This window comes from Staurois parvus, unplaced genomic scaffold (genome assembly GCF_062004578.1).
Source record: "Staurois parvus isolate SC_StPar_1 unplaced genomic scaffold, SC_StPar_1.0 ptg000264l, whole genome shotgun sequence".
NCBI classification, from domain to species: Eukaryota; Metazoa; Chordata; class Amphibia; order Anura; family Ranidae; genus Staurois; species Staurois parvus.
The window spans coordinates 772,101-844,189 of NW_028318060.1; the positions used below are offsets into that span (position 1 = coordinate 772,101).

The following is a 72,089-nucleotide window of genomic DNA, read 5'->3' on the forward strand; positions in this document are numbered from 1 at the left end:
CAGCAACGCATCCTGAACTCTTTCATTTGGGAACACAAACGACCATGGCTGCACCACTCAATCTAATATCTGGCGACTAAATCAGGAGGAATGAGAGCACCAGATCTAAAAGCATACTATAAAGCTGCTATACTCGATCAAACAAATCCTGGTGGAATCCCCTTGTTTTTACTAATTGGAAACAAATTGAATGTACTGCATTACAAATAGACTCACACCTACTTCTAAACGCCTTATGGCTTCACAATCCTCCTCCTCATTTTTTCCTAGGCACAATTAAAGCTACGATAAGAGTGTGGTGTTCCATCCCACAAATAACTATGGGCATTTCCCCTCAAACTTTGGAATATCTGCCACTTGACTCGCTAGAACTTTTATCACCTAATCTACCCTTACATCAATAGACTACAGCAGGTGTCCGTAACCTCAACCAGCTATACACACCTCAGGGATTCACCACCTTTCATCATCTATCCACCTCCTTTAATATACCAAATCTCTGTATCTGGCATATCCTGTCACCAATCGTGTGGTCCTCCAACAAAATGACCAGCTCCCTTCTAAAATTCTACATTTCTCAGCAGCCCCACATGAAAGGACTCTCCTTAATATATGCACTTCTTAGCACCCCACATACAGTGGCCAAATCTACAGCTATGCAGTACTGGGAGCGTACACTACATTTCTCCACTTCAGCAGCAGCATGGCACCAGGCCCTTAACACTCCTCGCTCTTTCTCCAGAAACATGGCAGGGGAATGTTTGTAGAAAAATAAAAATATATTTTTATATACTTTAATTTTTTTTTTTTTTTTTACTCAGAGTTCAGAGGAATAAGCTATGATCCTTTCATGTGGATCATAGGTTTTCCAACAAGATTTGTTGCTGTACAGCTGGTAAAACATTCCCTGCATGTTTTTTTTCTGTTTATCATGGTGATCTCTCACTGCTGCTTATCACAGCTCTTCACAGTGCTTCACTGTTTAGCCTAGGGGCAGCAATGAAACACTGCTACAAGAGACAGAGAAAAGATAAACCGAGATATTTTGATTTATTAAAAAGACACCATAATCAGAAAATATTCTGCTAAACTGCTAACTTTCAATCTAATAGCATTTCTTTAACTAACAATTTAAGAAAATGATAAAATAATAGTGAAAAGATAGTGGCATCTAGTGGTGGTAATATAGCATTGCATATTACCAGAAGCCAGTACAATTTACAATAATGAAAATCAAGTTGTGAATTATTATATTTATTACAGTTCTGCAGTTTTAGGTGTTAAAATATTCAAAAACAAAATTATGTAGCACTCACCCCCATAGGAGGCTGCTGTTTAGGTACCTAGGCTCTTTCCCAGTTGATGCAGCCTCAGCCAGGCACACACTCACAGCCACTCTTTTGGCTCAATGAACAGTCTGTCTCAGGGGCGGACTGACAACTCATGGGGCCCCCGGGCAATAGGGGATCATGGGGCCCCTGTGTCTTTGCCCACACTCAAAAAAGCCTATGCAAAAGGTACCAGGGGCATCTCATGGGGCCCCCTACTGACCCAGGGCTCTCGGGCAGTGCCCGAGTTTCCAAATGGTCAGTCCGCCCCTGGTCTGGCTGTATGCTTTTCTGATGCTTTATTGCAGAACGTGAACTTGGGTGGGTTCAGGGTAATTGTGGGATACTCCAGTAACTTTAAGCAGTAACTTGAGGACACTAACCTTCCTCCTAAGAATCTGAGCACAGTCCCTACTTGCAGCAAATATTGAGCTGAGCTATACTAAGACACCATTAACAAAGTTCCCTTTGAACAACTCTGACTCTAATACAAGAGGGATAACAGCAACACATGGTCACTGGGATCTTTCACCCCGGTCTGTACTGTACTTGGATAGTTGGATTGTTGGATGTCTCCTTCCAATATCTTCCAGACACCTTTCCTGTGAATTCTTCATACCAGATCCTGAAAAAAAGAAAAAGAAAGCCCCTCAGTCAGCTCTAGCAAATTTCAGCAGAATAGGCCCCCCAACCAACATAGTTGGGACCTTGATGAGCAGTAAACACATGGCAGGTCTGCCCAGAGGGGGAAGCAGCCCTCCATGCTGGGATCTCCTCCTCTTGGAAAAGAATTCCCCTCTTCCAAGCCCCATGCTGTTTATGCTCCCTCCCAGCCACCATCTGGGCACATCTCCCCAGGTATTGGCTATATATATATATATATATATATATATATATATATATATATATATATATATATATATAGTACAAGCTAGTAGGTGAATGAAGCCTGCCATTACAACCTTCCACCTGCCAACATTCTAACCAGCAATGGCATCATTGATTGATAAGGAGGACAACAGGTGCCTGCAAAGATACTGTATACAGTTTTGGCCAATTTGTAGGCATTTTGTCAAGGCACCCCAGTTGAAAAAGTTAAAGTGCTAGGATAGAGTTAAATGCTAGGATAAGTGCATAAATGTAGCAAGGGCAGTATGTAGAACAATAAATAAAATAAATGCAGTTTTCACACCTTCACATTTGTTCTTTTATTATATAAACTCAAAAGTCCCAGTTTGAATGCCATATAATATATATATATATATATATATATATATATATAATTTATTTATTTTTTAAACGTCACAAAAAATAGAAACAAAATACATAGATCAGCAAGCAGAAAATAACAGAAAAGTAAAGCAAGAAGACCATTAGGGCAGATTAGGGTTAACTGTGGGTTACATTTTATTCTTTTTTTTTTTTCTTTTCTTTTTAACTTATAAGGTTTCTTCAGCTAGTGTAACATGAATGAAATTCCACAATTAAGTGATTCCCTGTTACAGTGTATTTACTCAAAGATACTTGCAGACTAGCTGCAATTGTCATTTTAAACATGGCATCTGGATTTCAACCACCACTCCTGCTGTGTAATACACACGTAATTACCAGCTGTCATTTTTACAGCTGGTAATAGTCAGTATTAGCGGTGGGAAGAGCAGGGAAAGAAAAGCAGCACATAAGAGAAATGCATACTAGAAACTTGTTGATTTTTTTAGTATGTATCTCATATGTTCAGAATTCTCAAGCAGGTAATCAATTTTTATTTCCAGTTTAGTAATGTCAAATTCTAAGTCCACCTTTTGGAAAAAAGTAGAAAATGCAGTAAAATGTGTCTCATAAGCAATATGTATTTACTTTATTTTTGCCATGAAGCCTGCAGAGCATTGCACCCGAGATCAGTGGGCAAAGGCTTTTGCAATGTATTTCCCCAGTCTTGGGTCTGTATGAAGGTATGGACGTAGGTGGAGGAAGTGCTGATGAACTACAGAGCAGGGAGAAAGAAGTGGGAAACCTGACATGCTCTGCACAGACCCTTTGCCAAGGTGGCAGATGGAAATTGTACTCATTTCAATTTACTGTTCCCAGACCTTTTTGACTCGGCTGTGTTGGTGCAAAATTAAAAAAAATGACAAGATCCTGCAGGTATAAGCACCAATGATTCAGGTAAAAGCACAAGGGAAGGGGGTTTGGGAACATTACATGTGACCATGGTTCATGTTAAATACATATGTCTTTAAAATGAAACATTGTCAAAAAAAAGGACTTCATTTTTAAACCCAGTTTATAAAGGGAGTGATAACTGATACAATATACAAGCTGCTGGAAGAACGTCATCAGGCTTTCAACAAACTTCATATAGGGCTGAAGCTTGCGGAACTGGCAACAAGTTTGTTTAAAGGGACAGTCAGATTTGCTACTAAGAACTGTGTTTGATATTACCAAGCTGGAGCTGAATGGTACTTTAAAGCCAGTTTTGCCCTTTGTGCACAATACCGCTGATGGCAGTAACATGTGTTGCTGTGCCATGCACTTTGAATGACACCCCAACGCATCAAGGCAAAGCAACTGTTCTGTAGCATGCTGCAATGCACGGCTATTTTAGACATTTAAAAGTGTGGTCACAGCTCATACATTTGAGTGGGCAACCTTAACATAATGCATGTTAACGAATGTGGGTTAACACACTGAAATGAAGTAAATGGGCCCTTAAGATTTCAAACAAGCTTGCCAAAAGTTCCATTAACCTCACTAGCAGTATACCTATGTCAGTATTTCTGTGCTTAAAGCGGTACATTGTTTTCAATGGAAATATGTTGTTTTTTTATTGTAGGCCTGTAATTCTTAGGAATAACTCACTGAAATCTGTCCGAACAAGAGTCTAGTAAACAATCCGGGTATGATGAAATTTGAAACATGAAATCATAAATTATAATTTAATAAATAATCATAAAAAATAATAATAATAAATGTAATTCAATAATGTAATCTAACCAAAAACACTGAAATTTGAATAGAGCGGCGCCAAGTTCGCACATCACTGAGCAAAGTCGCAAAATCGTTTTCAGTGTCTGATGATGAATTTCCCCACGATTCATTATCACTCAATTCTGCAAATGGTTCTAATTTACTATCGCTGTCCTCTAGCTGGTCTAAATCCACTTTTGACCTTTACAGGGACACTTTTTGGACGCCATGGACGTTTCTCAGTTTCCAGGCAAACAGAACGGTAAAAATGCAGGCAGGGCACAGGACAAACCACTAGGAACAAAATGTATGTGAAATGGTTTGATACAGTAATGTAATACGAATATCAGATTTTAGTGTATTGAGTGAATGTCAAATTTTTTAAATTCCCGCCGGTTTCATCCCCCGTACGTCCAGTACGTCCCGATGCTTGCAGGGAACGGAACCTGGAAGATGGATGCCGGCATCGGCCTGGAGGTCATGACCGGGGACGCTGCAGGGGGACATCGTGGGACCGCAGGACAAGGAATGTGCTGAAGGGATCCCAGGGCAACGCTGTAGTGTAATCCCAAGTGTAGCTCGGGGTTACCACTTCTAGTACTGAAACTTAACCCCGAACTACACTCGGGAATACCGCCCGGGGGGTTAATGCGCTTATTTAGGTTAAAGCCTGTGCAAGAATAATATTAACAGAACTCAATAACTCTGTTGTAGTTTCAAATATCTAATCATGCAAAGGATCATGCACCACCACCAGTCCACACTAATCCCTGCAACACCAATTCTCTATACACCCCCCCCTATACACCCCCGCATTGATTCTATCTGCCTGCAACACTGCCTCACTGTGGCTTCCCTGCAGTTTCCAGCTTCCCTCCTCTGCCGTCCTATTAGCTTTGGGTGGTGCAGAGAAGTCACAGAAGAAAAAAAAACATCAAAATACACCCCCCTGCCATTGTTCCCCCCAATAGTGCCCCCCCCACCAACTCTCTGGCACCCCACCCCACAGTGCAGCTGGCCAGCTTTCCCTGTCCCCCATACACTGGCTGCAGCTGCTGCTGGGGTGGGAAAAAACTGTCAGGATGGAGAGATGGAGAGCAGGGGGCTGGAAAACATATGTTTACCAGCCCCTTTCCTGAATGAACACAGACAGTGATCGGTGCTCATCGCTTCTGTATTGATTCAACACTGAAGCATAGTAAATAGCATTTACAGAGACTTCTATTCATTCAAATGAATTGCAGCTGAGGCTGCAGAGAAAGGGACTGAACTCTATGTCTTCAGTCCCTTTCTCTGTCTCAAAAAAGAGACCTCAAGGGTTTGTTTAGACCTCTGATATCTCACTAAAGCCCCCCCCCCCAAAACAAATTTACAAAATATTCAAAATTAAATTATAGGAAACAGATAATAAAAATAAAATAAAAAAAAAGCAATTCACACAGGGCATACTACAGCATACTCCCCTGCGAGGCCATGCCTACTTGCACGGGGATACACAGGTTTTCCGTGCATCCGCATGCAGGCAGTTCTATTGAAGTACATTTGTATGTAGCAACTGCATGAACACAGCCACTGCTCTCAATCTGACATCCATGTAGGTCCAGGTTAGAGAAGTAAAATTTAAAAAATTAATTCAGTGTGGATTAGTTTTGCAAATTGAAAGTCATTTTGCTACATTGGGAACATAAAATGCATTGGATATAAAAGTATTATGCTTGAAATAAAAGTACATCTTATTCGGTAAATAAACTGATCTTGCTTTTTTTAAATCGTATTTTTATTTTAAATGGAATAACTTGGACTGTATATGTTAAGAACATTCCAACTGTACATTAGAACAGGTAACCACCCCCCTTTCCTCACAATAATTTAAAACCTTCCTGCCAATATGTATTTTCAGTTATTGACAATGCTGATCCAAAAGCATATTGCAAGAGCTTGATCAATGGAAAGTAATGGAAAGAATATTTCTTCTCACAATAGTTGCAAATTGCAGCTTTGCTCTCAGCAGAAATTGTACTGTGGAAATTAAAACACACATAAACAAAAACACCTGCGCTATAATGACTCCCTCTATACTAAATAGCTGCTGTAATACACACAACTGTGTGTTAAACCAAATATCACTCACAATATACAGCGCGTACATAAATATATAAAGTGCAAATTACTATTATACAAATGAATTTCTAATATATAAACATGTGAATCTCTAAGCGTATAAAGTACTTCATATACAGTGCATCCAGAAAGTATTCACAATGCTTAACTTTTGCCTCATTTTGTTATGTTACAGCCTTATTCCAAAATGGATTAAATTCATTTTTTTCCTCAACACTCTACAAACAATACCCCATAATGATAATGTGAAAGAAGTTTGTTTTGAAATCTTTGCAATTTATTAAAAATAAAAACAAAAAACAAAACCACATGTTCATAAGTATTCACAGCCTTTGCCATGACACTCAAAATTGAGCTCTGGTGCAAACTGTTCCCACTGATCATTCTTGAGATGTTTCCACAACTTGATTGGAGTCCACCTGTGGGAAATTTAGTTGATTGGACATGATTAGGAAAGGCATAAACCTGTCTATATAAGATCCCACAGTTAACAGTGCATGTCAGAGCACAAACCAAGCCCTGAAGAATTGTCTATAGACCTCCGAGACAGGATTGTATCAAGGCACAGATCTGGGGAAGGGTACAGAAAAATTTCTACAGCATTGAAGGTCCCAATGAGCACAGTTGCCTCCATCATCCATAAATGGAAAAAGTTTGGAACCACCAGGAATATTCCTAGAGCGCTCCGCCCGATTGATCGAGGGAGAAGGGCCTTAGCCAGGGAAGTAAACAAGCACCCAATGGTCACTCTGAAAGAGCTTCAACGTTTCTCTGTGGAGAAAGGAGAACCTTAAAGAAGAACAACCATCTCTGCAGTACTCCACCAATCAGGCCTGTATAGTAGAGTGGCCAGACGGAAGCCACTCCTCAGTAAAAGGCAAATGGCAGCCTGGAGTTTGCCAAAAGGCACCTGAGGGACTCTCAGACCATGAGAAAAAAAACTCTCTGGTCTGATGAAACAAAGATTGAACTCTTTGGCCTGAATGCCAAGCGTCATGTTTGGAGGAAACCAGTCACCACTCACCACCAGGCCAATACCATCCCTACATTGAAGCATTGTGGAAGCATTGAAGCCTTGTGGAGGTCCACAATTTTGTCTCTGGTGTCTTTTGACAGCTCTTTGCTCTTGCCCATGGTAGTAGTTGGCGTCTGACTGACTGTGGGGTGGACAGTTGTCTTTAAAGAGCTCACACAGGTGCTACTAAGTTAGATTAATGAGTGGAGTAGAGGTGGACTTTTTAAAGGCACAGTAACAGGTCTTTGAAAGCCAAAATTCTTGCTGTTTCTTAGGTGTTCAAATACTTATGTTCAGCAGTGCAAGACAAATAAATTCTTTAAAAATCATACAATGTGATTTCCTGAATTTTTTTTTAATTCTGTCTCTCAGAGTGGGAATGCACCTACGATGTGAATTTCAGACCCCTCTATGATTTCTAAGTGGGAGAACTTGCAAAATCACAGGGTGTTCAAATACTTCTGTTCTTTACTGTAAATAGTCTAAGAAAAAGCTAGCTCTGTCATTTTTTGAGGAATCTGTATACAATGTCTTTGTTCTATATGTATAAATTGTGTTCCACTTTCATCCACATTTATCTCCACTCTCATCTTTTAATAAATGCAGAAAAAGAATTGACTATGAGTTAAAACACAAGGCATTCATATACCTTAAAAGCAAATTTCAAGATATTAATTAGTTACACAAGAGTACCATCTAGTGTTGAAAATGTACAATGACATGACTGCTGTTCTGTGATTGAAAAACCCTTTGTAATTATAGATATTACTGAAGCCATCCTCCACAAAAGCAAGAGTAAGAAAAAGTCAGCATGCAAGTTTTCTAATATACACCTATCCCCAACACATACATAAACACAAATACCCACTATAAATGGAAGTACCAAATGTGTCATTTTTTTTCTATAGGTTTGTGCCATATATACTGCTCAAAAAATTAAAGGAACACTTTTTAATCAGAGTATAGCATCAAGTCAATTAAAGTCCTTGGATATTGATCTGGTCACCTAAGTAGCAGAGGCGGTAGTTAATCAGTTTCAGCTGCTTTAGTGTTAACAAAATTAAATACAGGTGCACTTCATGGGCAACAATGAGATGACCCCCAAAACAGGAATGGTTTTATAGGTGGAGGCCATTGACATTTTTTTCCCTTCTCATCTTTTCTGACTGCTTTCACTAGTTTTGCATTTGGCTAGGGTCAATGTCACTACTGGTAGCATGAGGCGATACCTGGACCCTACAGAGGTTACACAGGCAGTCCAACTCATCCAGGATGGCACATCAATGTGTGCTATTGCCAGAAGGTTTGTCGCGTCTCCCAGCACAGTCTCAAGAGCATGGAGGAGATTCCAGGAGACAGGCAGTTACTCTAGGAGAGCTGGACAGGGCAGTAGATAGTCCTTAACCAATTAGCAGGACCGGTATCTGCTCCTTTGTGCAAGGAGGAACAGGATGAGCACTGTAAGAGCCCTACAAAATTACCTCCAGCAGGCCACTGGTGTGAATGTCTCTGATCAAACAATCAGAAACAGATTTCATGAGGGTGGCCTGAGGGCCCGACATCCTCTAATGGGCCCTGTGCTCACTGCCTGGCAGCATACAGCTCGATTGCCTTTTGCCATTGAACATCAGAATTGACAGGTCCGCCACTGGCGCCTTGTGCTTTTCACAGATGAGAGCAGGTTCACCCTGAGCACATGTGACAGACATGAAAGGGTCTGGAGAAGCCGTGGAGAATGTTATGCTACCTGTAACATCATTCAGCATGACCGTTTTGGTGGTGGGTCAGTGATGGTTTGGGGAGGCATATCCAGACCTCTATAGGCTAGACAATGGCACCCTGACTGACATTAGGTATTGGGATGAAATCCTTGGACCCATTGTCAGACCCTATACTGGTGCAGTGGGTCCTGGCTTCCTACTGGTGCACGACAATGCTCGCCCTCATGTGGCGAGTGTATGCAGGCAGTTCCTGGAGGATGAAGGAATCGATACTATTGAATGGCTCCAACACTCACCTGACCTAAATCCAATAGAACACCTCTGGGATATCATGTTTCAGTCCATTCGATGCTGCCAGGTTGCACCTCAGACTGTCCAGGAGCTCAGTGATGCCCTGGTCCAGATCTGGGATTAAGTACCCCAGAACACCATCCGTTGTCTTATTAGGAGCATGCCCCAACATTGTCAGGCATGCATACAAGCACGTGGAAGCCATACAAACTAATGAGTACCAATATGAGTTGCTGCAATGAAATTTCAGCAAAATGGACTAGCCTGCTGCATCATTTTTGCACTTTGATTTTTGGGGTGTCTTTGAATTCAGAATTGATAATACTAATTTCCATTAAACAATGGGGCATCCTTATGTTTCTAACACATTACCCAGTCCATATCTGTATAGATATTCGCATGATATTTTTCCCCATTGAGATCTGATGTGTTTTCAATGTGTTCCTTTAATTTTTTTGAGCAGTGTACTAGCAAATCATAATAGGGTAAGTAAAAAGTTACAACATGTGATCATCACATGTAATGAGTTATTATGGAAAGTCAGCCACTAGTGTACACTATAAATGACTGTGAATTCTGTCTGGAGCCTTAATTAAAGCATATTTATTTCCAGAAACAAAAATGTAACATATTGCAGCCTACTAATCTTTTAAAGTGGTATCCGCATTTTCTTTTTTCAGGTTAAAAACATTCTCAACACTCATATGTTGTTATCAATGGCACAAGTGTACCCACAATAAATCTAAACCATTCGATTGTAGCTCTGGCTGTATGTTTAGGGTCGTTGTCCTGCTGGAAGGTGAACCTCTGCCCCAGTCTCAAGTCTTTTGCAGACTCTAACAAGTTTTCTTCAAAGATTGCCATGTATTTGGCTCCATCCATCTTCCCATCAACTCTGACCAGCTTCCCTGTCCCTGCTGAAGAAAAGCATCCCCACAACATGATGCTGTCATCACCATGTTTCACGGTGGGGATGGTGTGTTCAGGGTGATGTGCAGTGGTGGTTTTCCGCCACACATAGTGTTTTGCTTTTAGGACAAAAAGTTACATTTTGGTCTCATCTGACCAGAGCACCTTCTTCCACATGTTTGCTGTGTCCCCCACATGGCTGCTAGCAAACTGCAAACAGGACTTCTTATGGCTTTCCTTCAACAATGGCTTTCTTCTTGTCACTCTTCCATATAGGTCAGATTTGGGAAGTGCATGACTAATAGTTGTCCTGTGGACAGATTCTCCCACCTGAGCTGTGGATCTCTGCAGCTCCTATTATTTAATTTTAAGGAAAAGTCAAACAAATGTCAATGTCATGTAAATGTCTCAGCAGTTATGTTTTACACAAACATCCACCCTCTTGCAGACAAAGAAGAAGGTTCACAGAGGACGGCTACTGAAAAGAGTAGAAAATACCATTCAAAACCTACTAAAGTTTATTATTTAGATAGCAGTACCAAAGTCAATGATGAGACTATAGACATGCCCGGAGGTCATTAACAGTTAAGTGACTAGCAGTGCCGATTACAGGAAAGCACTTCAATCAAGACTCAAGAAAAGAAGACAGCAAGAAACTTTTGACAGCAGTGTGAAGAAAATTTCCACTACCCCCAGTAAGATGAGGAAATACTTAGATGGTCACCAACACAATATGAAGATTACATGTGCCAAAAATTTGGTGTTTGTAGAAAATCTAGGTCCTGTATACAAGGGGATGCTGGGTCCCCACATGCTGAAAACAGATCAAGCTTGGAAAAGAAAACAATGGTTAAAAATGACATGAATACAGTGGGAGTTGCATCCTGTAGTGAAGAACATGTGAAGGACACATAAAGGGCCACATAGAGAAGAAAATGGAAATGGACAGGAAGGAAAGGTTAGTCTGATTATGTGTACTGACATTAAAAAGCATTACTACAAATGTATAGAATTTCTGTATAGTAAATGTCACTTCATCTTTTACATATCTAATGTACATCTTATATGTCTAACATCATCCAATTGAGTTCAATGACAAATCTGTAGTTTGTAGTGTTACATACATGTGATTGTTTATTCTTTATAAAGTGAAGCATGATCTTCATGTGCTATGCTCTGGAGCAATGACACTTGGAGATTGAAACTGCACTTGCAAAGTCCATGGTCTATTTGCTTTTAATAAATCAACCCAATCTTGCTAATTACTGCATCAGGAAGAGAGACAACAACTGTTTCAACTATTTTACCAATATCTCATCTGCTGTGTGGGAGCTAAAAGCTTGCAAAATCATAATATGAGTGCAGTGGTGACTAGTGTATTGATTATTCAAATATAGTTGTTAGTCACAAGGTATATGCACCAATTAAAACATTGAGTTAATTTTTTTTCTGACAAAAAGAAACACTGAAAATATATAATAGCCCTAAAGATTGCTCATCTTCTTTTCTTCTAGGCAAAAAAATTGGTAATGGCTTAAGATCTTATGTACAAATGTTGGGCTATGAAGAAATGTTGATGCTCTTTATCCATGAAGAGACTGTGACAGGATTGGCCAAATGTTTCAATACTTTACTCAACCACAAAGGTAAGTACTTCATGTTATCAAATATTCATAGTTACATAGTTGGTTAAGTTGAATAAAGACACCAGTTCATCCAGTTCAACCTATGTTGGCATGGGTGTGTGTGTATAATTATGTCTTTACAGCTTCCCATATCCCTTTCTATTTTGTGAGATTAGATGCCCATCTAAAAGTTTTTTTTAACAATCTATACTTCCTGCTGACACCACCAATTGTTGTAATAAAAAATGCTGGGTGCAATAACTAAAAGCAAGTCATATACACACACACAATCAACATGTAGTCATGCAGGTACCTTTTAATCAGCATTTAAACCATTACATATTCTACACATGTGAAAGACCATCTACCAAATGAATACTTGCCCTGGCACATCATAGCATTCACCCGGCACTCCAAGAAATAACAGAATCCAGCTGCAATATTCTTGCACTGTCAAAACCTCCACTTTTATTATCACACAACACACAGGAGGATATATCTTATAGTCATCACAATCTGCATAATAACACACACCAGTAAGATAGTGAGCATTACAGCATGAAATAGACACATTATTTTACAGCATCACAGCATAGAATTAATACATTACCAAAGCTATGTTAGAAGCTGGAAGGAACAAATCCCATTGGAACCAAACTGCCCAGGGGGTCATAGAGAAGCTGTAGGCGCGACCAGTCGATGAGCCCATATAGCCTTGGCAAAAATCCCAGCCTCAGAGCGTCCTCTGGCCACTAAGGGTGGGGGGGCTTCTATTTGTCTCGCTTGGACCTTATAAACCAATTTTCTGGAAGCTGTCCAATAGTGGGCGGCTCCACACCCACCACAGGAGAAGCCAGCAGAAGGGTTCCGCGAGTCTAACAATCACCATATTCGTTATCTGAAAAGTCACACTTTTGCTTCTTATCTACCCCAAAACCTCTTTTCATCTCTTCCAGACTTAAGGATTTCTAACCTAGATGTCTTTAAACAGGTTTTTATCTCCTAATGTGAGGTTACTACATGTCATAAACACGTTTCATTCCATAAACACGTTTTTATCTTGCTTTCAGCAGAATATCTTGTGACTTTGTTCTTTTGACATAGAGAAATGGGACATCAGTCACCTCTCATGTCCCTGGCATTTAGGCAACAATGCTTTATTGTAAAAATTACCCAAGAAACAAAGGGTCCAAGGTCAACACATTTCATAGGCATTACAGTGGTGTAAACGACCTGATTCTGAATAATGTTTTCCCTATGCTAGCATCACCATTAAGATATTTGTATATTGCAATAGGGTTACCTCTTAAGTCTCCAGTGAGAATAAGTTTAATGTTTGTAGTTGTTCTTCATAAGATCCTCCAGTCCCCTTATAAACTTTGTTACCCTTCTCTGGACTCTCTCCAGTTCCAGCACATCCATCCTGAGGATGTGAGACCAGAATTGGACAGCATACTCTTGAGTAAATCCCCTTTTTAATGCATGTAAACAGTCTACTGGCCTTGTTTGCTGCAGATTGGCATTGCATGCTATTGCTGAGTCAGTAGTCTGCTAGAATCCCCAGGTCCTTTTCTGTCCTTGATTCCTCCAGAAGTTCTCCACCAGTCTTTGTAGATCAAGTGTGGGTTCCAATGTATTAGTATGTCATATGTATATAATATATCTACTTATATGAAAAACCTGTATTTGAGAGATCTGTATACCTAATGAATGTATTCATACTCCGTAGATTATCTCACATTTTTCCTGAAGAAGGATTTTTGAAAAGCATTGAGTCTAGATATGAATTATGTTTGTAATCTATACATGTGTTGAACCTCTAATTGGGGAGTATTTTAATATGTTTTGTCAATGTTTTGAATGCATTAAAAATAAATTTGTTTTTATGATACTCAGTTGTCCTCTTATATATATGTCCACATAAAGTCCATGACTACATATCTTAAATTAAGCTGTTAGCTATCCAAGGTTGATAAAGTTTGTCAGTCTGTCCTGGGATAAAACCTGGGTGACTCAGGGTAGTGGTCAGTGGACAGAGGAAGCTATGACAGCCAACAACAGTAAAGTATCTGGTAATTTCACGTAACGTAGGTCCTATAAGTGGGAGCTTCAAAAGGATAGTGATTTGTCATGAGCAGGGAAGGCCCATCAGGGGAACTGAATAATTATCCTGTTCTAATGAAACCCGCAGTTTGAAGGCACCATGATTTTGGAAACAAATCACTCACATAATGTGAGAGGCTGTTTAATACCTATCCGGTTTCGGAAGGCCACTCTTCCCCTGTCTTTAAACCTCGTCAGCATATCCTTACTGTTGCAGGGCAATTTACCTTGCCAGACAAAGTGAGAAAATGTGACCTGCAGTGAGCAAGGTTTGGAACAAATCCTGGGCATCACTTCATTTTTAGGACATTACAGCTCCAAAACCAGGACAGCGCTAATGTTTTCCATGAGAGCAAGTCTTTGAGGATTGTTTGTAAAATTGGAAAAAAATTCAGTTTGAAAGTTTTAGACAAATCAGCAGGGATATATGTGCCAAGATGTTTAAGAGCTTGGGGGGCCCATCTGAATAGAAAGGAGGGATGCAGGGCTCACACTGTAGCTTCTGGTAAGTTGACATTTAGGGCCTCCAATTTTTAGAGGTTAACCTTAAGCCTGGGTTCACACTGATGCAATGCGGAATTTGCACTGGTTTCTGTGAGAATTCTGCATCGCATCATAATTGCACCCCGTTCATGCAACCGCTGTGGGTGTGTATGTTAAGTTAACAACACCCCAAAATTGGTTCACAAAACACTGTGCGATGTGCAGAATTGGATTGCATGGGTGTGAATATCCATGGATCTGATTCTAATTCGGACAAAAAAAGGCTCCTGCACCTTTTTGGCGCGGATGCAATGCGATTTGAGCCATATAAAATGTATGGCTCAAATTGCACCGCACAGAATTCACATGTATTTGCACAGGAATGTGCGTTTCGCCCCTGCTGAGTGGAGTGCATGCAGGTCGGTGCATTCCAGGGTCATCTTGTACATGCTTAGAGCTGATCTCTTACTCAGTGCTGCCAGTTTGGTTTACTGTCTGGAATCCGTTTTACACTAGGAAGCCTGTTTTGGAGGATTTTGTCAATTGGCTACTTATTTTAAGTTATAATGTGAGTAGATTGAGCACTATTTTATTCAATTAAAAGTCTTTGCAATATTGCACTAATGGTTCTCCTTTGTCTTCCTTTATAACACATCATTTTGAGGGGAAATCCCTTTTGAAGTTGGATGTAAGGAAGCTCTTGTATATGGAGAAGGCTATGGAGAGGAAATTTTCCCTGGGAATTGGAGGATAATATTGTATTCATAAAGTGCAATTTATTCTTATCTTTGGTGAGTGCGGAATACATCAGTATTAACAGGAAGCTGTGGATCCGTGGAGTCTTTTCTCTGTATTACACTTATCCTAAATTTTTTTGGAGCACTATTTGCATGTTTAAAGGGGACTTTCTTTGTTTTTGGTTTCATCACTTTTTGTATTTGGACACAAATTTTATATCTTTTTTTCTTTTTGGTGGTTTTGGACATTTATTTTATAACCATAGAATTTATTATGATTTGAGTATATTTTTGATTCATTTCATGTTTTGCGCTGTTTTATTGTTTCACTCAATTTTTTTTTCTTTCAATCTTTTTGATTCTTATCAAGGCACAGCAGCATTCACTTTCACATTTTTCACATAGCTCTTGTGGCGCAGGTTGTTTTTGTTTTAGTTTATTTAGCAGTTTATATTTACTAAAATAATTGCACTTCTATGTTTTGTGTACTGTGGGAGATCAGATATAGTGAATGCAGGGTCCTGGGTTAATAACACTTTAACCACTTGCCAACCGCAGATAGCCAAATGACAGATTCACTGCAGCCGGTCAGTTCTGGGAGGGTGTCATATGACGTCCTCCCAGAATGCACCCTCCCACACGCCCCCTGGGATGTGCACCCGGCAATCTCCATGATCGCTGTGTCCTACGGACACAGCTGATCACATGCAGTGGTAAAAGGCCAATCACAACGGTCTTTTACCACATGATCAGCCGTGTCCAATGACACAGCAGATCACCAGAAAATGCAGTTGCCGGTTATCAACTGCACTTTCCTCACGCTGTCACATTGTGAGGAAAGTACTGCCGATAACCAGCAATTGTCAGAGGAGGGATCGGCACCAATCATCAGGGCACTGATCTTCAGTTCCCTGATGATCTGTGCCCAGCAGTGCCACCCACCAGTGCCGTACATCTGTGCCCAGCAGTGCCGCCCACAAGTGCCCAGCAGTGCCAACCACCAGTGCCTAGCAGTGCCACCCATCAGTGCCAAGCAGTGCCACCCATCAGTGCTGCCCAGCAGTGCCACCCAGCAGTGCTCAGCAGTGCTGCCAATCAGTACCATTACTCGTTGCCACCCATCAGTGCCACCTATCAGTGCTCATCAGTGGCCATCATTGTTGCATATCAGTGCTGCCTATCAGTGGCCATCGATGCAGCCTATCAGTGCCCATCATTGTTGCATATCAGTGCCAGCTCATCAGTGCCGCCTATCAGTGCCACCTCATCAGTGCCTCAGTGCCCGTCAGTGCTGCCTATCAGTGCCCATCAGTGCTGCCTATCAGTGCGGTCTCATCAATGCTCATCAGTGAAGAAGAAAAATTACCTGTTTGTAAAATGTTATAATAGAAACAAAGGAAAATATATTTTTTTCAAAATTGCTAAAAAAAATAAAACACCCAGCAGTGAGTAACTACCACCAAACGAAAGCTCTATTGCATGAAAAAAAATATAAAAATGTAATATGGGTGCAGTGTTGCATGAACGCGCAATTGTCATTCCAAGTGTGACAGCAATGAAAGCTGAAAATTGGCCCGAGCAGGAAGGGGGTATAAGTGCCTGGTAGGTAAGTGGTTAAAGTAATACTTTAAGCTATCAGCTTTTCCATCATCTGCAGCTCCAGACACTGCCCCCGCTATCCCATCATTGCCCAACTTCTCTGTAATACACCCCACTTAGGTAAATTAGGACTTGTTTATAGTATGAAATGCTGAATAATGTAGTTCACCACTCCCAATGGAAAGTTATGGCTCATAAAAAAGAAAGTTCAGTTAAAGGAAACTTTTTTTCTGAAGTCAGTGGGTAATCCAATACATGGCTCTTTCCCCCCAAAAGAAACATCTGAATTTGGCTGAGCAGACTCACAGTGTAAATACAAACCAACATTATTCACAGGAGAATCAGATCAGTAATAACAGAGGTTGCTGCACACCTTAACATGCCTAATAAGAATTTGATTACATTTCAGCCCAACAAATGCAGGAAACTATAACACTTGAGCTTTTGTGCAGTACTATCACAAGCTGTGCATCTGCATCTGCCATTGCTGGTGTGAACTCCATCGTCAATGGACACATTTTCATGATAGTTAATCTGCATGGGGCAACTCTGTATTGTAGTGGTACTCTGGCTAAAATGTGAATTAGCACATAGCATAGAATGTTCCTATTTGATATTCTGTATATGTTATGAATTCTTACAGAACATCAGCAACTAATGTAAACTATAGATGACTATGAATTCTGAATGGAGCCTTACCTAAACCCAAAAACAAAAATGTAATATATTGTAGCATTCTTAGATATGGTGGCTGAATTATTATTCACTGTTCAGGCTAAGAAATTTTCAACAAGTACAAAAAACACCTGTGGATCCTGTCATAAATCAAGTGTCCTTGACACTTCCTGTGTTCCTAAAGGAAATCATACATTTTATATTTACTGCTTAAACTACAAGTCCCATCTATTCACAATGTAACATAAATGAACAGTTAGACACATTTAAATGTTCAACATGTATGACACCCAAAGGTACACAGAGGAAGGGACAGGAATTGTGTCATTTGCAAAATCACCAGGTAAAAACAAATGGAAAAGAGCACAAAAAATACAGTCAATGAATCAAACATCTGTAATCTGCTATATTCCATTTTTGTTTTGGGGTTTAGATACAATTAATTTAGTGCTTTTAAGCTGAAGTTTAATCTGCATATATGTTCTCTTCCTAGGTCCCCCCCCCATCAACATGCTAATGAAATTGTTTAATAAATCAATCCAATTACTTACCTTATTTCAGGTCCTTGTGCTTCTCTATGCAACACAAGCAAATAATGGCTGATGGGAGGGGCAGGCAGGATGCAATACACAGTTTATTGAAAACATTGCCACACTCTGCCGTAGTACTTCTCTTCAGTTCTAAAGCAAGCAATAGGTTGTTTCCTGGGAGGAGTTATGCAAATATCAGAATACTTTGATTGGTGGATGTCAGTCTGGAGAAGTGGGCAAACCTAAGCTGGCTGTATTTTCATACAGATTGGTCTAGGTAACACCGACACGTAATGCTGAACCCCTATGATTGAAAGAACTGAAATATAATTAATGAAGGCACGGGACAGGGACAGTAAGGCTGGGAAGGAAAGGACTAGATGATGCATGACATCTTTGAACCAGTAAATGAGGAGGGCTCTATAAGAGATGCTGCAGCTTTTAATGCACACTGTGACAAGCTCACAGTGTACTGTGAAATAAGAGTATGCAGTTTCAGTATAGGATAGCACCTTTTGCAACTTGTCAATACTAAAAGGTAAGGCTTCACTTCAGCTTTAAAATGGTTATAAACCACATATCACATATGCCTAGTGATGTGACTGGTCTCAGATGATACACAGAAATGAAACAAATCCTCCTACATAAATTATACCTGTTTATCTACAGCCATCTTTCCCCTACATCCATTCAAAGTGCAGAATTTACACAGGATCTCTCAGCTCTGAAAATCAGGGGGCAGGGAGCTGAAGTTGCACTCAGTGAGGAGAGCTCTGAGAGCTGATTGTAGGGAAGGGCACACCCCCCTTCACACAGCACACAGAAACAGAGCTGAGCCTGTCAATCACAGGCTGTGCCCTAACTGTCACCATTTTCCTCTTGGTGTCAGCAAAACGTGTCTGAAGTGACTCATACTTGAGGAACAAGGAAGTGGACAGAAATTATACTTAGTGCTCTGGATTGAGACAAGCAACACTATAGAGGAGTATGCTGTGTTTATATTTCATGTCTGAGGTTTACAACCACTTTAAGCATACTTACTTATAATTCAAGCATACCTTATACTTTACAAATGAACTGCACATACCAACATTTAATTATAAGTTTCCATTTATTTATTTCATCTTTATCTTTCTATGAAACCTATCGTGTGAGTAAAAAGGGCAGCGGACCAGAAAAGCACAACAAAAGCTAAGTAAACTACTCACTAAATATAAAGCTGTAAAAAATAGTTAGCCATTATATTTTCAAGAATATCAAAATCAAATTTGTAAACCCCATTTACTGCTTAAATGCAAATGACTCTTTGGTTAAATAAAGATATGGCCTGATTTATTCATATAAAGTATTCCAAAAATGTATTTCTCTCTGTGTCTCCCTCATCTGTCTCTAATTCATACCGTTTCATTGCCATAAAATAGTGAATAAAAGGTTCACCCAAGGATGCTCTCATATATGTGTCCTCTTCCAAGGCAGTCAGGGCATCCTCTAGTTTCAGTGGTATTGAGGGTGCTTTCTGTTCAGTAAGTTTAGTATGACTGTTAGTGCCTTCTATTAAGTCAAGGCCCCTTCTGATTCCATCCAGGCCCGCGGCAACTGTGGCAGCTAAAACTAAGTAGGGGTTGGCTGTGGATGAACACAACATGTTTTCTATATAGGTTCCATTGCAGCCATGAGATTTAATATTGTAGGCAAAGGTTTTGTTGTTAGATCCCCAAGTGGTACAGATGCTATCTTGAGGGTCTTTCTCATCTTTCAAGAAACGTTTGCGGCTTGCTGCTCCTGGAGAAACTAGGCAGCTCAGTGCAGCTGAATGCTGCAGAAGACCTGATAACCATTTTTTGCCAATGTCTGTAAGAACTTCTCCACGAGACCCAGTATGAAATACATTTTTGGCTCCACTAACATCCCACAAACTGTGTGATAAAACTCCGGAATTATAAAAACCCGCAGAGTCAGTATAAAAACTTGTTATGTAGTCTTGTTTCTTAGCTGCTTCTTTAATGCCAGTTTTAAAAGTGAAGGCATTGTCAGCAGCGGCCAAACCATATTCAGGCACAAAGGAAACCTGCATTTGTCCAGGAAAACTGGAAGATGAAAAGCTTTCAATGTTCCCACCAATGTAATACATCCCCTCTAAGAATTCTTGCATGAACATCTGGTGATCAGAGAGCAATGTTGCAGCAGGGAATGCAATTGTCTTTGAATTTATAATTTCAGCAACTCCAAATATACAAAATTCGTATATGAAAGCAGAATGTAGCAAAAATCCTCTTTCCTGTAATTGACTAAGTAAATGTTTAGCTAGATATCGTGGTGAAGTAAGAAGAGGATTGCCTAGGAACGTAAATGAGTCACAGATCACTCTTGCAGTTTTGTCGTTCCATGGTAGAACTTGGAATGTTTGTAAATCTGGTTTTAACAAAATATCACTATTAAATTGTTTAGAACTAATTTGGTCTACTTCATTGTCTTTGCGGTCCAAAGTCAGTTCAAGATAACTTCTTGGCATGCAAATTCCATTCAAAGCTTTGTCCTACAAAACATTGAAAATATATATCTTATTATACTCTAATCTAAAGTTGCTCATCAAAAATACATTCTTTATTTGCTTCACTAATCACAGTATATTGGTTGAGCAGCTAGTGGGTTGACCAGTTATCAGCAATAACAAACCAGAAGCTATAAAAGAGTCAGTAAAACAGCAGGGATGAGAAGCAGTTAGGCTTAGACAGTGCTAAAGCGTGATACAGTACTAGAGTATAGCCACAGGACATTGCTGTAGAAAACAGACCTGTCAGAGCAAGAAGCCAACACATAGCCAGAAATTAAAGTGTCGTTAAATCAAAAACCTGAAAATATTTCCCCTATGTGTGCTGCTGTTTTCTCTAAAAAAAAAACAGATTACTAGTTAGTAAATATCTGGTTTTCTTAGAACAGAAACACACAAAAATCCATAGCTTCGCTCAAGGCTGGCCTCTACTGTACATAGACAACTTTGGTGCCAGCCATCACAGTCCGTCTCCATAGGACTCCACAAGTCCCATACTTGTGAGCAAGCCAGGAGTGGTGAAACACATCAAGGAAGGTTGGTTTTGGGTTGGAGACATCACTGTGTACAGTCAATTCACTTATTATTAAAAATACTGCAAGAAGAGATTATTGGAGTGCAACTGATAATTCTTCCTATTTACCTGTTTTTCTTGCCAGTTCATCAGAGTTCCTTATTCAGAATGGAAATGCTATGCTGGCCAATCCATTCCTTCTGCATTGCCACTCTGACTGCACATGCTCCAGTTTCCCCTAGAAAGAAGAACGTTCTCCTTTTTTTTCAGCTTTCTGCCCCTCATTACACTCCCATTCATCATGTGGGGCAGCTACAGGATAGTGATTGACAGCAGAGCACTTCCTAATTGCTCCCCTGAATGTGAACTCGTCAGGGTGCACATGCAGACTGAAATATAAATTCAGTCCATAAAAATAATGTTTGCTTATTTTTATTAAAGTGTAACTAAAGTCAAATATTTTTTTTAAAATGCATAGATTATTCTTTAAGTCTTATAAAACATTATGTACCTCGTTTCTATGGTGTAATAAACGCCCCAGAATCGGTTTCGACCAACTTACCATGCCTAAGACCAGTGGAGGTATTGGGCTACCTGACATCATCTGCTACTACAGAGCCTGCTAAATGGCAAGAATAGTAGATTGGTCTACGAATCGTAATCAAAAGGCTTGGGTTAATTTGGAAGCTGCCTTTTCAGAGACCCTGCTCGCCACCTCCCCTTGGCTGAAAAATTCTTACATTCCGTCTGAGTTCAAGGAACATCTTCTTATAGGCCCCACTCTATCCTGTTATCATCAGATAAGTAAGAAAACAGATTTCTCTTCCACCCCTGGCCCACTCTCTCCTGTCAAAATGAATCCAGACTTCCCCCGGGTATGTCACATGCCTTTCTTGCAGGACCTAGCCCCACAGACAGTTTGAGTATGCACCAACGTTTTAAAGACGGGACGTTCTTATCCAGAGACCTCATTCTGAATAAATGGCCATCCCTGACCTTGACGCCATGGATGTATAGACAACTCCACCACTTTATACATAGCTCCTCACATATAAAAGAATATACTAGACATCTTACCCCATTTGAAAAACTTTGCTCGACGGATTCCCCCCAGAGACATGTTATATTTCAGCTTTACACATGCCTTTAAAATACTATTGACCTTCCGTCAAGGAAAGCTTGCAAGGCCTGGAGCTCTGACTTACAACTCCAACTATCGCCGGAAGACTGGGATCACATTTACGAACATATACACAAAGGGTCCATATGTGTCTCCACACAGGAAAACAACTTTAAACTATACTCTAGATGGTACAAAGTTCCATCCCTGCTTCACCAATTCGACCCCAACATCTCAGATTTGTGTTGGAGATGTCACCAGGCGACGGGTACACTCCTGCATATTTGGTGGGACTGTCCAGTGTTGCAGCCTTTCTGGGGGAAAGTTCAATCTACAATTACACAAGTAACTACGTATACCCTAGACCCCTCCCCTGCACAATTCTTTCTTCACCACTCCACACTTCCATTTCGGATGTACCGTAAATCACTCGCCATGCATATGGTAAACGCTGCAAAACAATGTATCCCAGTCTACTGGCGCTCAATACATGTTCCCACTCTCCGAGAATTGTTTGCTAGGATCAACAAAATTGAGGAAATGGAGGAAATGATTTCTGTTGCTAAGGAACATCCTGAGAGATTCAGGAAAACATGGGCCTGTTGGAGTCATTTCAAAACCACTTCTACTTATCACCTACTAGTACATGAACAACAGATACCCTCTGTTTGAATGATTGGACATAATGTGGTTCTGGGGAGCACCCTGTTTACCTAGGTCACACCTGGTGCACGTTTGGATGGGCTTTGGCTCAACATTGTGGCATACCTTTCCGGGTTATTAGCCCACGTGTTGCTTCATTGACTGATCTGGCACGTACTGCATCTTAAGCTATATGACTATCTTTCTAGCGTGGCTCGTACAAAATGAAGTTAGCTTTTTATCCGCAATTATCCATTCCAGTTCCCCTCAACACCTTACCACCCCCTCCCCCTCCCCTTTTTTTTTTCTCATATTCCCCTCCCCCATTATACCACCCTACATATCTTTCTCTAACTACTCCTCTCTCTGTCTTATCTTTAATTCACACCTGTGTTACGCCTTTATTACTTACATATCACCTACAAAACAGAGCATTGACCTTCATACAGGTGCACACCCAAGCTATGGACACACCAACCATAACATACACATCATCATGTGCTATCGTTACCCAACACTCCACACTCCCATAACATAAAAGCTTGCTAATAGGCCAGGAGACAATATATCTATATTAACTTATCTCTTATACTCTGTGTATCTGCTGGTTTGCAATATTCATTTGATATAATGTCATATTCCATTTTGATCTGTATTGCATTTTAATCCATGACCCGTCTGCGAAACGGGAGGCTACATGCTATGTTTATGTTCAGACTGTGATCCATAACTGTATATGCACTGATATGCATTTTTTCTTCTAATAAAAGTATTTTTGGAAAAATTGGATAGATTAAGGGAGGAGTATAACCTCTGTCAGATTTTTCTTGACCATCTGCGTCTCATTGGAGAGAATTCCCTTTTTATCCTGTTCCATATCCAGAACAGAAAATGAAAAGAAATCTCTCCAAAGTGAGGGGATCCTGGTGTGTTACCAGTGTCACTAGAAGCTACTGTCTCCACTGGATGATTTCCCCTGTATAAGTGTTCTGGTGCCAACCCATAATTTGAGATTTTCTTTTGCTATCACTTTCAATGACAATGATAAACGGGACAAATAGTGGGGGTGAATCTCCTTAATTGGGGGCACAGACATCAATAAAAACCTGACGTGTTCTATTCCCTCTCCACTCTATTCGAAACTAAAAAAAAAATGTTGCCTTTAGTTATAGTTTGGTTAAAAGCATACAATATTCTTTAGAATGATTGCAAAGCTTGATGCAGAGTCTATGAATAATATCTAAGAGGTGGTGTTGATGTGGATTGATACACATAAACAACACCTCATAGTTAATGTTCATAAACTCCTAAAACGATGAAATCACTTTAACCGCCTCCTGTCCGCCCTATAACAGAAGTACTGCTACAGGGTGGCAAGGGTGCACAAAATCACGTATATATATATATGTGATTTTGCATGTCCGGTTAGGGGGAGCGTGTGCCCTACCCGTGCCATCATTCGCGGACGCGGCTCTCAATCACCGGGTCCCGGCGCCCAGTGATTGCCAATCATCTCTGATGGGGGGGACAACTGTTAGTAAACAAAACAGTTATCTCCCATGTCAGCTCCTGCACATTGCTGCAAAGCAGTGTGCTTACAGTGAAGCACACAAACACAGCCCCTAGTAAAACAGCACACAATTAACCCTTTGATCACCCCACATGTTAACCCCTTCCTGCCCAGTGCCATTAGTACAGTGTCAGTGATTATTTTTAGCACTGATCACTGTATTGGTGTCACTGTGGATGTCAGTGACCCCAAGTAATTAACCCCCCCATGTCAGAATGCCCGCCGCAATCCCACAGTCCCAATATAAGTCGCTGATCACCGCCATTACTAGTAAAAATTAAAAATAAAGAAAAAAATCTCAGTATATATACCGCCATTTGTAAACACTATAACTTTCACGTAAACCAATTAATTTACACGTATTGGGATTTTTTTTTCAGCAAAAACATGTAGCAGAATACATTTTGGCCTAAATTTATGAAGAAATTTGATTTTTTACATTTTTTTACTGGACATGCTTAATAGCAAAAAGTCAAAAATATTGTTTTTGTTCTCAAAATTGTTAGATTTTGTTTTTTTTATAGCGCAAAAAATAAAAAACATACAGGCAATCAAATACCACCAAAAGAAAGCTCTATTCATGGGAAAAAAAGGACATAAATATAAGTTAGGTGCAGTGTTGCATGCCTACGCAATTGTCAGTTAAAATAACGCAGCGCCGTAACTCAAAAAATGGCCTGGTCAGGAAGGGGGGTTAATTCCCTGGAGGGCAAGTGGTTAAAGAATATTGAGTGTTGTTAGGTTGTCAATAAAAACAAGCAAGCATTGCTTCTATGACCTCTTTCTATATTATTAAAATGATATGTCATTGTTTTGTATGAACCATGTGTCATGTGACCACATGTGCACTGTGGAATTCACAGTAAGAACTGTACTATCCTGAAGATCATATGGTCTGGATTAACAGGGGAGCAAATAGCAGTGCTCCATTGTCAGTCAAGATCACTAAGCCACCCCATATGATGCACCACATTGTCACATGGGGCAACAGAGAAGAGTGCACATTTTATTTATATTAAGTGTACAAAAATAAACTCTTGAATTGTTTGTGTACATTGCTTTTTATATTAAGAACCTTTTTTTAATCAGCCACGTGAGTACAGACCCCAGCAAAAGACGCCACAGTTATGTGTGAATAAGAGGTCTGATGCTCTGCCTAGAAGTTTAATATGGGATTATTGAATTAGTACATAAACATCACATGACTGACTAACAAAGAAGTTAAAATGGATTTAACAGCATTCTGATTAGGTGTTATATACAGTCAAGAGGAAAAGTAAAACAAATGAATAGGACTTTATGTATGCCATCAGGAGAACAAGTTAAAACAGTTATGAATTACAATTAGAGTCCAATAATTTTTATTGCAGAAAATCAAATATAAAATTTCCCATAGGTATATACAGTAATCCAGTTAAAAACAAACAATTCGGCATGACATAGAGCAGTTACATTAGGATAAGCAGTCTACACATTTCGTGGGACTTCATCGGGACCATCTGAGCCCTTAAAAATATTCAATAACTTGTACTGAAAAAAAAGAACGCAAAAACAAACAGAATTCAAAATGCCAGAATTAAAAAAATATAATCCACCAAGTACAATTTTTACAGTACATATCATCCTGTATTTCTGCCCATAACAGCAGGAAGAAAAGGGAAGAAAAGAATAACAAATTTTCAGTATCACGGTGGTGGTAAACTTGTTGGAGGAAATTTTAGACCCTTGTTTTCTTCCCTTTTTTTCCTGCTGTTAAGGACCGGAATACCTAATATGTCCTGTAAGATTGTGCATGTTGGAAATTAGTTTTTTCCAATTCTGGCATTGTGGATTCTTTTTGATTTACTAAAGGCAAATAGGCTGTGCACTGCAATTGCATCGCAAGTGCTCTTCAAATGCATTACAAGTGCAGTTGCTTTAGATCCGAGGGGAAGCTCTGAAATGATGCGAAGCTAGACTGATTTTTATCATCCAATCATGTGCAAGCAAAAATACTGTTTTTTTATTTTCCTTTAATGTTCCATTCAGATCTAGAGCAACTGCACTTTCAGTGCCCTTGCAGAGCACTTCCAAGAGAACTTGCAGTGCACAGCCTATTTACCTTTAGTAAATCAACCCTGTAGACTGTTTACTCCATTGTAACTGCTCTATCTCATACCTATTTGACTGTTTTAATTGATTTAATGTATATGCAGATGGATAATTGTATATTTAATTTTTTGTAAAAAAAAAAATTGTATTTCATAACTGATTTCTCATACTTTACTCCTGATGGCGTATATATAAAGTCCCACTCATTTGTTTTACTTTTCCTCTTGACTATTATAGAATTATGTCCCCGCGAGTGTAAAGTTACTTTGTTTGTTCATTGGACTCTTTGGACTGTTTGGTGCTCTATACTTGTATGTCATATACAGTATACAATTCTTTTAGTGACAACTCATACTATGCATATATAGAACTGTGTGCCTATGGGTTTAATACTTTTCTTATTTCAGCCTTTTGTGAAAGTCACTAACTGATATCCCAGGGATACGAAACATATACAGTACTGCTTCTGGATATTTTCTCCTATCATGAGAACTATATATTACGGACTAGTAATGTGTCCTTTTTGTATACTATTATCAGTCATGAACATGCCATATACTCTACGAGTAGGACTTTAGCAGATAAGTCTGGTTTGATTAGCCTTTTGTTTAAAACATTTTTTTTTGTTTGAGGCTCAATTTTATTTACAGCTGATTTGTGTAACAATGGGGACCAAATTTGCACTTCGTCTTGCTAACATTTTTATGTCTGTTTGGGAGGCTGAATACTCCTGAGCAGCTAGTATGCTGGTATTGATATATAGTATAGTTTTTTTTTTCTTTTCGAAGGTGACACAGGAGGATATGGAGTCTTTTTTAGAGATATCAATGGCAATAACAAGGGTATTAGGTTTACATCACAACACAAAGCAGGGGTTGACAATTTTTTAGATTTTTTTAAATTTGGGGATTTTTGTTTCTGACAATTGATTATAAGGAGGCTGACCAGAATAGCTTCATATACCTACACATTGTGAACCATGCCCAGATAGGATTAGGAATGTACCTAGGGGACAATTTATTAGGATCAAAAGAAATTGTACTTATCAGGAAATCCATACTCAAGTGCATGTTCAAAGGAATTGTCATGCTCAAAAAAAAATGCCTGTGCTTAAAGAAATGTGCATGCATACAATAGAACTGCGCATAGAATTAGGATTCTGCATGCATCTGCACGAGCATTAGTGTGAGCGTGCTTGTTCTGGCACCCAGTGACCTATTTAAGGCCCTACTGGACTTAGAATCATTGCTGAGTGGTCGTCAGCTTCCTTTGTTTGTGACCTGATCCTGTGTAATCCTGTATTCTGACCTGGCTTGCTGAATCCTGCTTGTTCCTGAACTCCTATTGCTGACTTTGGCTTGTGACCCAACCTTGCTTCATTCCTGCTGTTCCAGGACCCTCTCTGCTTGTCTGATGCTGACCTTGGCCTGGCTCTGAATCTGCTCCTGGTTTCCGATTTGGCACTCCTGCTGTCTGGTTGTTGCTGACCTCTGCCTTTCTGACCACACATCCGAGATCCTGTACCTGCTTGCTGCCAGCTGATCTTCCTCAGCTCCGCATCTGGTATCAAGACATCCTAAACCAGATCCTCTGCAGGCATCAGCGCCACTCTGAGCCTTGTTTTACCCTGTTACCATTCCCAGGGGAAACAAGACAAGAGGTGTAAGGGCAGCCCTCTCATCAGCCCAGCCTCGACCAGGTACATGATGGTACCACTCAGCCATGAATGAGGCCGAAAGCGGTGCTGCGTCTTTGGAGATGTTGTGCCAACTGATCACTGCTTTGACTCAAGTCATCAAGAATCTTCAGGAATAATGTTGTCAGTTGGAAGACCGAGTTCAGACTCTTGCCACAGCATCCTCGGCACCTGCTACTGCGACCTGTGGGGCATCATCGACAACTACAATGCCCATGGTAAGGCCACCTGCGGAACCCTGGGTCCCCACTCCAGAACGTTTTTCGGGAGATCAAAGTAAATTCCGTCTCTTTAAGAATGCTTGTATCCTGTATTTTGCATTACAACCAAGGATATTTTTAGCTGAATCAACAAAAGTGGGCTTTTTGGTTTCTCTACTACTCGGGGAACCGCAGTCCTGGGCTCATCATTTATTGGATCAATGTAGTCCGGAGTTGGACATTCTGGACACATTCTTTGACTCCATTGCTTGGCTATATGATGATCCTCAGCAAGCCGCCACAGTGGAATCTACCTCTCATGCATTACAGCAGGATCAAAGGCCAGTAGAGGACTATGTCTATGAATCCGCAAATGGAGTGCTGACACTGGCTGGAATGACACTTCTTTCAGATTTAAATTCCGCCTAGGACTTTCTGAATCACTTAAGGATGAGTTAGCCAGAGGAGAATAACCTAGTTCTGTTGAGAGTCTGATGCTGCTAGCCATCCAACTGGATTGAAGGTTGCATGAACATTGGTCGGAACGATCCCCCAGTCCTCATCCCACTCAGTTGCTGCATAAAGTTCTGACTACAACATCTCTTCCATCTATCTCTTCATCTGCTACATCAGGAATTGAACCCATGCAAATCGGGCTTCTGCCCTCCCCATTGTCTACCAAGCAGAAATTACGTCGTCGATAGTCAAACCTCTGCTTTTACTGTGGAAATATGGGTCACTATATACAAACCTGTCCTGTGAGGCCAAATAAATCTTATTTCTCATCTCTGGTGGCAGGGTGTACTTTCATGAACAACCCTGCTCATGGTAGCTGTATAAGTCTCTTTACAAGCACTCAAAAAATACTATCACTGTTCAAGCCATCATCGATTCTGTGGCTTGCAGTTTCTTTATGAACATTATTTTGTTAAAATGCACAGCATTCCTTTGAGAGCTTAGAAATAAAGAATTGCAGTACATTTGGCTGATGGAACTGGATTTAAGTCAGGGCTTGTAACCTTCTAAACTGATCTGCTCCCTGTTTCCATTAATGGCATACATCAAGAGTTTCTTCGTTTCGATGTCATTCCATCTCCCATGTTTCCAATTATCCTTGGGGTTCCTTGGCTCCAGGCTCACAACCCCCATATAGACTGGAGTACAGGCAAGGTAACATTTTCATCAGCCTACTGTCAGAAGTCTTGTCTTTTACCCTAAGTTATGGGAACTATTCCATTGTTGGGTCTCCATAGCTACTCAGACTCTGCTCAGTTTGTCCCAACTTAGTACCATGATTTCCTGGATGTATTTCACAAGAAGAAGGCCGAGAGTTTACCACCTCACCAGCCATACAACTGTCCTATTGAGCTCTTACCAGGAGAGGAAATACTATTTGTGAGATTTTTCCCACTGTCCAAACTGGAATTGGAAGTTCTCCATCAGTATGTTTCCGAGAACTTGGAGAAAGGATGAACACGCCCTTCTACCTCACCTGCTGGAGCAGGTATCTTTTTTCATTGAAAAAAAAGGCCATATGCTGCGCCCCTGTGTGGATTATAGAGACTTAAACAAAATTACTATCAAAAACAGGTACCCGCTTCCACTGATTCCCGAGCTCTTCCAGAGATTCAGAACAGCAAAGATCTAGACCAAACTAGATTTACAAGGAGCTTACAATCTTGTCCACATCAGAGAAGAAGACAAATGGAAAACTGCATTCAGAACACGTTTTGGAAATTTCGAGTATCCAGTAATACCATTTGGATTATGCAACATTCCAGATACCTGTCAGCACTTTATAAATTATATTTTCAGGGACTTCTTCGCCTTGTTCATGATCGTATATTTAGATTACATCCTGATCTTGTCATCTTCTTTGGAGCTTCATCGCATTCATGTCATGAAGGTGCTGTTCAGGCTGAGACAGCACAAACTTTACGCCAAAGCAGAGAAACACGAATTCGAGAGACAGGAAATCTCCTTTTTTGGATTCATAATCTCGTCTGAGGGCATCGCCGTGGACCACCATTAAGTGAATGCTATATTGGACTAGCCTGTACCACTTGATAGGAAGGGAGTACAAAGGTCCATGGGCTTTGCTAATTTCTACAGAAAATGTATCAAAGACTTTTCAGCCATTACACTGCCCATTACACAACTTACCAAGAAACATGTACACTTCCAGTGATCACGAGAGGTGCAGGATGCGAATGACAAGCTGAAGCTTCTTTTCACATCTGTGCCTATATATCCGACATTCTGATCCTGCTTTATCATATGTTTTGGAAGTGGATGCCTCTAAAAATGCAGTTGGGCCTATTCTGTCACAGCGACTAAGTCCCATATCTTTAATTTACCCTTTGGCTTTCTTTTCCAAAAAACTCACTCCAGCTGAAAGGAACTATGATGTGGGAGACCAAGAGTTGTTGGCTATTAAATCTGCCCTTGAAGAATGGTGATATATACTGGAAGATGCATCGCATCCAATCCTAATCTTTATGGATCACAAGAACCTAGAGTACTTGAGGTCAGCCAAGAGACTGCGCCCTCATCAAGTCAGGTGTGCACTATTCTTTTTTAGATTAGTATTCCATAGCACATCCAGGGTCAAAGAATGTAAGGCAGATGTGCTATCTCATATGTTCCCTGATGAAGAAGAGGAAGCATCTCCATCTTCTTGGCTCAGAATTGCCTGCTTCTTCAAACAGATGTTATGACCTGTATTAAGTAAGCATCCAGACAGGAGTCACTTCCTCAAGGGGTGACTTTACAGGAAAGAGATAATTATTTTTCAAGATGAAATCTTCATACCAGCAAATCAGAGACTGTCAGTTGCCAAGACCTGTCATGACCACCCCCTAGCAGGGCATTTCGGAGTACAAAAAACAGTTGATCTGGTTCAGTGTTCCTTTTAGTGGCCTAAACTAAGGAAAGACTGTGAGAGTTATGTGAGATTGTGTCACCTGCATCCAAAGTAAGAATGATAAAGCTAAGTCCTGGGGTCTATTGAGACCACGTCCAGTTCCCAAGGGGCCATGGGAAAGGGTTTCCATGGATATTATTGTGGAATTGCTAGTTTCCGACGAGTATACTGTCATCTTTGTGATTGTGGATAGACTGACTAAGATGGCACATTTCGTACCTATGAAGGGTACACCCTCAGGAAAGGAGACAGGTCAAGCCTTCATAAGGGAAGTGGTGAATCATCATGGGGTACACATCAATATTGTCCCAGACTGTGGGGTCCAGTTTACCTCAAAATTCTGGCGGGAACTCTGCAAGGCTTTGGATATTAACTTATACTTCTCTTCCGCTTACCACCCACAAACAAATGGACAAACAGAGCGCACAAACCAAATACTGGAACAGTACCTTAGATGTTTTTCTTTCTTCTCTCAAAATGATTGGGCATCCCTTTTGCCTTTGGCAGAATTTGCCTACAACTCTGTTCAGAGTACCACTGATCAAGCTCCATTCTTTGTTAATTATGGTTTTTGCCCTTCATTTCTGCCTGACCTTGTTCTAGACTCCCCAGGTCCTACAGTACAGGATAGACTGAGTTTCTTTTTGGAAAACAACAAGAAATTACAACTTGCTGTTGCAAAGGCTAAAGGGGATAACAAGAATGTATTTGACAGAAAAAAAGAAGGGATCTGTTTCTTAAACCAGAAGAAACGGTCTGGTTGTCTACCGTGAATCTAAAATTGCCATGCTCATCAAAGAAATTGGGACCCAGTAATGTTGATCCATTTGCAATCAGAAGAATTAATTTAGTTGCATATGAACTGTTTTTACCTGAGTCTTATAAGATTCATACTGTTTTTCATGTTTCATTATTGAAACTTACTGTTCCAGATCATTTTTCAAATCAGGACTCAGGACCCCCACCACCAATTATGATAAATGGCTCGGAGGAGTATGAAATGGAGGCCATTTTGGATTACAGGACAAGAGGAGGATGCACACAGTACTTGATTAAGTGGAAAGCTTTGGTCCAGAAGAAAATTCTTGGGAACCTGAAGAAAATGTGCATGCTCCTGATCTTTTACAGGCTCTGCTACACATCCAGCAAGGAGGTCCCGAGTGGGCATCTGGAGGCTTCCTGTAAGGGGGGGGCAACGTCAGGAAATCCATATTCAAGTGCATGTTCAAAGGAATTTCCATGGCCAAAGAAATGCCTGTGCTCAAAGAAATGTGCATGCACACAATAGAACTGTGCATAGAATTAGGACCCTGCGCACGCATACATGTGCGCACGCACGTGAGCATTAGCGTGAGTGTGCTTGTTCTGGCACCCAGTGACCTATTTAAAGCCCTATTGGACTTAGAATCATTGATGAGTGGTCGTCAGCTCCCATTGCTTGTGACCTGATCCTGTGTACTCCTGTATTCTGACCTGGCTTGCTGAATCCTGCTCGTTCTTGAACTCCTATTGCTTACTTTGACTTGTGAGTGTGACCCGACCTTGCTTTGTTCCTGCTGTTCCAGTAGGCACCTGTGCCACTCTGAGCCCTGTTATACCCTGTTACCATTCCCAGGGGAAAAAGGACAAGAGGTGTGAGGGCAGCCCTCTCGTCAGCTCAGCCTTGACCAAGTACGTGACAGTACTACTTATGACTATTATATACAGGCGGAAAAAGTCAGGGAAAAGCTTTTTCCTAGATCAATTGATAGGGAGATAGAGACAGTAACACAGTTGGAAAGGGATCATTTGGTTAGGGATCAGGAAAAGGATATGGGAATGAACAAGAGTTCTTTAGAAAATGCTTTCATTCAAGAATTTAATGCACAATACAGAACAATTAAGAATATTCTTTTAGAAACACTGGCCTGTTTTGCTTAAAGATAAAATGCTAAGTAAAGTAATAAAAGAACAACCTGACTATACTTATGGAACAATGTGAATCTAGGTAAGTTGCCCCCCCCTAATGTGATAGACCCCCTTTCCCCCCATTAAGGTATCTTCCTTGGATAGGGTTGGTTTATTTGCATGTGGGAGATGCCAAACATGCTGGAATAACTGTCAACAGGATATGAGGCTATATACTATCAACTGTAGAGCTACTGGGCAAGAATAGTTTATTGACAAAGTTATTTCTACTTCAATGCCCTTCTGGGCAACAATACGTGGGTCACACTACATAAAAATAGAGGGTACATTTAGGGGGGAGCATATTAGGAATGTTAGAAAAAGTCTCATTGTCTCTCGCGATTTCATAGTCTGTCTTTATTTTAGGAAGCATCATCAGAGGAACCTCTATTTAAACATTGGATGGGCTCCAGTCTAAACATTCTGAAGTGAGACATTTTTGATTTATGAGTTAGAAACCTAGAAAGTCACACCTCCAGGTGGGGATTGACTGGGGAGGAGCTGAAACATGGTGCTGTGAGGCTGCATAATGATGGAGTTCCGGACGCACACCATGAATGCCATGTGGGAAAAGCCCTAGAGCCTACCTGAGCCCTATCCATGGAGCAGCCTGCATGCTCATTTGTCCGGTGGCCGCAGACCTCCTGGGCATCGGTTGCGGCGGAGGACTTTGCCGTGGGTCCTGGCTGTCAGCCTACGTGTTGACGGGTCCTTCGGTGGCTGGGAGCAGGTGGCTGGAGGAGTTCCGTGGACCTAGCAAAGTGGAGTCAGGAGGTGGCGGCATCAGAAGGAGGAAAGGATGCCGGGAGTGCCCGTGACACCACCTGTGTGGTGATGAGGGTGGCTGCGGGACAGCCTGTGCGGGGTCTGGAGACCCGGGAGTTGCCGGAGATGATGAGTTGCCATTGGCAGCAAAAAAAAAATTCTTAAAGAACTGTAAAAGCTACTTCAAAATAAGAGTCTGTGGGGACTAACTGTGTGGATGGAAAAAACTTTCTCAGGGGGTCTTGGGGGTCAGCGGGAAGGTTTTTTCTGTCCAAATAAGACACGTGGGGGTACTTGGGACCCCGATAGAAGAAGAAAGAGGAATATCTTGGGGTCAGCAACTTTGGAACAGAGGAAATTTAACTGTAAATCTTCAAATGAAATGAAGAGTAGAGCTGTGAAAGGGGGGGGATCAAACCCCCCCCACTCAAATTCAAATGCAAACACAAGCACAATAAGAAAATACATGCCCCTGCACGAGAAAAGCTCAGAGATCCAATCCATGGAGAAACAGCAGGAAGAAATTAAAAAGTACGATGGAAATCAATCTAGACTGTCATTTGGAATACTGGAAAAGAGCCAGATTAAAGACCCTATAAAGAGGGAAAGCATAAGAGAACAAGAAAATATGGAATAGAAAGGAGCCATGGCACAAATACCTACAAAAACTGAGATGGCGGAAATGTTCTCGACACTAGAGCTACAGTATTTTTGAAAAATGAGATGGGGATATTACGCAAGGATCTGGGCCAGATTTTAAATCAAGTTGAAGAAGTAGAGGGGAGAATGGAAGAATATATGCATTTAATTAATAAATTAGAAACGCAGGTGGAGGAGATGAGGAGGGATGTGGAGAGAACAGAGAAAGCTCATATTTAAAATGGAAGACAAGGAAAATCATAACAAAATAACTTAAGGATTAGGGGTCTACCAGAAGAAGAACAGGAAGAGGATCTACAGGAGATAATAAAGAGAGTCTGTAATCCTATAATGGGAAGACCAGTGACAGAAAAACTGAAAATCAAGAGTACATCAGGTTACAAGGCCAAGAGGAATACTGGCAGAAAGTCCCAGAGATGTAATAGTGCGATTTCATCACTTCGAAGATAGAGAGAAAATATGGAAAGGTCTGCAAGACTCTAGGGAAATAAAATATAAGGAAACAAACCTGTATATCTTTGCGGACATTGCCTCAGAGTCATTGGCTAGGAGAAGACCTTTGAAACCATTCCTGGAGCATAAGAGAGAGAAAAAAGTTCGATATAACTGAGGCTTTTCAGCATGCTTACTTGGAGGGAAGTAGGGAAAATGGCAAGGTTGAGGTTCCCAGAGGACCTCAGTGACTTTTGTGAGAAAATAGATTTACAGAAAATGGACCTTGAAGGGTGGTCAGAGGGATCTAGAGAGAGTGGGGTGGGGGAAGGTTTACAGAGAGAGAGTTGTGTCTTTTTTTTGTTTTTGTTTTTTTTGTCTTTTTTTCTTTCTCTCTCTGTCCTTTCTCCCTGGCCCTTCGTTGGCCGCACTATGGTTCCTTTGCCCTTTGCGGGTGGTCTGGAGGCCGGGCACGCAGTCAACTCCAATGTGATAGATGATACAAGCCAAGGATTGTAATCGGTGTGCATGTTTTGAGTCTCACCCCAGGCTAGGAGTCATTAGTGAGAATAATCCACGACAGACTCCAGGGCAATATGTAGGCCAGGGGGGTTTTAGGTGTAAAAGAAGTAGGGGGGAGGGAGGAAAAGCAGTGGGGGAGTGGGATGGAAATAGGGCGTTTCAGCAGGGAGGGAAGGGAGAAAGTCCATATCTCAAATTGTCTGCATTTGTCTTCCCGCAATGAGAATTCTGGTAGGGTAACGGAATAATATTTGAAATGAGTGTGATTAAGTTTATAACTTATAATATGAAAGGGTTAAACTCTACAACAAAAAGACATAAGATACTGAGGGAAATCCACCAATACTCCATAGATGTGGCGTTTCTTTAAGAGACACACATAACCCATGATACAAATGTTAAGTTATACACTAAGCACCACGCAATGTGGTACTATGCAGATTCCCCAGTTAAAAGAGCTAAAGGCGTAGAAATTGGGTTCTCAAAAAAAGTAAGTTTCACCCTGGAGGGAAGAATGGAGGACCCAGAGGGTCGGTTTCTATTTCTGAGGGGAAAGTTACAAGGAGTTGAATATACACTAGCTAATATCTACTGTCCGAAAAAAAATCCAGTAACATTCTTGGAAGGTGTGTTAAGGAAACTGTCTGATGTCTGAATTTAAAAAGGGTAGCCTGGTTGTGGCAGGGGACTTAAATCTGTGTCTGGATCCTCAGATGGATGCGTCTTCATGTATGCCGAGAGAGGGGAGTATGAAATCTAAACTATTGAAGATATTATTATATAAGTGACACCTGGAGAGTAAAACACCCAGGTGAAAGAGATTATACTTTCTTCTCTCCAGTACATGGTTCATACTCAAGACTGAATTATATAATGATCAAGCATAGACAATTGGAGTTGTTGGTTAGTTCCAACATAAAGGTTATGTCCATCTCTGATCATGCTTGTGTTACAATGAGACTACGGGTAGGAGGGAATCAGGATAAAATAAATATGTGGAGACTAAACGAGATGCTTCTACAGGACCCTGAAATAGAGAAAAGGCTAAGGCAGGAAATTGAGCAATTTTTGGAGCGCAATGAGACTGTGGAGGTCTCGGTGGCCACAATTTGGGAGGCACATAAAGCATATATCAGGGGTATGTTGACCTCGATAGGTGCAGAAAAAAATAAAGAACGAGGGGAAAAAATAAAGAGGGTGATGGAGGAGCTTTAATAAATTGGAACAGTTACAGAAAAAGAAGATAGGTACTGACGTATATCAGAAGATGATTCTTAAAAGAGAAGAATTAAAAGAGCTTATGGAACAGGAGTCAAGAAGGATATTCAATAGGGTCTCAAAAGAAAGATATCAATGGGGGAATAGATCTGGAAAATATTTAATGAGGAAGCTAAAGGAAAATAAATCTAAAAACTTTATAGAAAGAATTAAAGATGGTAAAGGAGAAATGGTGTACAACACCATTGATATCAATAATAGGCTCCAAAAATATTATAGCAGGCTGTACGATGTGAAATCAAAAAGTAACGGAGGATGAAAAGAAGAAAAATAGGCAGAAATACTTAAATGAAGTGGAGTTGCCAAGATTAGCACAAGAAAAGCTAGAGGCCCTAGAGAGATCAATTACCCTGGAGGAAATCACCTTGGCCCTAAAAAATACGGCCACAGGAAAGAGCCTTGGCCCGGATGGATACACTGTGGGATATTTTAAAAAATTTTAAGATCTTCTTGTCCCTAAAATGTGTGGTTATATGAATGCAATAGGGGAGGGGTTGGAAATGAGGGAAGAGTCTTTGCAGGCACATATAACGATTATACTTAAAGAAGGGAAAGATAACACACAGTGTGCCAGCTATAGGCCCATATCCTTATTAAACATTGACACCAAACTGTATGCTAAGGTATTGGCAACCAGAATGAAGGAGCTGATGCCGGAATGGATACACCTGGATCAGGTAGGATTCATTCCAGGAAGAGAAGGTAGGGAAAATAGTCTGAGATCATTGCTCCTCCTACAAAGGGTAAAAAGAGAGAAATTGCCGACAATATTTCTGTCGATAGATGCTGAAAAGGCTTTAGACAGGGTCAATTTGGGATTTATGTTTGATACGTTAGTGGTGTTAGGAATAGGGCTTAAAATGTTAAGGTGGTTAAAAGGGCTTTATAACAGTCTATCAGCGGTGGTTAAGGTCAATGGATCCCTCTCTCAGTTGTTTAAAATGTATAACGGTACCAGACAAGGATGCCCACTCTCTCGTTTGTTATTTGTACTGTCCTTGGAACCTGTCCTGGTGAGGGAAAGAAAGTGTATAGACATAGCAGGAATAAAAATAGGGGAAGTGGAACATAAGGTGGCAGCATACGTGGATGACATGTTGTTTTACATCGTAAATCCTAGAATAACGTTGTCTAACCTAATGAGATTGTTAAATCAGTACAGCAAGCTGTTGAATTTAAAAATAAATCCTGAACAATCAGATTTTAAACATGCATTTACCAAAATCAGAGGAGCTAAGTCTTCAAAAAGAATTTCCATTTACTTGGAGGGGAAAGGAACTAGGCTACCTGGGAATAAAATTAACTCCTTCAATAAAAGGCCTATATCAGGCAAATTATATTCCATTAATAAATGAAATAAAGGATGAGCTGAGGAGACTGTCAAAAGGTGGAGCTTCTTGGATAGATTGTATAAATCTGGTAAAGATGGTGATACCGTGTTTCCCTGAAAATAAGACACTGTCTTATATTTGTTTTGGCTCAAAAAACACACTAGGTCTTATTTTCTGGGTAGGTCTTATTTTTTAAATGTCCAGGTGTGGACAGGGGGTGCAGAGGTGAGCTGCAGGCAGTTGTGGATGAGGGTTACTATGGAGAGGGCCGGTTGATGACAGTTGTGAGCTGCAGTCAGTTGTTGCAGGGGTGACTTGACAGGTGAGTTTCAGACAGGGTGCAGACTTGAGCCACAGACAGGGTGCAGGGGTGAGTTGCAGACGTGGGATGCAGAGGTGAGCTGTGGCCAGGGGGTGCAGAGCTGAGCTGTGGCTGGGGGGTGCAAAGGTGGGTTGCAACTCAGCTCACCTCTGCACCCCCCCAGCCGCAGCTCACCTATGCACACTGTCTACAACTCACCTATCAATTTACCTCTGCAACACCTGACTGCAGATCACCTTTCCACATCCCCCCCTCCCCCTCCACTGCCCTCATATGGTTAGCTAGCTTTGCAAAACACAGCTGTCAGCAGCCGGCCCCTCTCTATAGTAACTCCTGTTTTGGGTCCTATCTTCCCACACAGTGCACCAAGCGCACTTACTTAACACTCTGCCTCTTCTCCACTGGCCAGTGATCACCCCTGGGGCATTGGCTTCCATGCATTAGGCTGCAGGAGGAGATGCCCCACCCCTAAACACACTGCACCTGCAGATATCTGTTCCTTCCCTGTCCCACAGTGAGTACAGAGGTAGGGAGGTTCTGTGGGAGCGGATGGTGCTGTCACTTCAGCCGCGCTTCTGTGTTAATAAGAGACAGTAGATATGGGTGTGCGCAAGGCCAGTGCCAGAGGTGGCAGAATGGCGTTCCGCCATGTTTCAGCTGAAAAAAAGCCCTGATCACACTAGGTCTTATTTCGGGGTAGGTCTTATACTTTAGCAATTCCCAAAATAGCACTAGGTCTTATTTTTGGGGTAGGTCTTATTTTAGGGGAAACAAGGTAGTACCAAAAGTCCTGTATAAGTTTCACATGCTACCAATACACCTTCCAGGATAATTTTTTGGGGTGATAAAGAAGATGATACTCAAGTTTATTTGAGCAAATAGGAAACCAAGAATTAGTTATGAGGTACTGTGTGGGGCAAAAGGGAATAGGGGCCTGAGTAAGCCCATTATGAAGAAATACTATCAAGCGGTGATACTATCACGTATCATAGACTGTACATTTAATGCTCAAGGGAAAGGTTGGGTGAACATGGAAGGGACATTGAGTAGGGCACAGTCAGGGAAGATAATGTGGGTACCACATAAATTTCGCACATTAGGTGTGAATATCAGTTCACTGACAAAGATAGTTTTAAATGTTTGGGACAGGTTGTATAAAAAAAAGGATGGAAATATAACTCACTTATGACTCCTCTGGGGGGAATAAAGTACTTCCCCCCCCCCCAAGGGAAGGATAACATTTCTGCACACTGTTGGAAGGGTGAGGAGTCTATTGACTATTAAGCTGGGACTTAGCGAACAGTTAAGTTATACCCCCTTTCTCTAATTATCTTCTAGTGAGATGGGGGAAGATAAATCCAGCCATTCTTTCATTCGGTATTTTGGGCATTTTCTATAATTGTTATTGAATTTAGTATTGCCATATTGGGCATATTCAAGAACAAGATCGACACAATTCATGATGAGATCTCCATTGTCAAGCTGTAATCTTATTTTGCAATTAAACTGATTTTGGTTTTACATACGGTTGTATTTTTTATTCCCTCATATCTGATACAATTTAAAGTCCCAATTTTTTTGATCTGGCATTTCATTCTTTTCATTGTGGGAGGGTTTGTACCCCAGGTCTTTAGATATCCCTGGGGCATATTCCAGAACAAAATTTACACAATTCATGAGATCTCCATTGTCAAGCTTTATCCTCCAACCAACATACTAGGTCCAAAACCACACTCAATACTCTCTTCCTTCTACCCTGTTACTACAGAAGAAGTTGTCAAACTCCTTTCCGAGGCCCACCTTACCACCTGTCCCCTGGACCCTGTCCCTCACAATTACTGCAGCATCCTTCCTGCTCTATCCTAATCTCTCTAACCCACATCTTCACCCTCTCTCTTCTACCTCCACCTTGCCCTCCCTGTTCAAACATGCACTGGTTACCTCCATGCTTAAAAAACCCCCGCTGGATCTCACCTGTTTGAATAACTTAAGACCCATCTCCCACCTGTCTTGTCCACAACACCAACAACCTTTTCGATTCCCTACAGTCTGGCTTCCACCCACAAAATTCCACTGAACCTGCCCTACTAAAACTCACTAATGACCTAACTGCTAAAACCAATGTCCATTACTCATATTCTTAGACCTTTCCTCTGCCTTTGACACAGTTGACCACCCGCTCCTCCTCAGTAACCTCCACTCCCTTGGCCTCCATGACTCTGCTCTTTCTTTGTTCTCCTCCTTTCTCAATGCACTTTCAGCGTCACATACAACACTAACTCCTCCACTCTACTTCCTCTTTCTGTTGAGGAACCTCAAGGCTCTGTCCTTGGGCCCCTCCTTTTCTCTCTCTGCACCTCCTCCCTGGGCCAATTGATAACCTCCCATGGCTTCTAATACCACCTCTGATGACACCCAGATCTATCTCTATACTCCCCAGCTCGCCCCCTCGATCCTCTCACTTGTCACAAATCTACTGAGCAACATATCAGTATGGATGTTACACCACTTCCTCAAACTCAATCTTTTTAAAACTGAACTTGTAATATTTCCTCCTCCCCTCCACTCATGACTTTAACATTAAGATCAATGGCTCAACCGCTGGTCCCTCCCCACATGCCAGAGTGCTAGGTGTAATCCTAGACTCCAGCATCTCCTTCAGTCCCCACATCCAATCACTTGCTAAATCCTGCTGCCTCAACCTTTCAGTATTTCCAGAATTCACTCCTTCCCGACTAACGACACCACAAAAAAACGTATCCACGCCTTGGTTATATCCCACCTTGATTATTGCAACTCCCTCCTCATTGGCTTAACTTTACACATGCTATCCCCCCCCCCCCTTCAGTATATTATGTTGCTGCTGCTAGACTTATACACCTTACCAACCAATTAGCAACTGCTGCCCTTCTCTGACAATCCCTTCACTGGCTTCCATTAGCCCAACATATAAAATTCAAAATACTAACCACAACATACAAACCCATGCACAACACAGCCTCTAGCTACATCACCATCCTCATCTGCAGATATCGTCCACTCCGCTCCTCCCAATACATTTTGCTCTCTACTTCCTATGTCATCTCCTCTCATGCTCTCCTCCAGGACTTCTCTAGATCCTTTCTCATCCTCTTGAACTGCCTACCCCAGTATGTTTGGCCAACCCCCATCCTGTCTGCCTTTAGAAATTCTTTGAAAACTCACATATTTAGGGAAGCCTACCCCACCTCCACCTAAGAACTAGGGTTGCCACCTGTCTGGGTTTTGAATGATGTGTGAGGGTTTCCGTATGCCTGAGACCCAGACACATTATTCAGAACAGATTGTGCTGGGACTGTCTGCAGGGGCATGCTAACCTGTGACAAGTCCACTCTGATATTCACACACAGGGGGGAGGGGGGGAGAGGGGAGGAGGGGCAGACGCTTATCTGAGGTCTGTAGAAAGTTTATTATACTCTGTAGATGGACAGGGGAGGAAGGGGAACAGAGTGGCTGGGAAAGGGAACAAGTTAAAAGTCCCCTCCCCTCCCAAAGCACCCCCTCCAGCATATATCTGATCTGCATTGGTAGCTCTAGCCCTCCCTCCTCCCAAAGCACACCCCAACACATATCCTACCCCCTCCAGCACTAGCCCTCTTTCTCCCAAAGCACCCCCCAGCACATATCCAACTCCCCCTACGCCTCCTGCTAGCAGTAGCTCTCTCCCCTCCCAAAGTGCCCCTCTATCCATGTCCAACCCCCCCATCCCTCATGCTAGCACTAGCCCTCCCTCCTTCCACAGCACCCCCCAACACATATCCTACCCCCACCACTAACACTAGCCCTCTCCCCTTTCAAAGCACCTCCAAGCACATATCTTTCCCCACTGCTCCCTCAAATCAAAGAGATGCCGGCTGCCACCGAGGGGATGATAATGGCATCTGAACCCTGGCACCCCAAGAGAGGCAGGGCATTTGCCCACGCTAGTGTCCTCCTGCTGGGCAAGTTAGTTGAGTCAAGTGCCAGAACTTGTTTCATAACTGGATTAATGGGATGTTGGGATTTTGTTCAAATCTCAGGAAAGGCCCATGAAAACCATGATGGCTGGGAGATATATATTTGTATTAGAAGGGGGGAGTGGATTTGTGTTTGGGAGGGGGATTTGATTGGAGGATTCGGGATGGAAGTGGGTAGAGGACTTGTGTAGTCCTTGAGGAAAGATGATTTGTGCTATAGAGGGCAAGGGGAGAGGAATTGTTACAGGATGGAGAGCATGTTGTGCTTTTAGGGGGATTTGGGGTAAAGGATTTGTACTGGGAGGGGGATTTATGCTTGGAGGGGATGTGGGGATGGGGTATTTGTGTTGGAATGCAGAGTTGTGCTGGGAGAGGGATTCGGGGAGTGGAAGATGATTTGTGCTGGGACGGTGAATTTTTCACGGAGAGCAAATGTGGTAGAAGTGGGTTTTTTTGTTTGGGGGGGGGGGGGTAGTGTGAGGAGGAGAAAGATTTCTACTACAAGAGAGGTTTTGGGGGGAGATTTGTATTGGAATGGAGGGCTGTGCTGGGAGGGAGGAAATAGTGGATGGAAGAGGATTTATTTATTTATATGGAAGAGTATGTGCAGCAGCACAGTGGCTAAAAGATTAGCATTTCCACCTTGCAATACTAGGGTCGTTGGTTCGAATCCCAGCCATGGCACCACTTGTCTGGAGTTTTCATGTTCTCCCTGTTCTTGCATGGGTTTCCTCCAGCTACTCCGGTTTCCTGACACACTCCAAAGACATACTGCTAGGTTAATTGGATCCTGTCTAAATTGGCCCTAGTGTGTGTATGTATGAATGTAAGTTAGGGACCTTAGATTGTACACCCCTTGAGGGTTAGGGACTGATGTAATTGTACAATATATGTAAAGCACTGCGTAAATTGGCAGCACTATATAAACACCTGAAATAAATAACTAAAATAAATAAGAGGGGTATTCGGGGGAAGGAGGGTTTGTGCTGGTAGGGGAAGAGGATTTGTATTAGGAGGGGGAATTGAAAGGGGTGGGGATAAGTTCTGGGATGGGGAAGAAGGGAGGATTTTGGAGATCGTGTAGGAGGACTTGTGCTGAGGAAGGAGGAAGAAGAGTTGTTTTGGTGGGGGGGGGACATTTTTCTGGGAGGTGGAGAAATTATTTTTGATGGTGGTGGTGATGAGTATAAAAATTAGTTCTGGATTTTTTTTTGGCAGGAGAGTTAGTGAGAATTTTTGATGATAGGGTAAAGTGGGGGAGAGTATTGCTCAAGGAGGGAATATTGCACTCTTCTTACCCCTACATCCCTGCCTCCTGCCTCCTGCTATGCATTACAGACACCTGTCCCCTGCATTACGTAAATTAATTATACCTGACCTCTGCATTCCGTGCATAACACTTACAATTTAACCACACCCACTGTTCGCTGCAGTGTGTTAAGCCACATTACTATTCTCCTTGGGGCACCCAAAAGTGTATTAGGTATTTTACAATCTTATAGTGTATACTCCAAGAAAAATGCAGTGCGCCGCTAAAGTGTTTGGCTTGAAGAAAAGGTGGTAACTCTACTAAGAACTATAATTGGGTCACCACCAACAGATCATCCCCTGCAGCTATCACCTTTTGTACCACCTTCCCCTTCCTTTAGATTTGAATCTCCATGAGCAGGGCCCTCCTATTCCTTCTGTATTGAACTGTATAGTACGGTAATTGTACTGTTCACCTTTATATTATAAAGGGCAGCGCAAACTGTTGGCGCTATATAAATCCTTTTATAATAATAAAAATATTATTGCGATGCCCAAGGATGTGTAATGCTTTAAATGCACTGTACAATGTGAGTGGATAGTTGTCTGTTTTTAACTCTTTGTTATAAATAAATATTATTACTGTATATGAGCCCTTTTCCTTTTTTTGTGATGACCACGAGTTATTGGGGAGATGATGAGTTTTCCAGTCTATGGATTCTAACTTCAGGCCTTTTGACCCTCCTATAATCTAAAGGTCACTATAGTTGGGAAGTGAGGGTTCTGATTGGTGGAGGATCATGTGGTGACCAACATGAACCACACTCAAAAAGGGGATTGTCAATTACTGGCCACATATATAGACTTGAGACAATTGTTTTAGTAGTGTATTTTTAATGATTTGCACATCATTGTGTTGTTTATGTGTTGAATCACGCTATTTATTGATTATTGAACATATCACTTTTTTGTTGAAATTTTAGTGCTGTTCTTATATGGTGAATGTATTTTATAACATACTGAATTCACTGTTCCAAAAATATAGTGTATATATATATATATATATATATATATATATATATATATATATATAAAACACCCTTGCTCACTCATCATTATGTGTTAATGATAGGTTATATGTTAAAGGCACATAAGGAGATAATTTTCTGATAAATCTTAAAACAACCAGACACCTATGACGTCTACCTGGAAAAAACGTGCAGGAATGGTTTTTGACCTTGACACACCATGCAGATCAGTAGCTTCAAACCGGACAAATCGTATATCTTCTCTAGCAATCTGTTGCTTTAAACGTTCAACAAGGGCAATTAAGCTAAAAGAATCCTCAGTTCCATCTCCACTCGGATCAGCATCTTTACTACTGGCAGGTAGGTCATCTAATACAAAAAAAAGAAAGAAAAAAAAAGCCCTTATACTGAAAAAAATAACAGGTAAAATGCATACCAAACAAAAATTGTAAACGGTAAAATTAATAATTTAATGAAGGATGAATATTTGGAAAATGGTATTTAAAAATTATTGACACAACAAAATAAGCACTAAGAGCAATAAAATTTTTTGCCAAAGCAATTAGCACTAGAAAATAATGTACTATTTTTTGTGAAACATTTGTACACTTGCTATAACTAGATTCCTAGGGCTGGACTTCAGAGAGATAAGGACCAAGTGTGAGCATTGGAAATGCATGTTAATTTCTAGAGAGACTTCCCAGTGTGTAAGTAAGTGATTATTCCTCTTTTTATGGTGTTCAGACACTCTCTACAGTTCATTAAAATGTTGGTTAAGTTGGAAAGAAACAATATTTGGCAGTGCAGAAGATTTTGAGATCCTGGGAGCTTGAAACATTAGCCAATTCAGATACAGGCTCCAATCGTTACTTCAAAAATTTTCCTGTATTGATTTGAATGTGAGCATAGAAGCAGCAATGGAAACACTAAAAGGCTACGTTTTGCTATGGAGTCACTTATTTGCTAACCAGACTTGTAAAATATAAATCCCTCAATGCTCACTCACTATAGAGTGAGATTTAGTAGTGCTCTGAGCCAGCGAGGAACCAATTCTATTCAGTTACATTAAAGCAACTACCATGTGCCGCCAGGATCAATCACTGATCTAATATAGCCCCACATCTTTACAATGACCCTGTACTCCATTTTTTTTTTAAGTAAAGATCTGTGTCACAAGATGACAGATGTTACTTTTCCTACTTGATTGTGGGTATACTAACAAAATGCCACATCCCTATTTACAAATAAAACAAACAATTTGTTCCCTTTTTCATGGGATTTTCAGGGCATATATATCACAAGTACAAAAGATGTATGTTTTGCTAGAAGATCATCATATGTTTATTAGCATACAAAAATTAAAAAGAGGAAAACACATATATACGGCTTACAAATTAATGTATCTCAACACCTATAGTGACATAGTTGTCAACATCTAATTGAATGGTTCGTGTGGCTTCATATACCCTTCATATACCCTTCATCCGACGCGTTTCAGAGAAACTCTTCAGGAGTGTTAAGGGTTTTCACATCTTTACAATGTAATTGTATATATATTATATTATTATATCTTTCAATATAAATTTAACTTGCATCTATATATAGTGTATTAAATAAAGAAGAAAGAATGTGCGCTATCATAAAGTGAAAACACTAACTGAGCTGCTGCAATAACACTTATAAGTGATCCCACACTGAAAACAACAAATATGAATAACAGTGTTGCTCTAACTCATATACAAAAATATCATGTAAAAAATTTAAATAAATACATAGATAAAATAAATAAATACAGAGTCCTTGTATTGTGACAGTTCAATCCAATATTGTGCTTGAATAAATGTGCTTGATATATAAAAAATGTGCTTCAAAAAACTTCCAAAGACGACAGATTATTTATTTAAAAAAACATGTTCAGAGTAACACTCACATTATGCAGGGTATATACAGATCAGTATCACAAATTAAGACTTCAAGTCCGCGAGTGTGACCGGGAATGATGTCACTAAGCTCCGCCCCATGCGTTACGTGGCTTCAGCAAGGAAAACGAAGCGGTGCTGTATATACCCTGCATAATGTGAGTGTTACTCTGAACATGTTTTTTAATTAAATAAATGTTATTACGCTATGGAAGCAGTTCCTTTCTTCCTACATGTGGAGTTTAAGTTGTGAAGAGATCTGTGTTATAGTGTCATCTATGGTGGTGCTTGTATCAGCTCTTTGCTGTCATCTGGAGCCTCTTTGATGGAATTACTATGCTTGGTAGACCTATATTAATTTATAGGTCCATTTTATGAGGTGAGCAGCCATCCTTATCTGTAGGTGGAGGTGCACATAGTTATGGTGGAGCACTGTCGTCTTTGTAAGTTTTTTGGAGCACATTTTTTATATATCAAGCACATTTATTCAAGCACAATTTTGGATTGAACTGTCACAATACAAGGACTCTGTATTTATTTATTTTATTTATGTATTTAGTTAAATTTTTTTACATGATATTTTTGTATATGAGTTAGCGTAACACTGCTGTTCATATATATATATATATATATATATATATATTTATATATATATAGTATATTACTTACAAATGACAGCGATACGTGAGAACAAGAAGCCGTACAGATGCAATTAAAAACAATGAGTGAAGCTTTCACCATGCTACAGAACTGGACCCAGAGCAGCAAGGAAGGCCGAACTATCCCATGGGAGGAGAGAGTTAGAGGCGGGCAACAGCTACTGGGGCTGAAAAGTGGACCCTATAGCATATACAGCCCATATAATATCTCTCTACTGTGATTCTCTATTTGGATTATACAATTTAAACAATGTGGGGCCTACAAATACAATCATTTTCCACTTGCTTATATATATTTTCTTAAGGTCAACTTTTTGGCCCCAGTAGCTGTTGCCCGCATCTTCCTCTCTCCTCCCTTGGCATAGTTTGGGCTTCCTTTTGCCCTGGGTCCAAATCCGTGGCATGGTGAAATTCTCACTCATTGGTTTTAATTGCATCTATAAGGCTTCTTGTTCTCATGTATTGCTGTCATTTGTAAGTAATATGCTATATATATAGACGCAAGTTAAATTTATATTGAAAGATGTATGTAATATAATATATATCCAATTACATTGTAGAGATGTGAAAACTCTTAATACCCCTGAAGAGTTACAGGTCTCTAAAACGCGTCAGCTGAAGGGTATATGAAGCCACACGAACCATATAATCATATGTTGACAGCTAAGTCACTGTGGGTGTTGAGAAACATTAATTTGTAAATGTATATGTGTTTTCCTCTTTTTACTTTTTGTATGCTAAAAAAAATGATGATCTTTTATCAAAACATACATCTTTTCTACTTGTTGTGATATATATGCCCTGAAAATTCCATGATAAAGGGAAAAAATAGTTTGTTCTAGATGTTACCTTTCCTAGCCATATGCTGTTTTATTTTTATTAACAAAACAAAAGAAAGTCAGAAGGAGCACATAATGTTTTGACTAATAGCCAGCATACTGTGGTTCTCTTTACTTAAGCAGTACTTGTCCTTACTCTAAAATGTAGTACAGGTTTGTTTTGAACATTTCTTTAACTCAATTTTTCCATTTTTATAGCATGTTGCACAGATTCGAAAAACATAATTAAAATGTCATTTTTATACGCACATACGACAAACATTTCCCTATTTATGGGCTGAAATGTATCCTTACCCTTAAACTCAGTGGTTGGAGGTTCAAACTTGGATCCAGCGGCAATACCTAATTGATCAGGTATTAATATCTGGTTTCCATTAAATGTCTGTATGGGTTGTATAATTTGTTCATCTTTCTGTGAGCCTGCAGGATCTGGCAGAATTGGATCAAATAGCATGTCATGTGATTGCTTTGCCTCAAAAAAGTTTTCAGCTTGTTGCTTCTGGATGTCTTTTTCCAAATGTGGCCGAAATGTTTCAAAAGTTAAGCCAGGCTTTTCTCTTGTGTTTTCAACACGTTTTGGAAGATGTATGTGAGTTATGGTGGTGTTGATTTTTGGATCATGTTTGTGTTTATGATGAATTAATGGACTCTCCTTAAGAAAGTGTTTCAGCTCTTCTAATGTCTCTTTGGGTATTGCAGAACCACAAGGTAACACATCTTCATCAGATTTTTTTGTTGTATTTTTATTATATGTTTTTTTGTTATTTATCTTTTCTTGAGGCATATTCGCAGAAGCTTGTGTAGATGCCATCGGCTCCATTCTTTGTTTTTCTTGTTCTGTTTTATGTGTGTTGTCTCCTCTGTGATCTGTTTGCGTAGCACCTTGTCTTTCATCCTTGAGAAGTAGTTTAGTAGACATATCAGATGCTTGAAAATAATTTTCCATATCATCATATATCTTATCGAAGAAGGAATTATTTAAGGAACTCACAGAATGGGATGCATTTACCTTCTCCCACTCTAAAGGAGGAATGTATCTCCCAGTAACCTTGACTCCTCTTCTTCTTCTATATCTTGATATCACGCTTCCATCTACTTCATCATTTTCGGTGTTCCTTGTCTCCTAAAAGCACCAAGGTACATATTTTTCAAGCATACCATATGTCATTTAAAGTTTATCTAAAGCCATTTTTTTCCATTTTTTTAACTGTCTCCCACTGAGGGGATTTTTCTTACTTCGTATCCTAGAGACACAGAAGCGAGAGTAAAATTTGTCAAAGTAAGAGAAGTCCCCTCTTACAGCTGACTCCAGAATACAGAGGTGTACCCTAGTCAGGGCCGTCTTTAATATTGTTTGGACCCTGTGTAAACATTTTCTTGGGCCCCACTCCCCATACAAGTTTGCTCTCCACCTGCTTTGAGGCATACAATAAATAGCAGCTAGACTCAACATCAGTTTACTGCAGCAGATCAGAATGCGATTGGTTGCCAGAGGTTACAGCAAATCATTACCACCCACTGGTTGCTAGAGGTTACAGCACATCATTACCACTCACTGATTGGTTACTAGAGGTTACTGCACATCATTACTGCTCACTGATTGTTTGCTAGAGGTTAATGCACACCATTATTACGCACTGATTTATTGCTAGAGATTACTGCACATTATTACCACTCACTGATTGGTTGTTATAGGTTATTGTGCATCATTACCACTTACATATTGGTTGTACTGCACCTAATACCTCAATACTGCATCTAGTACCTCTATACGGCACCCACCTCCTCCATACTGCACCCACCCCCATACTGCACATAGTAACCTCATCCTGCATCTAGTACCACTATACCGCACCTAGTATCTTCATCCTGAACCCATACTGCACCCAAATCCTCTCTGCTGCACCCACTTCTTCCATACAGCACCCACCTCCTCCATACTGCACCTGCATCCTCTATGCTACACCCACTTCCTCCATACTGCACCTACATCGTCCACACTGCACCCACCTCCCTTATACTGCACCCGCCTCCTCCACACTGCACTTATCTCCTCTATACTGCACCTACAGTACATCCTGTATGCTGCAGCTAATGATTTAGCAATCAACTGCCACAGAACTAACTTACATTTCAACAGTCTGCAGCCTCACATGTGTACCAGTAGCACCGAGACCTGCCACACTGGCTCCATGAGTCTCGCCAATGAGTGTGTGAACATCAGCTGCTAGGGGAGGAGGTGGGGGTCTTTCCCCGGCAATCAAGTCTTCTGTCTTCTGTAGGCAGCACACCTGAGCTCCTGTCATGTGTGCTCCAAAATGACACAGCCAGATCTGTGTATAGGCACTCGCAGCACTGTCTGTGATTGGTCTGGACAAGGTCGTTTCAGGCCAGCTTTTTTAAAATCCATGACAGTGGCAGCTGCTTTGGGCCCCACAACCAGTGGTGTATTGCTGCCCTAGGCAAGACTAAAATCGGCACCCCCTGCATCTAAATTTGTCCCACCCCTTCCTGTTTAAGATCCACCCCTTCATCTGTAATCCCCACCCCTTCCTATTTAGGCTCCACCTCTTCCTATTAGAGCTCCGCCCACTGACGATGGGGCACTATTCCTCCCACTGACATCAATAATGGGGCACTATTCCTCCCACTGACACCAACAATGGGGCACTATTTCTCCCACTGACACCAATGATGGGGTACTATTACTTCCACACTGACACCAGTGAAGGGGCACTATTCCTCCTACACTGACACCAATGATGGGGCACTATTCCTCCCACACTGACACCAATGATGGGGCACTATTCCTCCCACACTGACACCAATGATGGGGCACTATTCCTCCCACTGACACCAATGATGGGGCACTATTCTTCCCACACTGCACTAATGATGGGGCACTTCCTCCCACTGACACCAATGATGGGGCACTACTCCTCCCCCTGACACCAATCAGAGAGGAGAGAGAGGGAGAGAGGGGGGGAGAGAGGAGAGAGAAGAGAGGAGGGAGATAGAGGGGGGAGAGAGAGGGGGGGAGAAGAGAGGGGGTGAGAGACAGAGGGAAGAGAGAGAGGAGATAGAAGAGAGAGGAGAAGAGGGAGGGAGGGAGGGGGGAGAGGAGAGGGGGGGAGAGAGAGGGGGGATGGGGAGAGAGAGAGGGAGAGAAAGAGAGAGAGGGGGGAGAAGAGAGGGGGGAGAGGGGGGAGAGGAGAGGGATGGAGAGAGGGGGGAGAGAGGGGAGAGAGAGATGGCGGAGAAAGAGAGAGAGATGGTGGAGAGAGAGGGGAAGGAGAGAGAGAGGGGGAGGGAGGGGGAGGGAGAGCATGGGGGAAGAGAGAGAGGGGGGAAGAGAGAGGGGGGAAGAGAGAGAGAAGGAGAGGAAGGGGAAAGAGAGAGAGAGGGGGGAGAAGGGGGGAGGGATGGGATAGGAGGGAGAGAGAGAGAGAATGGGGGAAGAGAGAGAGAGATGGAGAGGGGGAGAGGGGGAAGGGGGAGAGAGGGGGGGAAGAGGGAGAGAGAGAAGGAGAGGGGGGAGAGAGAGAGGGGGAGAGAAAGGGGGAAGAGAGAGGGGGAAGAGAGAGAGGGAGAGAGGGGGGGGAGAAGGATGGAGAGAGAGAAAGGGGGAAGGAGGGAGGGGTGAAAGTGAGAGGGAGGGATGGGGGAGAGAGGGGGGAGAGAGAGGGGGGTAGAGGGGAGAGGGGGGGAGTGGGGGGAGGAGAGAGAGAGGAGAGAGGGAGATGGAGAGAGAGAGAGAGGGAGGGAGGGAGAGAGGAGAGAGAGAGTTAGAGAGAGGGGGGAAAGAATACACAAGGCTGTCTGGAAGTGTGGGCGGGGCACACACAGGAGGAGAGAGCGGGAGGAGGAACAGCTTTCTCTCTCCTCTCCCATCTGTGTGAGAGGGGGGGGAACTGTCAGCGCTTGGGACTGCATATGCTGACAGATCCCCTGCAGTGCTGGAGGGGGGGGGGTCGGCCGTGAGGGAGCATACAGTAGCTGACATGCAGGAGATCTATAGGGGAGGTGACTGGTGGCACATAGAGCATAAAGAGAAATGTACGGTCCTCTATGTGCCGCCCGGTCCCCTCTCCAGCCGGCTCCATAGCTGACAGGTTCTCCTTGCCGCTGAGCACACACACGAACCCGCCCGAGCACGCCCCCCCTGGCCAAGCACAGCCCTTTGCAGCGACAGCACTGTTCCCTTCTGCCTTTGGGGCGGTGCCGCCCCGCTGAAAAGTGCCGCCCAAGGTGAATGCCTTGTTTGCCTCGTGGCAGATACGCCCCTGCCCACAACAATACTGGGCCATGGGCAGCTACCCTGTTTGCCCTGCTTTAAAGACAACCCTGGCCCCAGTTGTGAGACTTCCTGTAATGTTACAGTAAAAATTGTAAATTTTTGGATCTCCTTCCACTTTCTACCCCTGTGACAATGGTCACCAGAACAATTAGAGAGGGTGAATCTTTTCAGTGGGGATTGAAATAACAATAAAAGCATGATAGTTGTTTTAAAACTTCCACTCTATTCTAAACAGAAATGGATCTGGATAGACTTTATGCAGGCAACAGTTCTTTCATTAATGTTATAAGGCAAGAAATTCAAATGGACAAAATAGCATTGCACATGTTGTTTATGTGAAAGCATACAAACAGCTCTAGTCATTTAGCCAATTATATTCAATACAGCATATCTAAACCCCAAAACAAATATGCAAATGGTGAAACTGTCAGTATTACAATCTCTGTCCTAAGGTGACAACGCTCTCTCACTCTACTTTATCTATGGAGGAGCAGTGTTGTCACTCCAGGCTGCTTTCCTGATCAGCACCACAAACCACTTTCCCTCTCTCCTTATCTAGGTAGGAGGTGTTGTGTAGTTCACAGAAGATATCTGTAAAACTGACAACATTGTTTGGGATATCAGTTTATTACACAGAACGTTACAAGATCTATGTGATTCTGTCAAGATAAAGTTATTATTCTGTTCCTTTAGAAAATGTATTGAACCTGAAAAAATATCTATATCTAAGGACTGGTAAACTGCAAAATAATAGGATTTTCAAATAACCTTTAAATCCTTCTCCAGGAGTGAATTAAGGGATACAGAATCAAGTATTTACAGTAGGTACACTGGGTTAAGCTGCTGTCTTCAGAAAATTGGACACTGGCAACCAAAAGCTGTAAGGACAACCTAGTAAAACTCTTCCTTCTCCCATTGTGTAGTTTTGTAGTAAAGCAATTGTAAGAGTAGATCAAAAGAACAGAGGGGAGGGACTCGTGTGCCTTAATGTACTCCAAGAAAAGCATTTTATGGTAAGCCAAAAATCCTATCTTCTTAATCATACATTAAGGGACACAGGATGAAGTATTTAGGTTCATTGAATAGTCCAAAAGCAGTCTAACTGAGGGGTGAACAACACAACAACCGAAAAGTTAACAGGCACACCAAAATCAACCAATTAACAGAGGGTATTTAACAGAGCCTACAGAGCTGTCTGAAATATCAAGCCAGCATCAGCTGAGGCCTGAAACTGCACCAGGTAAAACTTAACAAATGTGTGAACAAAAGATCAGATAGCAAATTTGAGAAACAGATGTCAGATCCTGAAAAGCCAAAGAAGCCCTAACTGGTGGTGTGCACTTGAGAGGAAAATGTGGAACCTTATCCTTGGGTCTACAGGCTGGAATGATGAGTTGTCAAACTCACTTAGTGATAGTGAAACTAGATGCACCCTGTACCCTACAGGGGACCTTCATAAATAACAAACAGCGAGTCAGAACATCTAAGAGGAGCTGTAGCTAAGAGATATGCTTGAACAGCGCATACTACATGAGACAATATTTATTTATTTATTTATTACGGGTACTTATATAGCGCCGTCAGTTTACGTAGGGAAATCTCCTTAAGGTTTCATGGAGCAGTACAAAAAGAAAAGAAAACAATGTCCTGGTTAAAGTGGAAGGAAAAAAACACCTTTGAAAAAAGGAGGCCTGGGGGCTCAATACAACCTTGTCTCTGGGACAAGAAAGGGTTCTTTACAGGTAAAGCCACCAGCTCAGAAACTAGCCAGTAATAATGGCTAAGAAAAAAAGCAACTTTTGTGAATAAGAGTAGAATATCCCTGATAGATTGAAAGGCATTTTCTGAAGAACTAACAATACTAGGTTGAGATTCCATGGTGTCAATAACAGATGTACAGGGGAATGATGTGAATGACACCCTATATGAAGGCCTTTACTAAGAAATGATAAGCAAGAAGTCTTTGGAAAAAAATTATTGCAAGAGCTGAGATTTAACCCTTTATAATACTCAAGGCCAAATGCTGATCCAGACCAGACTTAAAAAAAGATAGCATTCATCACACAACGTACTTTTAGAGAAAAAATTATCTTTCCCCACACCATGAGAAATATGCTTTCCAGGTGCAATGGTAGACCTTTGCAAGAAGTAAATTTACTAGCCTTTAAAAGCCTAGGGATAACTGACTCCTGGGCATTAACAGTTTGATGCTGCCAGAATGCTGAGTTGCAATGATCTGAATTAATATTGGGCATAAGGGACTGCCTTGCAGAAGGCCACCATTAAGCTCAAAATCCTGGACTGAAGAGCCCAAGTATGAGAATGTGCAGGCTAGAGCTTGTCATAGACCATGCTTAGATATTTCAAGCAATGATATGGTTCCAATGCTGACTTCTGGGGATTCAGTATCCACACAAACCTCTGTAAGATCTGAACAGTCCAAAGGACTGTTCTCTCTGAAAAAGTTCATCCAGATATCCCATAATAGGAATGCCTTAGGAGCAAATCAGAGCAAAAAAGCAATTCCCTCAAGAACTAGTACTGGCCAACTTAGGAAATTGTTTTTAAAAAGAGCTGGATGCATTCCTAAATGCACAAATTATAACTGGAGACTAACATTTATAGGCAATAATACCAATGGCAGCTAAACCAAGAAATATTCGACTTCCTCCCAGGATATTTTTTTCCCTGCTGAAGCAAATTGGATCATGCATTGTTTCCCTTCCTCTGGATCAATTGTGGGTATAAAATTATGTATGTGAAGGTTTTCTGTTTTTTTTTTCTATTGGTTAAACTAGATGGACTTTTTTCAGCCTGACTAACCATGTATCTATGCAACAAACTGAAAATGCTGCATGCCTAATTCAATCTGCAAGTCATAAAAAAATGCCAGGATATGCAAGTAGGCCTTCTTAATGTTCGCGAAGACCAGAAGCTCTCCCAGATGTAAGTAAACAATCATTGATCTGTACCCATTGACCTGTAATCATTGACCTGTAAAATTTCTGTACCCAGAGAAAGCTGTTGATCAGCATTGGGCGGATGCAATTTTTGGCTTGGGAACAGTGAACAGGTTTGAATAAAACCCATGAAACGTTTCCTTTCCGAGTTGGAAAGCACGATGTGAAATGGAGGCAAATATCAGAGCTTGGAAGAAACATTCTAAATCCAGAGGTCTGGAATTTCCAGGGACCCAATGGTGCAAGTTGTCAGTGTTAGGAAGACTTTTTTTTGAGGACTTTGATTTCAAGGACCTGAGGGTGCAGGACTTCCTTCACAACTATGTTCCAGGATTTGCCTTTTACCTGAAGGCCTGGGAGAAACAAAAAGAACCTCCAAAGTAGAGGGCATCTCAGACTGGAGTTTAGCCAGCTTTTTTCTGGAGTAAAATGGTACTTTTTCTACCAGTGACTTCCCTAATAAAATGGTCTAGGGATTCTCCAAAGAGATACTCCCCATTTAAGGGCATATGCAAAAAGCGTTCCTTGCACTGATGTTGCGCAAACCAACATTTGAGCCAAAGGGTCTTCTGCATGTGTACGAAAAAAGATCCATCCTGGATAATATCCACTTGCTCATCAACACAGTACAGCAGGACCACAAGCACAAGTTCCAATTGATGCAGGACAGCAGGACCTGTTATGATAGATCCAGGATCCTGCAGCATGTCAATGGACCAGAAACCCATGGTCTGGTAGGTGGACATGACAGCAATGGCAGGCTGCAGGGGAGGACCTGTGAGGAAAGATAATCCCATGTCAATACCGAGGATCAGCCACCTTGTAAAGCTACAAAATGAGCTCCTTCTGGCTCTGCAGCAATTGAATAAATTTGTTAGAAGAAAAAGAATCTTGATAGAAGAAAAAGAAAAAGCAAAAAACTGAGGCACAATAGGAATGGGAGGGATTATACAGTACTCTATACAGGCTGTTATTACAGTTTTTGATTTCCAAGGATTCCATTCTCCTGGAGGCAGCAGCAAAACCAAATGTATCTGAATATACCATCTGGAGTCCCTTGATTTACAAGTAAGACATTAAATTTTTAGGTTTTTTTTTAGATATCCTTAATGGTTATTTACTATGTGTCTCTGGAAGTTAATTAAATTGGTATTCTATTTGCAGTGAAATCAGATGGAAATTAAAAATAATGTAAAAAAAAAAAGCAGGGAACTCTCTTAGGATATTTTAACCTCCCAATCATCTGTGCAGAATAGTGTAAAAATGGTTCTTGATGCCTGTTTACAACTGTAATATTAACAGATATAAATCCATATGTTTATAAGATACCAAAGACTATAATGGATTATTTTAGAAAGCCTATTTTAGAAAGACTACCGATCTGCCAGCCATTGCAAAGGTAAAAACTAATGTAAGAGTAGGCCACAACACATGCATACTCATAAGGTAGTTTTCAAGTTCTTGAATATCCACTCACACATTAAAGCTGATGTTTAAACTAATCGTATTTGCCTTTCCTCTCTCATCAATATGCCAATGGCAAAGGTAGAAAAAAAAAATTGGGGCTTTCCTGACCAACATTAGATCCAAGAGTAGCTGAATGCTAATGGACCTTGTGCTTGTTTACATCTGACTACCTTTTCAATTTTTTTTCAGGCCTTACAGGCTTATGTGGAAGTTCCTCTCAGATTTGCCTAGAAAACTGAGAGGCGAGCCTGATTGGAAAGCCCAAGTGAAAGGGGTCTAAGGCAATGGATTTCTGTTGCAGCACAACAAAAAGCATGATAATGCACTTCCATGCACTGTCAGGTCTGATTTTTGGTGCACTGGGATGCATTGGTAGCCTATTCAAAATGAGCGAGCCATCTTAATATAATGCATAATAATATGTGTGCAGTACAGTACAGCAAAGGTGTAAAAGGATCCTTAAAGTTAGCGCCTCATCATAACAGCCAGTCCGTTGGCATCTTCAGAAGGGGTCAACAATAGCATCTACTGTAATTTTCTCATAACAGGTTTACTTTAGGCCTTAGCAACATTGAATCAAGCTTATGTTTGATTTTTTAGGTCCTCTCCCCATTTTTTATCTTTATATTTACTTTTATTTAAAAAGAGGCAGCTATGATTGGCACACCAATGGTCCATACACACGATAAGAAAATCGTACATACATTTTTTTACAAGGACCGATCGTCTGATAAACTGATCGTTAGTACATTGCTTTTGAGAGCCGATCACAACAATGCATGCGACAATATCGGAAGGGACAAGCACGAAACGTTTTCTCGTATGATACCAGATCGTATGATTTTCGCTTATTCAGTACAGTAGTCGTCCGAAAATACAATATAAATACAATACATGACATCATTTTTTAAATTCTTTTCTTTCGCACAAGAATTTTTGTACGTTTAGTACCTTCTTCATTTTCAATACTAGACTAGTGTTTATCCGATATTCTTATAGTGTGTACGGGGCTTAAATGGTGTGACAATGGTATTTGGTTGCAGAGCTTATTGTGGATTTAGAGTTATAGAACATAAGTTTAAGTTTAATCTATTATCTGTAAATAAAATCGTTCATCTGACACCTTTAAAGTGGTATCTATTACAAAGAGGTTATGAAGAACTTCTTGCAGCTTTTAGAGAAAAATTCCAATCAAATGCACATATTACTATTAAGGGAGCTTTACTGTGGAAAGTAAAATATATAATAACATTTTAGGACTTTGAATATACATTGTATAAAATACATACTGTAAATTAGAATTTTAAAATGTGAACTGTGACTTACTTTTGCAGAGTTAGTGTCATTGTCCATTCCAATCTTATAACAGTTCATGTCACCATCTGGAACAGGATTCATTAGCTCCAAAAAAAAAATACAATCTAAACTATATTTATAGCTAAATCTACAATACTGTGGATCTAGAAACAGTAAACAAACATAGCTTCGCTTTTTCTAGTGTTATATGGGGTGAATGTTAAAATTCCTAAAATGAAAAAAAAAAAACACTGATATGTTTAACACATGGGTACAGTGTACTAGAATAATGTTGAAATGGTCAGATGATACTGTACTAGATAAGAGAACAAAAGGCAGCAAAGAGCTTACTTGCTAAATAAATATTTACAATAGACTTTGTAATGGTTCTAAAATCTAGAAACTGCAATTGTTGATTGCTAAATGTTACATGACCTCAGATGTACATTCAAAAGCAATGTTCACAGAGAATAAGCTAGACATAAATGGAACTGGCAAATATGTATCTTTATACACTTATCGGTTAAAATAAACACATTTATATAGCCTAACTTTGCAACAAGGACAAAATAAAGTCACATACAAGCTATTCTAGCTCATACATATGTTTTTGCAATTCAAACATTTCACTTAGCAAACATAAATCATGGGTAAGAGTGGGTTATATCTGCACGGCCATAATGGTTTGTTTTGCAACTATACCACCTTATTTTCTATTGTTTTCTGTATAGAATCAAGTAGTCCACAGGAAATGCCTCTCATACGCCACTGCGTATTGTTTATTAAAGAAAATAAAAATTCACTCATAAGATCGCTTCTCGACCTTTTGGCTAAGATCAAGTGTAGAATTCTCTCATAAGCATCAAATATTCTAAAGGGAGTGCTTTACGTTTTAAAAAAATTTTTTTTTACACTGTCTCTTTAAAAAAAAATTATCACTTTTACCATTAGCACAAGGAATGTAAACATCCCTTATGAGAATAGTAGGCAGTGACAGGTACTCTTTACTGAGAGATCTGGGGTCTATTAACCACTTCCCGACCGGCCGTTGTATAGAAACGGCCGGACGGTGGCAGTGCAGGGTCGGGTGGCCGTTTATAAACGGCCGCCCGCATCCGAGGCTCGTGCGCGGCTCCTAGAGCGCGCACCCGCGAGCCCGGTGATCGCTGTGTCCCTCGGATACCGGCAATCACCTGACGTGGTACAGGACCGTCCTGTACCATGTGACCGACTGTGTCCAATAAGGACACAGTCTTAATGTAAATAGAAGCCGCATGGTGCGGCTTCCGCCCCCTTGACCGCGCACGCGCGTGCCCAGAGATCGCCGGGTCCCTCAGATACTGGGGATCAGGTAACATGGTACAGGACCAATGAAATCATCCTGTACCATGTGACCAACTGTGTCCAATAAGGACACAGTCTAAATGTAAACAGAAGCCGCATGGTGCGGCTTCCGGCTCCTTCTCCTCACACGGAGTTCTGTCTGTGAGAAAAGGAGCCGGATAGCCTGAGCAAGAGCAAGCCTGATCGCAAGTGTCCCTAATTGTCCCTGATCACAGTGTCCCTGATCACGTGTCCCTGAGTGTCTGTCGCTGACCACAAGTGTCCCTGATTGTCTGTCCCTGATCACAAGTGTCCTTGACTGTCCCTGACCACAAGTGTCCCTGATCGCCAGTGTCCCTGATCGCCAGTGTCCCTGATCGCCAGTGTCCCTGATCGCCCGTGTCCCTGATCGCCCGTGTCCCTGATCACAAGTGTCCCTGATCGTCAGTGTCCCTGATCGCTAGTGTCCCTGATCGCCAGTGTCCCTGATCGCCACTGTCCCTGATCGCCAGTGTCCCTGATCGCCAGTGTCTCTGATCGCCAGTGTCTCTGATCGCCAGTGTCCCTGATCACAAGTGTCCCTGATCGTCCGTGTCCCTGATCACAAGTGTCCCTGATTGCCAGTGTCCCTGATCGCCAGTGTCCCTGATCGTCAGTGTCCCTGATCGTCAGTGTCCCTGATCGTCAGTGTCCCTGATCACAAGCGTCCCTGATCACAAGCGTTCCTGATCGTCAGTGTCTCTGATCACAAGCGTCCCTGATCACAAGCGTCCCTGATCACAAGCGTCCCTGATCGTCAGTGTCCCTGATCGCCAGTGTCTCTGATCGCCAGTGTCTCTGATCGCCAGTGTCCCTGATCACAAGTGTCCCTGATCGTCCGTGTCCCTGATCACAAGTGTCCCTGATTGCCAGTGTCCCTGATCGCCAGTGTCCCTGATCGCCAGTGTCCCTGATCGTCAGTGTCCCTGATCGTCAGTGTCCCTGATCGTCAGTGTCCCTGATCACAAGCGTCCCTGATCACAAGCGTTCCTGATCGTCAGTGTCTCTGATCACAAGCGTCCCTGATCACAAGCGTCCCTGATCACAAGCGTCCCTGATCGTCAGTGTCCCTGATAGTCAGTGTCCCTGATCGTCAGTGTCCCTGATCGTCAGTGTCCCTGATTGTCAGTGTCCCTGATAGTCAGTGTCCCTGATCGCCACACAGCGGCCCAGCTGTGTCCCTGATCACTGCATAGCGTCCCAGTGTCCCTGATCTCCACACCAGCAGGTCTTGATCACCTCCACACTACCAGGTCCTGATCATCATACCACCAAGTCTTGATCACCGCCACACCTGCAGGTCCCAATCACAGCTATACCAGCGGGTCCTGATCGCCGCCACACTAGCAGATCCTGATCACAGCCATACCAGCAGGTCCTGATCACCACCCCAGCAGATCCTGATCACCACCAAACTAGTGGGTCCTGATCCCCGCCATACCAGCGGGTTCTGATCACCGCCACATCATTGGATCCTGATCGCTGCCAAACCCACGGGTCCTGATCACCACCATACCAGTCCTGATCACCTGAGAGCCATTACAGCAAACTGTGAGTACTTTTTAGTCTTTGCACACAGTTTACACACACACTCACAAAACATTGCCTGCCAGCTCACGGTATCTCTGATCACACATTTGGTATCGCCATATTCAGGAAGAGTTATAGAATGTGTTTTGGGGTGTAATTTTAAGTATGCCTATGTTGTATAATAGAAATATCTCATAGATTGACAACTTTGCGTAAAAAAAAAAACATTTTCATTTTCTTTTCACATTTTCCAAAACCTTTTGGCAAAAAATGCAGTCTTCAGAAGACTCCACATGACTCTTAAAATATACCTTGGAGTGTTTGCTTTCCAAAATGGGGTCATTTTGTGGGTAATTCCATTGTCCTGATGCTCCAGGACCTCCAAAATGGCATTAGGTAGTCAAGAAATTAGATGTGTCATTTTTTCCCCTAGAACTGCAAAAGATGCTTATTGGATGTGGAGCCCCCCTATGTGGCCAGACTGTAAAAAAGTCTCACACATTTGGTATCGCCATATTCAGGAAGAGTTATAGAATGTGTTTTGGGGTGTAATTTTAAGTATGCCTATGTTGTGTAATAGAAATATCTCATAGATTGACAACTTTGCGTAAAAAAAAAACATTTTAATTTTCTTTTCACATTTTCCAAAACCTTTTGGCAAAAAATGCAGTCTTCAGAAGACTCCACATGACTCTTAAAATATACCTTGGGGTGTTTGCTTTCCAAAATGGGGTCATTTTGTGGGTAATTCCATTGTCCTGATGCTCCAGGACCTCCAAAATGGCATTAGGAAGTCAAGAAATTAGATGTGTCATTTTTTTCCCCTAGAACTCCAAAAGATGCTTATTGGATGTGGAGCCCCCCTATGTGGCCAGACTGTGAAAAAGTCTCACACATTTGGTTTCGCCATATTCAGAAAGAGTTATAGAATGTGTTTTGGGGTGTAATTTTAAGTATGCCTATGTTGTGTAATAGATATATCTCATAGACTGGCAACTTTGCATAGAAAAAAATACATTTTCATCTTCTTTTCACATTTTCCAAAAACATTTGGCAAAAAATGCAGTCTTCAGAAGACTCCACATGACTCTTAAAACATACCTTGGGGTGTTTGCTTTCCAAAATGGGGTCATTTTGTGGGTAATTCCTTTGTCCTGGTGCTCCAGGACCTCCAAAACTGTGATAGACAGTCAAGAAATTAGATGTGTAATTTTTGCCCCTAGAACGCCTAAGGGTGCTTATTGGATGTGGGGCCCTTCTATGTGGCTAGGCTGTGAAAAAGTTTCACACATTTGGTATCACCATACTCAGGAAGAGTAGCAGAATGTGTTTTGGGGTGTAACTGCAAGTATGCCTATGCCGTGTGAGAGAAAGAACTTGTTAAAATGACAACTTTGTGAAAAAAAAATTAAAATTATTTACTTTCATCATTTCCCCTTAAAAAATTTGCAAAAAATTACAACTTCAAAAAACTCTCCTTGCCTTTCATTAAATACCTCAGACTGTCTACTTTCCAAAAAGGGGTCATTTGGGGGGTATTTGTATTGTCCTGGCATTTTAGGGCCCTGAGAAACTATATAGGTAGCCAGTACATCAGGATTGATACATTTTCAAATATATCAAATATATATACCGTGGTCTGTGGACTCTATAACTTTAATACAGACTAAATAATACAAACTGATTTGGGTTATTTCTACCAAACAAAGGTAGCACAATGGATTTTGGCCTAAATTAATGAAGAAAGTATATTTATTTGCAAAATCTAGTAACAAAAACGAAGAAAAACATGTTTATTTTCAAAATTTTCAGTCTTTTTCCACTTTTCTAGAAAAAAATAAAACCCCCAGTGGTGATTAAATACCACCAAATGAAAGCTCTATTTGTGTGAAAAAAATGATAAAAATTTCATTTGGATACAGTGTCGTATGCCTGAGTAACTGGCATTCACAATGTGAGAGCACTGAAAGCTGAAAATTAGCCTGGTCAGGAAGGGGGTAAAAGTGTCCGGTCTGGAAGTGGTTAAACCCCAGATCTCTCCTCTACCCAACATTGGTGTTATCAGATGCTTTCCCTGTTTAAAAATGATGATATTTACATCCAGCAAAATCAGAAGTGATAAAATACTATTTCCAGTCCCTGATCAGCTCTATAGTCAGCCAGCGGAACCCCCGGATGCGTACCTTGGTCTCTGGCTATTGGCTCTTGCTGCTATCAATCACAGCCAATGAGGAAAGAGGGGGGCAGAGCCAAGCCACAGCTGTGTGTGAATGGGCAATTCAGAGCAGCAGCTCAGGAGAGAGTCTGCTTGGGTGCCCCCAGAGCAAGCTGCTTGCTCTGGGGGCATTCAGCAGGAAGGAGGGGCCAGGATCGCAAGAGGAAGACCTGAGAAGAGGAGGATCGAGACTGTTCTGTGCAAAGCCACTGCACAGAGCAGGTAATTATGTCATGTTTGTTGTATTATTTTTTTAATTGCCTTTACTATCACCTTAATCAGAAAGCTTGTTTTATTTGCACATCTGGATTGCTCCTAGATGCTCCTAGTCACAGGGATTATGAGACTATTTACAATTAAAGAAGACAAGTGGCCAAAAGGTATATAAAATCAAGCACCTAGGCACACAGACTGCTTCTACAAACATTCGTGAAAGAATCGGTAGCTCTCAGGAGCTCAGTGAATTCAAGCGTGGTATAGTGGTGAGTGGCTGCCTGTGCAATAAGTCCATCTGTGAAATTGCCTTGCTACTAAATATTCCACAGTCAAGTGTTAGTGGTACTACAACAAAGTGGAAGCAACTGGGAACAACAGCAACTCAGCCACAAAGCGGTAGGCCACATAAAATGACAAAGCGTTAATAGCTAAAGACCTCCAAACTTTGTGTGGCCTTCAGATTAGCACAACAACAGTGCATAGAGAGGTTCATGGAATGGCTTTCCATGGCCGAGCAACTGCATCTAAGCCTTACATTACCAAGTGCAATGCAAAGCATGAATCATGCTTCTCTGTCCGGCAATTCAATGGACGTGTCTGGGTTTGGTGGTTGCCAGGAGAATGATACTTGCCTGACTGCATTGTGCCAAGTGTAAAGTTTGGTGGAGTAGGGATTATGGTGTGGGGTTGTTTTTCAGGGGTTGGGCTTGACCTCTTAGTTCCAGTGAACAAAACTCTTAAGGCTTCAGGAAACCAAGACATTTTAGATAATTTCATGATCTCAGCTTTGTGGGAACAGTTTTGGGATGGCCCCTTCCTGTTCCGACATGACTGCGCACCAGTGAACAAAGCAAGGTCCATAAAGACACATATGAGCGAGTATGGGGTGGATGAACTTGATTAGCCTGCACAGAGTTCTGACCTCAACCCAATAGAACACTTTTGGGATGAATTAGAGCAGAGACTGTGAGCCAGGATTCTCATCCGACATCAGTGCCTGACCTCATATATGCGCTTCTGGAAGAATGGTCAAACAATCCCATAGACACTACTAAACCTTGTGGACAGCCTTCCCAAAAGAGTTGAAGCTGTTATAGCTGAAAAGGGTGGGTCGACTCAATATGGAACCCTATGGACTAAGCCTGGGATGCCATTAAAGTTCGTGTGTGTGTGTAAAGGCAGGCTTCCCAATACTTTTGGCAACATAGTGTATATACCACCGTGGGCTGAACCAGAGAAATCCAAAAGGTTTCTCTATCCACGCTAAAACATGTATGGAAGAATGTACCCTGATAGCTATTGCATTCTGACAGCTGGTATCCAAGGCTGTCAGAATACTTTAACAGTGACTGCACCTGACTGGATGCAGTCACTGTTCAGCTGAAAGTTTTTCGACAAACCCTTTCAACAAAGGTCAATTGAAAAATTAATTTTTTGTTGAGTCAGGTGATGATAGGTCCACGCATGGTGGCATGAATTGGCCAACATTTGAGCCATCTATGGTAGTCCTAATAAAGGTAGTTGTGTGGCTATCTATTTTACAGAAAGTTACTTCACAGGGTTGATTTGCTAAAGAAGAAGTTGCTGTTTGCTTACCAAAGTGAGTGTTAGTGAATAGGGTGAAGCATAGTCACAGTGAATACCCAATCACTGCACTAGGAAATTAAAAAAATAAACAAAAAAACAAACAAAAAAAACCCACAACTTCACCTTATTCACTTTTCAAAGTGAATATCCATTCTACTAAGGTGAAAAAAACTCTATCGCTTTAGTAAATCTACTCTACTGTTTCTCTTAAAGCAGAACTTTACCCATAACAATTTAATAACAATAAATGTTCTTTAGCAAAGAACATACATTCCACATTTATTATGCTACCAAAATTAGTATGTGCTGTAAATTGCCTCCAGCATTGTTCCTGGTTCAGAGGCTACCATTTTGCTGAAGCTCACAGCCCCTGAGCAGCAGAAAATCTTTAGGCTGTCAGCAGAGCAGCCTCTGCAATTTCGGCACAGTGCCAAGAAAAAAAGAAAAAACAACTGAGCATGTGCAGAGCAGGGTAAGAGAGTCCATACTCAACCAAATATCAGTGTGAAAGGGTTAAAACCTGTGTCAGGTTTTTTCTGTTGACAATGTTCCCCAGCAGAATGATTACCCCTCACTTCCTATCCCAGGGACATGTTGTCACCAGGACAGGAAGTGATGGGAAATCTCCCCAATAGGACAAAAGTCATCATAAAAAAATATTTTTTTTGTTGGGTGAGGAAAGGTTAGAAACATGGTGTTATTGTTGTCTGGATCTTAGTGTGTTGCTGACCATTGTTATTTCTTGTACTCTATTTCTGATATCACAAGGACAGAAAATGCAGTTACAGGTACTGTTTCTGGCTGAAATAGGCCTAATGTCCTTAAAATTAGTCTCCCATTAATAAGAATAAAATTCTCTGCAAAAAAATCTGTACCATGTTTAACCACTTCAATACTGGGCACTTTTATCCCCTTCCTGCCCAGGCCAATTTTCAGCTTTCAGCGCTCTCACACTTTGAATGACAATTGCGCAGTCATGCAACGCTGTACCCAAACTAAGTTTTTATCATTTTGTTCACACAACTAGAGCTTTCTTTTTGTGGTATTTAATCACCACTGAGGTTTTAGTTATTGCTAAATTAACGAAAAAAGACCAATTTTTTTTTTTTTAAAAGACGTTTTTCTTTGTTTCTGTTATAAAATTTTGGAAATAAATAATTGTTCTTCATTAATTTAGACCAAGATGTATTCTTCTACATTTCTTTGGTGAAAATAACCCAAGTCATCGTCTGTATCTGAGGTACACAGCTGGTGACAGATCTCGCCACAACATAGCCCCATGGGTACGCACGAGTCGCGATCCAAGAAGGACATCATATGATGCCCACCTGGAATGACGAAAGTCCTGCTCAGCCATAATTCTGCTATTGGTCAAGAACAGGTTAAAATATGTTACCACAAATATTCAGTTTAATTTAACCACCTCCCATCCAGCCCATGTATATAAACGGCCGGACAGTGGCAGTGCAGGGGCAGGTGGTCGTTTATAAACGGCCTCCCCACCCCCTGCTTGGACAAGGTGGAACACCGATCGTCGTACAGGACCCTCTGTGTGAGGTCCCGATCATCTGATCACTGATTGGCCAATCAGTGATCACATGAATAGTAGTAAGCAAGATGTCACTTGTGACATCATTGCTTACTAAGTGTGAAATCTGTGAATGATCACAGAGATCACATGGTACAGGGCTATTCACAACAGCCTAGTACCATGTGACAAGCTGTGACCAATCACAGCTCACACAGTATTTCTCAATGGCTGCAAGAATGCAGCCAGAGAGAAGGAGAAATGATTGCTTTTACAGCCGTTATGGGTAAAAAAGCAATCAGTGTAGAAAGAAAAAAAAATAATCTTCATCACCCCCCACAAGTAGTACAGTGTCACCATGGTGACACTATACTGCTAGGGTGACAGTATGTAAAAAAAAAACACAAATAATAATATAAAAAAATAAAATAACAATGTAAAAAACAATGTTTAAAAATTATAATTTTTGATTATAAACTAACTTGGGTTATTATTTTTTTTTTCTACTAAAAAGATAACGGAATACATTTTGGCCAAGATTTATGATGAAATATTTTATTTATGATGCAAAATTTTATAAGAAAACCACTTTTTTTTTCAAAATTTTTGGAGTTTTTCATTTACATAGCAAAAAAAATAAAAATCCCAGTGGTGAATAAATATCACCAAAATAAAGTTTTATCTGTCTCAAAAAAATGCTACAAAATTCATATAGGTACAGTGTTGCATGACCGCGCAATTGTCATTCACGGTGTGATAGTGCTGAAAGCTGAAACTTGGCCTGGACAGGAAGGGGGTGAAAGTGTCCGGAGTTGAAGTGGTTAATACCTATTGATAAAATCTGCCTGATTATTAACACATTTCTATTTTAGGTTTCAAATAAAAATATAATATTTTTTTCCAGACTCAATCTGTTGGTTCTTTACCTCATAGCTATTAACCTGTCCAAAAGGATATACAAGCTGTACGGCAAATCTCTATATTTCTTTTTTTCTCCTTTCTGAAAATAAATAACTCAAGATGTTTGGAAGATGCAATCTGCTTGTTCTATGGCTGAGTTACAGTATATAGCAGCCTGTCCAAACAGGTTTAACCACATGCCGCCCAGCCACTGTAGAAATACGGCAGCAGGGCGGCACGGCTGGGCAAAACCACGTTTTAAAACGTGTGTTTGTAAAACAGGTAGGGGGCACGCGCGAGGCGCACCGCCGCCCTACCTCTCCCGCTGATCACTGCCGTGGATGTCAGTCGCCGGGTCACAGCCGGTCGTTACCGGCTATGTCCCAGCGATTGGTGGCAATCAGTGAAAGAGAGCACAGCTGCAGTAGCTTTGCTTTCTGTCAGTTCCCTGACAGCTCCTGACACGCTGATCGGGACAGAAGAGTTTATCTGTCCCGATCAGCGGTGTTCCCTGCAGTACACCCCCCCGCCCCCTAGTAAAACACTCCCCTCACACAGTTAACCCTTTCACTGAATAATAAAGTTAACCCCTTCCTCCCCAGTGCCATTAGTACAGTGTCAGTGTTTTTTTTGTTGCACTGATCACTGTATTGGTGTCACTGGGGATGTCAGTGACCCCAAGTCAGTTCCCCCCCAGTGTCAGAATGTCCGCCGCAGTCCTGCCAAAAGTCGTTGATCGCCGCCATAAGTCACTGATCGCCGCCAAAAGTCGCTGATCGCCGCCATTATTAGTATAAAAAAAAAATAATAATCCCAGTATCTTTCCTGCCATTTGTAAACGCTGTAACTTTCACGTAAACCAATTAATTTACACGTATTGGGGTTTTTGTAGAAAAGACATGTCGCAGAATGCATTTTGGGAGAAATTTATGACTAAATTTGATTTTTACATTTTTTTTTACTGGACATGTTTTATAGTAAAAAGTCCAAAATATTGTTTTTTTTCCTCAAAATTGTCAGTCTTTTTTTTTATAGCGCAAAAAATAAAAACGCACAGGCGATCAAATACCACCGAAAGAAAGCTCAATTTGTGGGGAAAAAAAGGATGTAAATTTCATTTATGTACCATATTGCATGACCGCACAATTGTCCGTTAAACTAGCGCAGCGCTGTATAGCAAAAAAATGGCGTAAATTGCAGTATCTATACCATAGTTTGTAGACGCTATAACTTTCACACAAAGCAATCAATATACACTTATTGGGATTTTTTTTACCAAAAACATGTAGCAGAATACATTTTGGCCTAAATTTATAACTAACTTTGAGTTTACTATATATTTTTTATAGCTGAAAGTAAAAAATATAGTTTTTCTTCAAAATGTTTGGTCTTTTTTTGTTTATAGCATGAAAAATAAAAAGCGCACAGGTGATCAAATAAAACCAAAAGAAAGCTCTATTTGTCTGAAAAAAAGGACGTAAATTTTGTTTGGAAGCAGCATTGCAAGACCGTGCAATTATCAGTTAAATTAGTGCAGCGCCGAGTAGCAAAAAGAGGCCTGGTCATTAAGGGGGGTAAATCCTCAGGAGGACAAGTGGTTAAAAGCTGTGGTGCAAATCTGTAAACCGGTACTGTCTTCATTCATTCTTAGAAAAAAAGAAAATAATTTCCTATTTCCAGCTGCAATCTACTTGCTCTGGGAAATCTTTTGTCTGTCTGTGATATGCTTTGCCCTTCCATGTGCCCCTTCACTGCCTTGTGCTATTAACGGGTGACACGTGCGTCCCTGTGCCTGTAAGGAGGGGTGGGCTCCCTCCAGCCATACCTGCACTCAACCTATCCATTATTATATGTGCTCCTACTATGGAGGCTCTGAAAATTATAGAGTTAGGACCTCAGTATATACAGAGGTCCCTTGTTGTGTGCACTGCGGCTTACATATCTATTTGCAAATGTGTGCAAACAAAGCCCTTTGTTTTTAATGCAAACTCTTAAACAGGGTCAATTAGGTTGTTTTGCAGGCTGACTGGTAGGTGTGCCGAGAATTCTTTTGTCTGTTTGCGATGTGCGTTACCCTTCCATGTGCACCTTGCTGTAAAGAATAGTAATAGGTTGGGGTGGTTGCCATTTTTTGTACAGTTGGTTGAATTGGGTGCAGGAACGCACTTGGATGCCTTCGCTACCTTGTGCTATTAATGGGCATCATGTGTGGCCCTGTGCCTCTAAGGAGGGGTGGGCTAAGTTCAGGCACGCCTGCCCTTGATCTATTCATTTTTATATGTGCTCCTTCTAAGGAGGCTCTAAAAATTATAGAGTTAGGACCGCAGTACTGTATATACAGAGGTCCCTGGGCACTGCAGCTTATGCATATATGTGTGCAAACAAAACCCTCTGCTTTTAATGCAAACTGTTAGACAGGGTCAATTAGGTTGTTTTGCAGGCTAACTGGTAAGTGTGCTGGGAAATCTTTTGTCTGTTTACAAATGCATACGTCTTTCGTCTCTTAAATCTTTTTTTTCTTAATTTTGAGATGCAATGTTTTTGTTCTTTCTCTTGGAAATTGTCCTCTCATAACATGTTAGATCTATATTCAGGGCATAAAATGTAACATGTTATGAACAGACCAGCCCCTGCTTTGACAGCTAGAGGGGGATCTTCTCCTCCCTCTAGCGGTCAAAATTTTATTTAAAAAAATGCAGAACTCCATCCTGTTATGATGAGTTGCAGATCTTTGATTATTTTTCTTATTCCTTCTAGTGTTGGATTGTGTGTAGTTGCTAGAGGTACACGGTTGTTTGTTTTTTTCTCTTTGTATTGGAGTAGATTTTATCTTCGAGTTTTCAAGGCTGTGTTTATGCTGGTGTTGTTGGTTTTGTCCTTATAACCTTTCTTATGGAAGGAGTGTCGTGAGATGTTTATCTCTGTTTTCCGGATCTGAACATTTTCGTTGTTATCAAAGATTTGCAACCCATCATAACAGAGGATGGAACTCAGACAAACTAATCATTCATAATCATTCTGATTATGAAGTCACAAATAATGGAAGCAAACCCTGCACTAAAAATCGCTGCAAACTGTGCAACCAAATTAATCAATCACAAAGTGTCACACAGTCAAAAGGGAGCTTCAATATCACAGAATCATACAACTGCACATCCAGTAATATTAGGTACCTTATCCAGTGCAAAAAAATGCAGCAAAGGATCTTCCGGTGACGAAACATGACAGAAGTTGTGAACAAGGATGAATTTGCACAGACATACCATCAAGGAGCATAAAGAAGACGAGTTCTGTATACCTGTGGGACACCATTTCTCACAACTGGACCACACTATGGAAGACCTCAATATCTTAGTTCTTATAGGGAATTTCAAAATTATTCAGGAAAGGAAAACTTTTAAACTAAGAATGATAGTTCGATTTGACACAAAAGATAACGGCCTATCCCCCACCACCCCTCAGTCTATAGCTTTCTCTGTCTTATCTCATGTACATTTGTGTGTGTGTTTTTTCCCCCCTCAGAGATTGTCTTTTCCTGAGGCTCCATGTCAGCACAGCTGGGTGAGGCCCTTCCCACCCCCTGCCTGATCAGGACTTAACTCAATCAATTTTTGACCCACTTCAGCCTAGGCGGTGCTTTTTTTTCCTGACATCAGGCCGTGGTAAAGTACTGCCGGCTTTTGGGGTGTTGCACCAGTGATCAGGATTCCTCGGTGGGTGCTGGTAGGGGTAATCTCCTTCCTTTGTGGCTGCTGGTAGGGGTAATCTCCTTCCTCGGTGGCTTCTAGTAGGGGTAATCTCTTTCTTTGGCGGCTGCTGATAGCAGCGGCTGCTTGTAGGGGTAACCTCCTTTCCGCTGGGGGTGATGGCTGCTAAAGGGGAGCGGCACCGGTCTCCCTGCTTCTTACCAGCACCACTTGGTCAGTGTGTGCGGGCCAGCGTGGAGCACACGCTGCGGCCCGCTCTGAACATGCGCTAACCACTCGGCCAATCAGGAGAGGGGAGGCGGGGCCAGGCTTAAGGTAGCCAAAATTTAAAAGATGCTTTTGGCTGACAGCATCTGCTGTGTGCTCCTGCAGCCTGCCTGTGTCTGCTATTCTCTCTCTCTCCTCCAGGTATGCATTGCACCTGCAAAGCTGTGCTCCTAATGTTCTATCTGCTGTGTGCTGCTCTGCCTCATGCTCTTGATTTTATCTTTTTTGCAGCAGTGACAACATGCCTACTCCCTGTAAAGACCAGCGTGCTCAGAGAAGGTAGAGGAGACGTTGCCAGATGTGCATATTCTTTTTGGTGTTTTTCAAGTCAATCACTAATTTTGTTTTTTTGTGTGTGTTGCCCCAGGTCCTCGGGTCTTGGTCATTCCCAAAGGTCAGAA

At 41.3% G+C, this 72,089-nt stretch overlaps 1 protein-coding gene across 1 annotated transcript; it reads right to left on the reverse strand.

The window, feature by feature from the left end:
* Nucleotides 1–19,196: 19,196 nt before the first annotated feature.
* LGSN (lengsin, lens protein with glutamine synthetase domain) lies at nucleotides 19,197–49,402 on the reverse strand. The gene is made up of 3 exons (XM_089681316.1): nucleotides 48,651–49,402; nucleotides 45,118–45,308; nucleotides 19,197–20,640 (listed from the first exon to the last, which is right to left on the reverse strand). Exons 1-3 carry the CDS (start codon nucleotides 49,300–49,302, stop codon nucleotides 19,441–19,443), a joined length of 2,043 nt encoding a protein of 680 aa, XP_089537442.1. The 5' UTR covers nucleotides 49,303–49,402; the 3' UTR covers nucleotides 19,197–19,440.
* Between the last annotated feature and the right edge of the window lie 22,687 nt (nucleotides 49,403–72,089).

Bases quoted from the DNA above. Each gene is read 5' to 3' on its own strand.
- LGSN (XM_089681316.1), bottom strand. From the start codon at position 49,302: ATGGAAAATTATTTTCAAGCATCTGATATGTCTACTAAACTACTTCTC. The intron at 45,309-48,650 runs GTAAGGATACAT...TTTTTGTATTAG, and splicing joins TCCAACCACTGAGTTTAAGG to ATGACCTACCTGCCAGTAGT. The intron at 20,641-45,117 runs GTAGACGTCATA...AATGTTTTGTAG, and splicing joins TTCCTGCACGTTTTTTCCAG to GACAAAGCTTTGAATGGAAT.